Here is a 72,089-nt window from a genome sequence, read left to right as displayed (position 1 = left end):
GGTTTTTGAATTTCGCACAAAGCTACTCGAGGGTTATTTACACCAGTCGTCTCTAATTTTGAAATGATAGACCAGAGGGAAAGCAGCTAATCAATACCTCCTATTATTTTACCTTAAATCTTAATCCCATCTAGATTTCTGGTCAGTCGCTCGGTTCTTTTGTGTTAGCAATAAATATTTACAGTTGGACAGTTGCCTTGGTAGCAGTTCTAGGGAGAACCGAACCCGCGACCTTCAGTTTTCGAATCGAGTGCCCTAACCAACATGCAATGCCAGGCCCAACAGCTAGCTTAAAACGCCTACCACTAACTCATAGGTTATTCTTTACTAACGAATAGTGGAATTGGTCGTTAAGTTATAACGCCACTTCGGTAATAGAGCAAGCATGTTTTGGGATAGGATATGAACTCCCACTCTGAGAATTGCGAGTCAAGTAACTTAGCCATCAGGCCACAGAATATTTCAACTTGAATAGTCTGTAACACTCGCAAAGGATCTGGAAATGTAGAATACTTAAAAGAAAAGAAAAATTTAAAGCTTCAAAAGCTCGTATGTGCTACATTTTTGGTCATGCAAACTTTAAAGTAATATTAAAGTATTTGTGTCAGGTTTCTCTACCATCGAGTTTAATGATAGACAATATTATCGACAATTCCTTTATTATGTTAATTCATCTAGTGAATCCTTCATATCGCCTCTCTGTCTATCATTCATTTTTCCATTATACCACATTGCTTTTATACCCTCCACATATTTTTTCACTGTTCTGTTTTTCTGGATTAGTTTTTTCTAGAGGTTTTGATATTTGACGTAATTTTGGGTATGATTTCTTGTCTTTCAGTTACTAAGGGATTTATCTTTCTACCATTTACTGCTTTATTGTTTTTAGCTACCAGTTGTTACAGATTTCTCTCAGAAAATGTCAGCATCCAGCAGGTTGATATTGTTTTCAACAGATGATGGAAGTCATCTATATCCTAAGTTTTGATGCGATCTGTGCATGTAGTAAAACAATGGGAGACAATATACATAAATATCCTTTTCCACATTGTCATCAATAAACCATTTTGAATATTTGTATGCTTCTCTCTCATCACTCTTCTGCTACAGTCGAAGTGAGGGTGGTGGAACGTCTTTGCTTGCTACATAGAATCCCGAACCCAGAAAATATAATTTCTTATTTTCTCATCTCCGTGGAACCCATATTGCACAAGTACAACTCCATGGTAAACTTACTTCTTTATCATTTTTATAGTATCTTTAAAGGAACTTTGTTGGGACAGTAATAACAGGGGTAAATTTACTGATCTACAACGCTAAAATCCGAGATTCAATTAACCATGGGGGACAGTGAAAATAGCCCAAAGGGACTTTGCGGTCAAACAAACAGTCCTTAAACAATTGGGTAACATATGCTTCCAGTCACTCTTTAAGCATTTTTTCTGTGTTGCTTCTCAGTATGATGGTCGTTTCCTTTCCTATTTGTAACTTTACAAATGATTTCATTATTTGATAAATTTTAGTTTATTTATAGCTGCTGTGACTTTCTGTTCGATGTATATCAGGTTCTTCTTGTTTGCCGTTTAGAAGAAACTTCTGATTCTAGAGTTTTTAAAAATTACAGTAACAACTCAATAATACTGCAGTTAGCAAGTTACATGTGATTCAAAGTTACACTAGTTACCACACATTAATAGTATAAAAACCAGAATTTGGAGAAACACGAGCTACCTTAGGAATCTGGCTGCCAACAACTAAGCAGCTTCACCAGAAAATGTGTTAAATGTTTACAGAACATACATAAGACCAGTCGTAGGATATGTCTGTATAATATGTATAATATGTCGGTATAATATGTCAGTATAACATGTAGAATATGCCTGTATAATGTGTAGAATATGTCTGTATAATATGTAGAATATGTCACTATAATATGTAGAATATGTCACTATAATATGTAGAATATGTCACTATACTATGTAGAATATGTCTGTATAATATGTAGAATATGTCACTATAATATGAGTAAACTACACATGAACAAACTACAGCAAATCCAAAATTATATTTCAACGAGAGTAGTTACAGTCCTATGACCTTTAAACTCACTATTTCTAAACAACTATTCAAACACCCCAACAATACCAGAAATACTTCATTATAAGAAAAATAATAATAAAATGAACTGATGAGCTCTAACTAAATATCTCTCCCCTCTAAACATAATAAACAAGAAACTTATAGGCCAAACATTGCTAGGCTAACTGAATCCTAGACACAAATGGTTTGGTAAGTAAAAATACGGTTATATGTGTGAATGTGTATTGTATATAACTAAGCAGAACTGTATTGTGAAGACAGACTAATAGTGTGATCATGCATAAGTAAAGCTAGTGAAAATATATTACTTAATATCATGCCATGAATTGGATTTGGCACGAAAAGGGTGTGTTAATTGAAACTGTGGAGAACGGACAAAATTTATCATATTGTTAGTAGTACAACAATGTAACAAGGGTTATCATCTAGGATTAGGTAGCAGTGGAAACAAAGTAACAGTTCCTGAGAGGAACGAAGAGGTTAACGCTGAACCTGATCCAAAACATGAACCGAATCCCGTTGAAAAAGGTTATCATCTTAGCCACATTGCCTGCGTTCTCTGGTGTCTTCTTGGGAAATGAAATATTTTCAAACCTTATGCATTTTTGTTTTAGTTTGGTTTGTTTGAAATTTTTAGTAATGTTACAAAAGGGCCAATTGTGCTAACCGTTTAAAACTAATTTAACATTGTAAGACTAAAGGGAAAACAGTCAACACTTGAGCTACTTTTTTTACAGTGAGTAGTAGGATTAATTGTCACATTATTTCCCCTATGGCTGAAAGGGTGGACATATTTTGCGAGTTGAGCGCTTTAACCACCAAGCTATAACAGGCCCCTGATACGTTTAATCACTATGTAGTTTCCTTTTTATGACTAGGCATCATTTGCCACATGTTTAGGGATTTCATCTGATAACGATCGTTTTTCAGCTTGGCCTTGGCATACTATCCTTAAACACGGGGACCCCTGCTGGTACAGCGTAAAGTCTAATGATTTACAACACTAAAATCAGGGGTTTGATTCCCTCTGCGGACTGAGCCGATAGCCCAATGTGACTTTGCTATAAGAAAAACACACACCCAAAACACGGACTTCTCTCTCTAATGTTTATATTTTCTATAAATTTATTGGTTTGACTCTTTTTTTTCTTGTCTTTGTTTTAGAATTGAGATTAAAACGTTGCGTTTAGTAGTTTCATGTGTTAATAAATCAAAACTTTTGTCTTTTATTAATATACGCTTTTTTGGCTTTTCGCAGTGATATATCTTTGGTCAGGATCAATACTGTTTTGATAGAGGTTTATTGCCCAGTTGTCCTAATGTCTGCAATATTTTAGGCTTTCGAATCGGTGGGCCAGTGGCAAGTTTTATGGACTTACAACGCTAAAATCCGCGGTTCGTGTACATAGCAGATGGCCCAACGTGGTTTTACTGTAAAATCAAACAATCGAACTGCTCACCGATGCGAAATATCTCTTAATTTCGGGGAAGTTAAATCCAAGTTTATGAGAGTTTTGGACTTGTTAACTTGTTTATTTGTAGTTCAAAGCTGAGAGTGAAATAATGGTTAGCACCCTTAGGCTGAGACACCGAGGTTTCATGGTGCAATTTGTAGACGGGGATAATTTAGAGTGATGGCCAACCCCACACTATTCAATTACCATGTCCCAATCATCAGGGTGGGTGCTTTAAAATTAGGGACAGATTTCACAGTTAGCTTTTTGTTGCTTTGCACTAAGATTTCAAAGCAATTAAATATATTTGCAGCTTGAAATAGTCATCACCTATTTCAACCATGCGTTTATAGAATAAAATGAAATTATTTCAGAAAGGACATGGTTAAAAAATATTAACTTTAAGTCACTCGAAACACGCTTTGCGTCATCGCTCGGCATGGTCAGGTAATTAAGGCATTTGACTCCTAATCCGAGGGGCGCGGGTTCGAACCCCCGTCACACCAAATATGATTACTATTTCAGAGTTGGTGACGGTCAATTTCACTATTCGTTGGTAAAAGAGTAGCCAAATAGTTGGCGGTGGGTGATGATGATTAGTTGCATTCACTCTAGTTTTACACTGCTAAATTAGGAACGATTAGTGCAGACAGCCCTCGAGTAGCTCAAGAACTATAATGATATTATTTCAGCTTTGTAATGTATCTATATCTCCTACAACACACGCTAGGAATGGTTACAATCAATCAACGATTTATCAGTTATAAGCAGACACACACAGAGAGACTTTTGTCACATAATGGTTTGATTATTCTTTTATGTTATACTGGATATGGTGCCTTATGGTTAGATGGAGAAATATGTACGATTCAGAAGTGAGTTGAAACATTCTTTATATTTTGAAATATAAATATTTCGAACACACACTGTAGAAACGGCCTGGTATGGCCAGGAAGTTAAGGTGTTCGACTCGCAATCTGAGGGTCGCGGGTTCAAATCCCCGTCACACCAAACATGCACGCCCTTTCAGCCATGGGGATGTTATAATATTATGGTCAATCTCACTATTTGTTGGTAAAAGAGTAGCCCAAGAGCTGGTGGTGGGTGGGTAGTGATGACTAGCTGCCTTCCCTCTAGTCTTACACTGCTAAATTAGGGACAGCTAGCGCAGATAGCGCTCGTGTAGCTTTGCTCGAAATTTAAACCAAACCAAACTGTAGAAAGGAATAATCTGAAAGGAGTACTAATTATAAGATACTGATATTCCTCACCGAGGTGCATTAGGCAAAAATTACCTGGAGTCTATAAAAGGCCATTGATTTAAGGGCCGCTTCGACGAAGTTTTCGAATTTTCTCTGATGCAATTTTGTGGCGCAATGTTAATAATCTATCAAGTAAGTCGTTAAATTATTGACATATATTTAATATTGATCAGAAGACTTTAAAAGTTCGTCTGTTCCATCATATTCAGACCTATGTGTTCCTATGGCTGTGTGATAGTCTGAAACTGTTCATTACAAAGTTTATTTTTACTTGTAACGAGGCTTGCTGTAATAAACTTCTATAACATTATTAACACATGGAAATCTTTTTTTTTCACTAGCGTTAATTTCAACAATTCGATCTCACAGAAAAGCTAGGTCTGTAAAACAGTTCATTGAAACCTCTACTGTAACAGCACTGTAAAACATTTTTTTTTAATTTGACTTTCACAACAAATAAAGAAAAAAATTATCTTTATAGTGACACCTCACTTAATACTGTAGTTAATGCAGTTCCTACATAGTGACTGTATATACATTTGCCCCATATTGTTCATCTGACCCAAGTAACTCTAAATTACGGTGCTTCATCCATTCTCTTTTCAGTACATCTAGGCCTAACACCGTCCATATGTAAAGCGAAACATTAAGCTCTAACTAATAATACTTGGAAGAAGTCGTAAATGGTTGTTTTAAAAGTATATGAACAATAACAAAACGTAAAAAGTGAGTCTTTTACGCTTTAAAATTATTAGCGAATTATACCCTTCCTAAGACGGAAACAATTAGACTGTTATAACACAGTAAAGGTACTATAGCTCACTTTTTAAATTTTGATAAAATTATTTTATTCGTTAAGAAAAATGAAAGTAAAATAGTCATTTTAATGACACCTCAGTCAGTGCTGTAACTTCTGTAATTAAGTTACCGTCATTATTGTCTATCATAAACGATACCCATCAGTTATTGCTGTTTGATTCATGCTTCACGAACATAAATTAAGTCATAATTTTCGACGATTAAATGTAGCTTCGAATTTTAAATTATTTTAGTATATTAAGTATAGAATAAAGAGAGCCAGTAGCTCATTGTTTAACCTATATTTCATATGTTGTTAAATTGGCTAAAGTTTCACCAATATATGAGGCCTACTCTATAGATAGGTAGTGGTGATTATCTATTTACGCTATAAATCAGGATTCGATATCTACAATGGGCATAATGTTTAGCTTTGAGCTTATAAACAAACAATGTGATTTATTTCTTTTAGTTTGTAGTTTCAAGTGACTGATGTCCTTTGAACATTTAAATCTACGATGCCCTATTTGCTGAAATTACAAAGAAAAAGAAGTGTCTATCAAACAGCGCTCTTTTTGGTGTTTCCATTCTGTACTCTCAGTTTAGGTAAGAATTTATATTTTTAAGTAATATGTCGTCCTCTAGCTTAAGAAGGTGTTTTAGAAATACTCTCTAACTTAATATAGAGATACAAATGTCCATATATATTTGTATCCCTTCCGTTTCAGACTTATCTATCTCGTTTCGGGTAAAATCCACAATATCTTAAGATTATGAAGTTTTTCTAGCTCAGGGTGTGTATCCTTACTGGTGTTGTATTAGAGTTTCATCAAATGTAATGTGAGGTTTATTGAAGAGAAAATGAATAAAATCACATGAGTTTGATAAAACTTAATTTGTGTTTATATATATTGTAATAAAATACACAAACAATAAAACAAATACACTGCTTGAAGTCCATATCTTGGGCCCGATACTTAAGTAACAAGTGATCAAATAATTATTTATGATAGGTGTTTAATTATCTTTTAATTAATATTACCATGTAATGTGGGCCTAATTTGGCGGTGGAGTACATTGGAAGAAAGTCTAATAACAAATGAAGCATGACAGCGATTGTTCCAGGACAAGCGCTGCACGTGATAAACTACGTAAAGCAACGAATTATTTAAAATGATGTATAACTCTTAATCAAATTGTGTTGTTATTTACAGAAACTATTTACCAATTCGTCTGTATATTTGATCTCTATTTTTCTCTTCCATCCTTATATAATAAAACTGCATAAAAATAAGGACTATGAGTGATACTTCAATATGCAGAATATTCCAGTTAAATTATAAAGTTACTTTTGGCTCTCTAAACGATACACGTATCCTACTAACTAAGGAATGACTGAATAGTCTACATATCCACTACATGGCCCAAAGTATGTGGACACCCCTTCTAATTAGTGGGTTCGGCTATTTAAGCCACACCCATTGCTAACAGGTGCATAAAATCAAGCATACAGCCAGGCAATCTCCATAGACAAACATTGGTAGTAGAATGAGTCGTACTCAAGAGCTCAGTGACTTCCAACGTGGCACTGTCATAGGATTCCACTCTTACAATAAGCCACATCGTCAAATTTCTGCCCTGCTAAAGCTACCCCGGTCAACTGTAAGCGCTATTAATGTGAGATGAAAACGTCTAGGAGTAACAACAGCTCAGCCACGAAGCGTAGGTCACACAAGCTCACAGGACGGGACCACCGAGTGCTGAAGCGCGTACAAATTGTCTGTCTACAGTTGCAACACCCAATCCTGAGTACCAAACTGTCTCTGGAAACAATGTCAGTACAAGAACTGTTCGTCGGGAGCTTCATGAAATGGGTTTCCATGGCCGAGCAGCTGCACACAAGCCTAAGATCACCACACACAATGCCAGGAATCGGCTGGAGTGGTGTAAAGCACACCGATATTGGACTCTGGAGCAGTGGAAACGTGTTATCTGGAGTAATGAATCACGCTTCACTATCTGGCAGTCTGACGGACGAATCTGGGTTTGGCGGATGCCAGGAGAACACTACCTGCCTGAATGCATAGTGCCAACTGTAAAGTTTTGTCAGGGGCCGTTTTTCATGGTTTGGGCTAGGCTCTTTAGTTTCACTGAAGAGAAATCTTAATGCTACAGCATGTAATGACATTCTAGAGAATTGTGTGCTTCCAACTTTGTGGCAACAGTTTGGGGAAGGCCCTTTTTTGTTTTAGCATGACAGTGCCCCTGTGCATAAAGCGAGGTCCATAAAGACATGATTTGCTGAGGTTGGTGTAAAAGAACTTGACTGGCCTGTACAGAGCCCTGGCCTCAACCCCATCAAACACCTTTGGGATGAATTGGAACGCCGACTGCGATCCAGGCCTTTTCCCCCGACATCAGTACATGGCCTCACTAATGCTCTTGTGCCTGAATAGAAGCGAATCCCCGCGGCCATATTCCACAATCTAGTGAAAAACCTTCCCAGAAAAGTGGAAAAGTGGAGGCTCTTAGAGCAGCGAAGGGGGGACTCCACATTAATGCATTTGGTTTTGGACTGAGATGTTGAATAAGCACTTATGGGTGTAATGGTGGGTGTCCACATATTTTTGGCCATGTAGTGTATGTGCCGATATACGCTGTGGTTAGCGATATAAAAACACTTTGACAAATTGGACGCATCATTACCATTCAAGATTTTATATTTCGGTACTTTTTGTGTTTGAGTGACAATCACAATTAACTAGTGAACACGATACTAAGTTATACAGCTATGCTTCGTCAGCATTCACATCATAACAATATGTAGTTATAATTTTGTGAGCTTTGCTTTCAATATTATGAAGTTGAACGATAGATGTTGCTTGAAAATTGACTAAAATTGCAGATCTGAAGAATTTTTAGCTCGAAAATAACGAACACTGATTTTTCTAGAGTGTCTACTTCAAAATTCAATTTAAACATGGCTAAGCTGAAAACTGTATATTTTATCTGATGTTTTTAAATCATTAGGGGTGTTAAAAATAAGTAAGTTCACAGGATCTTTCCTCAACTCAGTTTACTTTTGGTGAATCGTTTTTAACAATGAATGTGGCCCGGATGGCCAGGTAGGTTAAGGCGTTCGACTGATAATCTGAGGGTCGCAGGTTCAAATCCCGGTCGCACCAAATATGCTCACTCTTTCAGCCGTGGGGGCATTATAATGTAACGGTCAATTCCACTATTCGTTGGCAAAAGAGTAGCTCAAGAGTCGGCGGTGGGTGGTGATGACTAGCTGCCTTCCCTCTAATCTTACTCTACTAAATTAGGGACGGCTAGCGCAGATAGCCCTTGAGTAGCTTTGCGCAAAATTAAAAAAACAATAAATGTTTCTAAAATAAATGCTGACAGTGTACAAAACATACATTTTTATATGATAATTACATGAGAAAGAATTTATAAATGAATCATATAAATGCAAGTACTGCAGATAAACAGTAAATTTGAATGTATCAGTCGAATGTTTGACTTAAATGGAAAAGTATAATATCGATAGTCGTCGCATTTGTGGGTTAAGACTCGAAATTTTTGTGATCACCTGATGGTGACATGTGTTACCATGTGAATGTGAAGTAGGAGGTTTTCCTATAATCGAGTTTCTACATTACTTACTTCATCAATCAAACAACCTTAAGTCTTCAATTATGGTTTCTAGTGTGTTTCGTAAAAAGTTATTGGAGAACTAAAATACGCTTTATGGGAAATCGCTTTCGTAATTTTTCCTCCTATTTACTATTATTAGACTTAAAGATTACTTAAAATTTGCAATACAGATTGTTAGTTCGACTAGATTAATCTAAATTCCACAAAACTCACTTCTTATGTTTAATATGTCTATTTACGTTTTCCAAAAATAAGTACAAAATGGCTATCCTGAAGATATTTAGGCGTACATATAATTTAAAAAGAAAATAAGACGGTTATAGCGTCCATGAAACAGCTTTTAAAGTTTGGACCATAGTAAATAACTTGCTCCTTAATGGTATAACTTCCTAGGTTTCAAAAGGTCTAGTTTTAATCTTGCTAATTAAATTTCAATGTATTAAAGTAAATATTTGCCGCAATGTGTTTGAATGTTTACTTTTTCTAGAAACAGATTAAATAATGCATGCAAACTACTAATATATTTTTGCATATTAAAAATGTATATTGGAAAAACAAATTTTATGTTTTCGGTTTGTAATGAAAATTTCGTCTTACCTGACACAAAAATATCAAAGCACTGCAGTAGTAACTCGCATCATAAAGAAACTCTAACGTATGGTTTCATACTTACTAACGTTTAAAAATAGAGAAGAATTTGCTTTCTTTCTTCAAGAAAATCAAAGTGTCTTGTAACTTTAGAGTCACTTAGAAAACCATTAAGATAAAAAAAAAAAACAGAACCAAGCGAACTTGACTTTTTCCTCCGGATTTGAAAACAGGAACACAAACTTGGATAAGGAATTAATACGCTAAGGTCATGCGTAAAATCTCGTGAGATTAGCACCGTAAAAAAAAACAAATGAACTGTAACGAACAAAAATTGAGTTGTTTTAAGTTCATTCTTAGGTTTCTTAATAGACTTATTTGCATATCCATTAACATATTATTACATAAATACTTATTTTTCTCTTAAATGAAACACGGCATGAGTTTATCTTTCGAATTTCAGAGAATTCCAAAAATTAAACTAAACTTTACTGAAGCGTAAACTGAAATAGACTTTTAACTGTTTTACTCCATTTTGAAACTTCAAGAAACCTGATTATACGTTGACTGACTTTGCTATGAATCTTAGTTTTGTAAACTTACAGAGTTGCCGCTGAGGCACGGGGAGAAAGTCTGTTAGAGCTTCACAGATTAACTTAACATTGTTTTTGAGATACAGCTGAAAAAATGGTAAGTTTTAGTTTATGAGTTTTCATCAACTCTAAATCCTTCTTTATTATGTTGTTAAAGGTACTGGGAGATATTGGCGGCTTCATTTCAATGATACCCTCTGGTTAAAAGATGCATTCATAACCACAGCTTCCACTTGACAGATGAAGTTGTTAGGTCCAAATTAACTTGGAATACGTAGTCGCGATCCGTTGTCGGACTAAATTCACTGAATGAGTTTTTGTTTTTTATCTTTTCTGTATAGCAATGATGGCTTATTTCTTCTAAATATTGTATTATTTGGCTCAACGTTGCTTAACAATATTGAATAGAAGTTTTGTAAAGTACACTAGCCATAATCTGGTGGTGGCATTGCATTATTGGCGTGAATCAAATATGTAAATGCTACACATAACACCAGGACTCGCACCTGAAGCAATGAACGACTGCAAAATCATATGAAAACATTTCTTATAAATTGTAGTTACCCTCTGTAGAAATAAGGAAGAATTTCATACTTAAGAAAAGTAATTCTTTCAATTTTTGTTTTGTATATAAGAATACAATAAACTGTTTGAGACAAAGAAGGAAAGATCAAAGCTTTAGATCTCTGGTATTTATAAATACCAAAGAAAGTTTAATGTTTGCTACGAATCAGAATGGTGAATTAAACGTTCTGTTATAATCAAACCTACGTCTGATTACATAATGACCTCAGAGCCACTATACATTGAGTCAAAATGTTGGAAACAAAGAAATATAACATAAATTTCCTCAGAGTTCAATGTTGGACGACATTAACTAGTGTAGGGAAAAATTGTTCAACACTAGTTTATCCTGATGGTTAAACCATTTTTGTAACTGTCAAAACGCACATTTCACTTTGGTGCCGTGGATGTGATATGATAGTGAATGTCAAATTTCGTTATTCGTTCAGATAAAGGTGACCCAGGTGTCAGCACTACGTTTGTTTGTTTGTTTGTTTTTTTGGAATTTCGCACAAAGCTACTCGAGGGCTATCTGTGCTAGCCGTCCCTAATTTAGCAGTGTAAGACTAGAGGGAAGGCAGCTAGTCATCACCACCCACCGCCAACTATTTGGCTACTCTTTTACCAACGAATAGTGAAATTGACCGCCACATTATAACGCCCCACGGCTGAAAGGGCGAGCATGTTTGGCGCGACTCGGGCGCGAACCCGCGACCCTCAGATTACGAAGCGCACGCCTTAACGCGCTAGGCCATGCCAGGCCCTAGCACTACGTGATATCAACTTTTCCTCTAATCTATCAGTTTAAAATTAGGGATGACTTTGAGTGGAGAGTTCTTGTGTAATTTCACGCAAAAATTATAAAAAATTACATGAAAGGAAGGTGATGTAAGATGGCTACCTTAACTTGAAATGTGCATTTCACCAATTAAGATTAATGTCGTGAAAAGCAAAATGTTTTACAATTAAACCTGCTTGATTACAAATTTTATTTATAATTAATAAAAAAAGATGGGGCTGGTTTGTCTGAAATATCGCGCAAAGCTACACTAGGGCCACCTGCACTAGCCGTCCCTAAGACTAGAGGGAAGGCAGCTAGATATCGCCACCTACCTTCAATCCTTGAGGCTACTCTTTGACCAACAAATAGTGGGATTGACCGTGACATTAACCTACCCCCATAGCTGAAAGGGTGTGTACATGTTCGGTGGAACAGAGATTCAAATCCCTGACTTTCAGATTGCTGGTCAAACGCCATAACCGTCTGGCCCCATGCAGAGCAAAAGTAGGCAGTATTTGTTTATTTGTTGAATTTTGCTCAAAAGTACTCTTGGGCTATTCAATAGTACTGAGGTAATGGACAGCGAGTCAACAACACTCACCAACGATTCCTGGGCTAATCTTTACCTACGATTAATGAGATTGGTCTTCATATCATAACGCCCATATGACTGAAACAACAAGGATGTATGACGGCGTGATCGAACTCGCAACCCTTAGATTTCCAGTCGAGCGTCCTTATCACCTGATCATGTCGGGAAAAAATATCATCTTTCTCAATGGAAAACATAATTAATACATTTTTGAATAATAGATTTTTATACATATAAGTGAAACAAAAAACCTACAAACAAACACATATACACATGTTTTGATATATCTAGGAACATAAATATACGTTTGAATATATATATGGTATTGGTTTACCAATTCTACGGTTTTAGGACCAAGCTGTAAATCACAAAACTTGTGAATTTGATTCCTGCACATATCTTTGTGCTTAACACCAAACGGCCCGGCATGGCCAGGTGGTTAAGGCACTCCACTCGTAATCCAGAGCCGTGGGTTCGAATCCCCATCACACTAAACATGATCGCTCTTTCAGCCGTGAGGGCGTTATCAATCTCACTATTCGTTGGTAAAGAAGTAGCCCAAGAGTTGGCGGTGGGTGGTGATGACTGTCTTCCCTCTAGTCTGAATTAGACTAGACATTGCTAAATTAGGGACGGCTATACAGATAGCTTTCGTGTAGCTTTGCACGAAATTCAAAACAAACTAAACCCCACAAATGAACTCGGCCCGGCATGTCCAAGCGTGTTAAGGCGTGCGACTCGTAATTTGAGGGTCGCGGATTCGCATCCCCGTCGCGCCAAACATGCTCGCCCTTTCAGCCGTGGGGGCGTCATAATGTGACGGTCAATTCCACTATTCGTTGGTAAAAGAGTAGCCCAAGAGTTGACGGTGGGTGGTGATGACTAGCTGCCTTCCCTCTAGTCTTACACTGCTAAATTAGGGACGGCTAGCACAGATAGCCCTCGACTAGCTTTGTGCGAAATTCAAAAAACAAACTGAACCAGACAAATGAACTTTAGGAACCAATAGCAACAAAACTATAACATAAGATAAACATGGATGTTTTGAGACAATTTAATTCTAAGCTTCCATATAGATGTAAAATATAAAACATGTCGAATAGTTTGTTTTTTATTAATAGTCATGGTATTGCAAAACAAACAAAAAATTACCAGCGGCTGAGTTTTAAAGATTTAAAGGCTCACACAACGTTTAAAATTTCAGATGATTATTTATTATTTCACCACGAAATTGTAGCGCATTAAAAATGCCCACTTTAGGGGCAGTATTGTTATTTCTGTCTAGGTGTACAATATTTACAATAGTATTTTGTTTATTTGTTTGTTTGAAATTAAGCACAAAGCTACTGGACTATTTGAGCTCTGCCTACCACCACTACAAATAGTAGTGTTGTAAATCCGCAAACATACCGCTATGCCACTAGGGGATTTTTTACTTTAGTATAAAATTTCTCTACTGTTTTATGTGGTTTTGACATTAGCGATGGCGTACTTGTGGTGTGAAACATGGACAACGGGAGAAACGTGTAACTCTCAACTTATCTAACATTTATTAGGAACAGTTTTATCTTACTACCGGTTGTATGCAAACAAAAACTATACATGTTAATTGCACTCTTTACGTTATCTACTTCTTCTAAACGTTTTGATTGCTGATTAAAAAAAAATCCTAGTAAATGTGTGTTTCGAAATATTATTTCTCAAACAGTTCATCGCTTTAAACAGCAGGTATGTTCATGTATATTTCAATTTACATGAATGTAAGCTCAATGTTAGTTGTTTATCATGGTGAGATTAGGTTTTGTTCTGCAAACTAAACATCATGGATTTATGGTCACTTACAATAAATCCACGACACTAAAACTGCTTAGAAACAATGAAAACTAAAAAGAAAGCAAATGTAGAAATAAAAGATATAACGATCAACCGGAGAACGTTAACCCGACATTTCGCAGCCGCAATTTCGCACCCGACTCTTGGCAGCCAACAATTTGACAGCCGAGTTCGTTGGCAGTGGACAATTTTGCACCCAGGAAAATTGGCAGCGGATGATCACCCAGCCGAGTATTTACATCAACATTACAGTTTAAGAAAAAAGACTCATATATCATACAGTCATGTAGCCACATTTATTCACAGTCAAAATCACACAACCATGCTGCTACATCTGATCACAGTTTATAGCAGTAGTCTTAAGCGCGGCCGCTGTATCAGGCGCTTGAGATTGTTCGCACGTGGTAGGCTTGCTGCAACAGCTAGTGCTACTGTAGTGGTGTTGTTAGCCAAAATGGTAATAGGCGGCTCCGCTGTAGCACCTGCCTGTGTTTTAATTGCAGATACAACTTCCAGGACGGGTTTTCTCGGTCCATCGGGTGCGTGGCTGTGCTCCTTGAGGCAAGCTGTAACTGTATCGTCTCGGATATGAATCCGCGCTGGGCAGTTCAAAGTTCTGTAATTTTCACACATGTAGAAAGTTACCTGATTGTCCTTCTTGCTACCCTTGTCGAATAAATAAACGTATCCATTGTTGCATGCCTTCGGCTTTCCTCTGTTTGATGTTACGTAAATTACTGTGTTGTTCATGATGTAACTAATCGGCTCTTTTTAACTGTTTTAAAATAAATCAATGAAAGTTTAACGAGAAGACTATGTGTTGGAGTTCTAACAGTAAACGCAGACATTTTATATGTTTTTTTTTTCCAGGTTTAATAGTGACGTCAGTTTTCAAATGAATGTTAATTTGTTGTTAAGTTAACATTAGTAACATCATGAACAACACCATACCTTAACTATGTATTTCTTGGCTGGGTAATCATCCGTTGCCAATTTTCCTGGGTGCGCAATTGTCCGCTACAAACGAGCTCGGCTGTTAAATTGTTGGCTGCCAAGAGTCGGGTGCAAAATTGCGGCTGCAAAATGCCGTATAACCGGTAAGAACAACTTTTTTTTATTTTGTGAAATATCTGATATCCTTAAGAAATTGAAGTTAGCTTTCAATTTGCTGTCCGTCTGTGGGTCAGCTGAAAGTTTACGCACTTATAATGCTCAAATCCGGGATTTGATTCCCTTCACTAGACAGAGCACAAATAACTGTGCTAGAAACAAGTAAAAATGAATATTTTCAGTACAAATACTCCCTATCGGCGGCTGTCAGTACTACGTTTTAGTGACTGTAAGAGTTTTGATAAAAGAGTTTGGAATGACCTCGTGGTTAGGACACTCGACTCGCAAGCTAGTGGTCGTAGTATCGAATCCTGACACCAAACAAGCTCGTCCCTTCAGCTGTTGGGGTATTATAAAGTTATGGTCAATTCCTCCAAATGTTGGTAAAACATATCCCAAGAACTGGCGCTTGGTGATGTTGACTAGCTGCCTTCCCTCTAACCTAATACTTTAAAATTTGGAACGTCTAACGCAGATAGTTCTCGAATAGCTTTGTGCGAAATTGAACAAACAAACAAACTAATAATTTTTTGACTCTGACAGCTAAAGATAGATTAAATAGAAATGAATGAAAAAAATCATCTAACAAGATAACGATATAACTTAGAAGGTAATAAAATATACATTAATTTCTGTGCTTTTACAGTGAAATAATTGCGTTAGTTTAAAACCAGAATAGGTTTCTCTTTAAATGACGTGTTACCCTTTTTAAAAATTAACCTGCATCAACGCTCGCAAAACTCATAAAACTTTTCAACTTTTCCTCGTATTCAGGAAAAAAAAGTTAAACTTTATTGAAATTTTTCAGTTATTTGTGTTTATTTATTAAATCTTTCATCGTATTTTTTAAAAAAAATCCAAATTAAACTATAGAAAATTTTACTTCTCTCTTAAGAATTATTTTAATTATCAAGTAACCTTTCATTATAGTTATAAAGAAGTCATACTTGTTTAAATTACGTTTTTGTCACTGATTTTTATATTTGAATTATAAATGTTTTTTGCTTAACAGTCCCATCAAACCAGTAAGTTCGATATTGGATGAATTAAGTCAACTCGTTCTAAATAAATTGTAATATTTTTGTTAAAAAACATAAAAACAAGCTGCTCTTACAACTGCAGTAGCTTGTTAAAAAATTGACAAAAGAAGGCTGTGTGTGGCATCCCTGTTTAGCCATATATTTCTTTTGAAAGAGTGTAGTAGAATCGAACAAATTTTGTAACATGGCAAAAAAACTGAACATTTGATACAGCTGTTTTACAACAAGTGAAAGAGAAAATTACAAAAAAGATTAGCGTTAGATATTAAGTTAGCAGAGATATTAGCGTGACAGTTAGGGATTTTATAGAAAATTTCACAGAGAACACGCTTGGATATTTTATAAACGTAAAGTTATTTAACATCATTTAAATTTAAAAAAAATTATATTTATGACAAAAAAGAACACCGAGACGCCCTTAATAAAAACACCTTTCATAGATTTTATATGATTAATGATATTGTGATATTTAATGCAAATCATTTTCTACACACTTGTTTGAACGACAGTTTACGCCGTTTTTATAAATTTTTAAAGTAAATTCAAGAAGACATATTCCTGAAGATTCTCAAAATCGTTTGAGGTTTCTTATGTGTTAATAGCCTTTCCCCGCTACTACAGCGGTAAGTCTACGTATTTACAACGCTAAAATCAGGTGTTCGATTCACCTAAGTGGGCTCAGCAGATAGCCCGATGTGGCTTTGCTATAAGAAAACACACACATGCCAATAGTCATTTTCAGGTGAATCGGTTCAATCAAACTTGAGAACCTGAAATCCTGTCTTATTCTGACTTTTGATCCCCCTCATGACACTGTCTACAAAAAAATCTGTTTTTTGTTTTCAGGCATTCAAGAACTTACATGCAAACTTTTAAGAGGTTTCATCTCAAAATATAAGAGGAGTTCAAAATTTAACTGAATATACAAACATAGAAACAGAGGTTAAATTGAGAATTACTCTAAGCATTGACTTTTCCTTTATTCCTTCTTGAGCTCTGTAAATTTTAGGTTCTGCGATGAGATAGCGGTATGTTTACTGACTTACAACGCTAAGATCCGGGGGCGGAATACCTGCGTCGGACAGAGCAGATTGTACAATGTGGCTTTGCTCTAAAAACATAAGAAACTGTACATCTTTGATAAATATTTTATTATTCCCTCGACAGTAAGCGCAAAAATAATATAACACCATTTAGTGATTTATAACAATTACGTTTCTGAATCATTTAGTCAGATTACACAGCTTCAGTACTGAAATGGTTTTTATCTTGAACTTGTATTACAATAACAGTGTTTAGAAGCCTCGATGAGAGGTTATAAATGTATTCATTTCAAGACCATCTATAAATAATTTATTAAAAATGTATGCACTTCAAGAGCATCTATAATTAATGTATTAAAAACGTGTGGACTTTAAGAGTATCTATAATTGATTTTAAGGAAACGCCAGCTACTTTTCCATTACGGGATCACATAGATTTGTTTGTTTGTTTGTTTGATTTGAAATTTCGCGCAAAGCTACTCGAGGGCTATCTGCGCTAGCAGTCACTAATTTAACAGTGTAAGACTAGAAGGCAGCTAGTCATCACCACCCACCGCCAACTCTTGGGCTACTCTTTTGCGAACGAATAGTGGGATTAACCGTTACATTATAATGCCACCATGGCTGAAAGGGCGAGCATGTTTAGTGTGACGGAGATTCAAACCCGCGACCCTCGGATTACGAGTCAAACGCCTTAACCCACCTGGCCATGCCGGGCCTGATCATATAGAACATCACAATATTAACAAAATAAAATATATGAAAGTTTTTCTGATAAATTGTAGTGTATTGATTTATTATACTAAAATCTTATGTCTCTTTTCAGTTGCCAAAATGATCTTACCACAAATGAAAAGCTGTCAATATAAATGTTTGTTTTATGTATTTTCTATTGGAACGCTATTCGTGACAACAGTACTTTACTTATATTTCAGTTCGACAATTTCATTTTAATGCTATGTTACTTTATTATAAATGCATTCATTAAATAGGTTACTCGCTGTTTTTCTAGGTGTGCTACGCAGTATTTATGCCTTATAGTACACAAAATGTTCGATGTGATTTATATAGATGCGTATGTATCCTTATTAAATTTTTCTTTACACATTTGCACGTGTGCATGTATTTAGTTTTTACTGTTGTTAGTAATGCTAGTAATTTTTACTGTCTGTATCTCTTGGTCGTTTTATTATGTGTCGTTTGTAAGTGTTTCAGTAAATAGCTGTGAGTAGCTAGGCCTGTGCTTCACCATCCAAAGGATGTCGCCTTAGTGGGGTTGGTGGTCGGCAAATGGGGGGAGATCAAAGAATACCATCTAAAGGTTACATAAATATTACTGGGTTATATAACTATTATTTTTTTACATTAAGTAATATTAAGTAATATTTAAGTTATCGTGACTATTGAGTGTTGCATAAGTGTTCACAAAGTGGAACAAGAAGGCACGTTTGAAAGGCCGCCATGGCAGGTGGACATAACTTTTGCAAAAGATATCAACATGATGCAACATTTAGCACAATTGATATAAAACACTAATTTGTTAGTTCTGTTTAAACATAGTTTCTGATCATTTATATGTAAATCATCCAGAAAAAGATATTTATTCAAATACCGTGTAGTGAATAAAACTTACTCTTCAGTAGTTTAACTTTATGCTGTTCATATAATTTTACATAATATTCACATGCTAGTTTCTAATTTAATCTTACAAGGGTGGAAACTATACTTCCACATCTCATTACTTCATTTCTATATTTAACTGTGTTAAATCCATTATTTTTAACGAAAATCTTACGGTGCTTGGATTTGCATGAACGTGCTGTTATCCATTACTTGAACGAAGTTACAAGTTATGTTTTTGTTGCCAGTTACGTATATATATATATATATATATATAGCTGTATAACACGTATTTTATCGGCAATGTTACTATGGATTGTATAAGGATTTCAACCTACATTTATTTGCATACGTTTGACAAAGATGTTTCTATACTTCCATAGGAGAGTAAGTGTGTGTTTTCTTATAACAAAGCCACATCGGGCTATCTGCTAAGTCCACCTAGGGGAATCGAACCCCTGATTTTAGCATTACAAATCCGTAGACTTACCGCTCTACCAGCGAGGGACAGGAGAGTATATAGTATATAAATGTTATTTTTTTCTTTTCTATCTCTGGGTCATTAACGCACATTTCAGTCTGAGTCAATGTGACATATTCACCTTAAAATAAATCAATCCATCTAACTTCAAAACGTTATTGTTGTTGTTTTGAATTAAGCACAAAGCAACACAATGGGCTATCTATGCTCTGCCCACCACGGATATCGAAACCCGATTTTTAGCGTTGTAAGTCCGCAGACATACCGCTGAGCCATTGGGGGGCTACTTCAAAACACATGAGCTGCAGACTTGTTATACAAATATAATGCATGTTTCACTAATTTTAATTTTTAACGTGTAGTTAATAAACTATTTAGTAAAACATTTTATTAAATAATAAATATGATTAACCACTAATTCAGAATATCAACAGTTTTTTCATACATCTTTGAGGACTGAACTTCGACATTAGATATGCAACTTACATTACATACATGTTCAAAACCACAATCTATAGTAGGAAGTACAAAGTTGAATGTATGTTTTTTTTTCTAACTGATGCAATTAACATTTAAAACATTGTATCATCAAATAACACTTCACCCTTATTGACTCACAGTCAATGGTATGTCAACCTTTTATTAAGAATAGAGGGGCTGGTACAATACACTTTTAAGTTTGGTCACTAACATCGTTGATATCCAATCTCTGGTTACTGATATATTATCTTGAAGACTAAAATTTCATAAAACAGTGAGATTGTCTAACGTTAAAACAGTAATACATAATCACTGTCTGTGAACTTACATTATATTTAATATTGAGCATAAAAGGCTCAAACCATACGTAATCGTATATTGGAACATGCAAGCTTGTTGCAGATGATAGACGAGATCTATCGTCCAGTACCCGAGTTTGTAGTGTCGACTGGAAATCTATTAAGGTACCGGATAAAATGCTATATCATTTATTAATGTTACATAATATATTAAGATACAACATTTCCAATCGATCCATGAATCAAATGCTGACACATGTCAACATCTCAGATATTCTTATGTAACTTAAAAAAACTCGTCCTACATTTAGCAAAAACTTAAATAAGTTATTTCGTAGGTCACTACAAGGAGAAACTCCAATTATCCTGGCGTTTGTTTGCAAATATTATCCGTCATGAGACTTCGAAACTGTTGTCAAACAGCGGGTCTGTAAAAGTTTTTATTTAATCTGACAGAAACAACACTGAAATGACAATATGTTCAACATTGTACATTTACTTATCGGCAAAAAAATGATTTTTATCAATCACTACAAGACTGTTTTAAAAGTGCATCACATTCTCTCATCTCTGAACGTAAGTAACTGTAACTGAAAAAAGAACTGGTAATGTGCGATGACTTTAATGGTAATGTGCGATGACTTTACTGGTAATGTACGATGACTTTACTGGTAATGTGCGATGACTTTACTGGTAATGTGCGAGGACTTTACTGGTAATGTACGATGACTTTACTGGTAATGTACGATGACTTTACTGGCGATGTTCACTACACATTAGCTCTAAAATTAAAGAAATTATTTTGTATGTCACTGAACTTATCAGTCAGGAAAACAAGATTATCTATTCATGCACTTTACATTACAATATAGAAACCTAAATGTACATTCATGAAATTCAAATATTTGATGATACATTAGGTTAACAATTTATATTTTTGATCTAGAACTCATATATACACCTCTACAAATATCATTCACAAAGATCTATACATAATCTAATTTCTTTAAAGTGTAATCATTCGGACACATGAAGGCCCGGCATGGCCAAGCGTGTTAAGGCGTGCGACTCGTAATCTGAGGGTCGCGGGTTCGCATCCCTGTCGCGCCAAACATGCTCGCCCTTTCAGCCGTGGGGGTGTTATAATGTGACGGTCAATCCCACTATTCATTGGTAAAAGAGTAGCCCAAGAGTTGGCGGTGGATGGTGATGACTAGCTGCCTTTCCTCTAGTCTTACACTGCTAAATTAGGGACGGCTAGCACAGATAGCTCTCGAGTAGCTTTGTGCGAAATTCAAAAAACAAACAGACACATAAAGAAATATAAGTATCATCCATCTCATAATTTAGACCATGCTCTTCAATTTCGAAGGGCAACTTCCTTTAACAAGCTGACAGCATAATAACCTTTGATATTCAGAAATAACACAAAATATAACATGTATTGGTTATCAAGATTAAATTAATTTTCATACAAGTATGATAAGTTCAGTGACATACAAAATAATTTCTTTAATGTCAGAGCTAATGTGTAGTGAACATGTAGTTTGTTTTGCTTGCAAAGTTTATTCTCTTATGACGGATTTATAAAATGTAAAATGAAATATATGTATTTTCTTGTCCTGTATCATAAGAAACTTGAAAAATATAGAAATAGAATTTCTGGTTTGGCTGCCAATTTTGTAGAAACGAATGCATTACATAATTTCTCAAGTCGTGTCATGTGACTTATGAACAAGAAAGCGTTAGTCACAGTGCTTTATTATTTGTATATTGTGTACTTTTTAAAAACATTCTGAAAGTTTGTTTGTTTCCACGTGAGAATTTAATTAGATAAGTAAGTTGGTAATTATAGCTTGTATTTTTCAAGATGAGAAATTACACATTGTTGCAAAAAATTCGGTACTTTGTTGCACAAAACTGGAACCTTATTAGAAAGAAATGGTTTTATTTCAATAAAACAATTGTCAAACATGTTTTTCATTTAAATACAAGACTACTTTTAAAAAAAAAATGATTGTAAAATACAAAAGACATACTTATACGAAAAATACAATTTTGTCAGAACACAAAAAATATGACGATTTATTTCACATATATAACAAATAATTACTTTCAATATCTTGTGAAACTGACGGAACAGTAAAGTCCAAAGATTCAGCATCGAAGTTGAAGCAGACGCACGATGTATTACAAGATAATGTTTACTGTGATTTTCAGATTTCAAATGTTATTTCTACAATGAATAGTAAATATAAGTTGGATTGTATAATGCCCAGTATGGCACCACCATAATATAATCCATATAGATTTTATCATGTTATTTTCACTTTATTCTCGTCTTAAAAGTTATGCCGAGACTTATTCATCTAAATCTATCGCAATAACCATAAATCACCGGTTTTCGGAATGACCACTGCTGTGGAACATCCTGGACTTAGTACCAATTAACGCTTGTGTGGTAAGTGTTAAGTACGAAATACAAGACTTTCTTGCACGTAATATATGTGGAAAAGGACGTAACTAACGGCAGGTGTTTATACTCTATCAGATTCTATCGCTATTCATACACAATTCTTACTTAATAAATAATTATCTTTAAGATTTTTAGAGTAAATTTGGGGGCTCAAAATTTCAAAAAGTCAAAATTTCGCAACACTAATATGAAAACACCACAGGGAATAAACAACGGTTTTATTTTGAATTTCGTGCAAAGTTACGCGAGAGCTATATGCGCTAGCCGTCCCTAATTTAGCAGTATAAGACTAGAGGGAAGGCAGCTAATCATCGCCATCCACCGCCAACTCTTTTACCAACGAATAGTGGGATTTACCGTCACATTATAACGCTCCCACGGCTGAGAGGGCGAGCATGTTTGATGTAATGGGGATTTGAACACGATTATGAGCCGAGTGCCTTAACCACCTGGCCATGTGGGGTCTTAAAATAAAATAAAAAATGGCAAACTTCCTGAAGCTCTCATGTTTACAGTAGTTTACAGAATATTCATTTAAGGAAAATATATATGTAAAAACGGATCGTTTTGGTTGAGAAAATTTTTTACGTAGAGGAGCGAACAACGTTTCCACCTTCTTCGGTCATCGTCAGGTTCACAAAGAAAGAAGAGGTAACTGACCGGAAGCTGACCACATGTTTGAAAGGGGTTGTGCAAATGAGTGTCGTAATGTAGAAGGCGTGCTTAGATGTTTGAAGATATAATTTTATAATAAAATATACAATATATATATATATATATATATATATAGAAACATGTGGTATTGATAAGTTGCAGTAAATGAACATTTTAGCTTCTAGTTTTTCTTTCTATCCTGAAATATTTAAATTGTTAATTAAGTTTTAATTTCTGGAACATTCCTAGTTATTTATGCAATATCACTCTGAAAACTTGAAAATAACTAAATCATAAGGCTTATCATTTTATTTCGTTTATTTCAAACTATCAGGATGTTTATACAAATTTAAATAGCTATTTATTTCTTCGTGTCAATATTTCATTTTAAACACTGTTTGAGGCCCGGCATGGCCTAAACACTGTTTGGTCAATCCCACTATTCGTTGGTAATAAAGAGTTGGCGGTGGGTGGTGATGAAAGTCTTACACTGCTAAATTAGGGACGGCTAATGCCCTCATTTGTGCAGAATTTCACAAAATAAACAAAACACTGTTTGAATAAAAAAAAAAGATAATGCTCATATACACACATAAATTAATAATGCTTTGAATGCCCGGCATAGCCAGGTGGGTTAAGGCGTTCGACTCGTAATCTGAGGGTTGCGGGTTCAAAACCCGGTCGCAACAAACATGCTCGTTCTTTCAGCCGTGGGGGCGTTATAATGTTACTTTCAATCCCACTATTTGCCGGTAAAAAAGTAGCCCAAGAGTTGGCGGTGGGTGGTGATGACTAGCTGTCTTCCCTCTAGTCTTACACTGCTAGATTAAGGACGGCTAACGCAGATTACCCTCGTATAGCGTTGCGCGAAATTTAAAACAAACAAATAATGCTTTGATATCACTTGTGTTACAATTTTGTTTCTGTTTTACATCGTTCCATAAAACGGAATTAAATATGCTACAGAATATTCTAGAATCTAGACATTAAATATTAACTTCCTTTCAGAACAAGCTACTTATTGAGGTCAGAATTAAATAGAATAACATCCCGATAGAGTGTATATGTAATTAACTATGCATTTTCTTAGGTTCTTAGTTATGTAGATTATAATATTTCCTTTCAACATGTCATCAATATTTATTTTGCTATGCGTGTGTGTGAATGTGTGTTTCTAACCGCGTGTGGGCAAGAGGGGTTCGTACCCGACCGTGGATGGCAGGGTTGAAAATTCAAGTTTCGTTGCCGCCGGTAAAAAGTGATGGTGAAATTCTACTACTCGGTCTTACAGGAATAACCCAAGAGTTGGCGGTGGGTGCTATTGGCTAACTGTCTTCCTACTATTCGGTCAGTACAAAATCAGGAAAAGCTTGATATAGATAACGCTTACATATTTTTGTGTGTAAGCGTTTAACTATAAATTTGAACTGACTCTTTGAGGTGGAAAGTATATTAGTTTAACTTTAAATTGATCTAACTTGTCAGTAGACAAAGTCTCAGACTTGGTAATGAAACATAACTAAAGTAAACTATATCTTCTGAAAATCTAGGCTTAAAGTTACGGGGCTACCCAAAAGAACACTGGAAATATTCATTTTTGTTGATATAATTACTTTGGCAAAGATAAAGAGAAAATGGTATTTATAAGTGGATTAAAATCAGTTGCATTGTCTTACTAGTTAACCAAACAGACAATTGTATATTGTTGATTAATATTAACTATGTTCAGTAGTTGTATATGCCAAGAACACTTTATTGTGATACCTTCGTTATGTACGATTGTTAACTGAGTATTTACGACGATGTCATGCTTACGTTCTATTTCTCAGACATACAGACACTTGAAGCTGTAGTCGATAGTGAGATTCAACTACCATGTAACATCAGCCTTCCTTCTGAAGATGACTTCATATCTCTAGTGTTGTGGTACAAGTCAGGAATCAATGCTCCAATTTTCAGTGTAGACTCTAGATATGGTGCACTAGAGAACTCCAAACACTTCACCAGCAATTTCCTGGGACAAAGAGCTCATTTGGATTTTAACTTGGACATTGATTTGGCTTTTCTGACAATAAAATCTGTTGAAGCTGAAGATGAAGGAAAGTACAGTTGCAGAGTCGATTTTCGATGGGGACGAACGGTCAAAAGTTCAATAAAACTAGAAGTTATTGGTACGTAAGCTATTGTGAGCTGCGATTCATTTTATATTTTATACTTTAAGACCTATGTAAAATTAAGCTAAATTTTGAAAATTGGTAAATAAACAGGCTAAATAACATCATTATAAAAATTAACAAATATATATATTCCATATTCTAGCCGAACAGGATAAGTGATACGATAGAACCCATGATTAATTATATTACACCAAAAAAAGGTAAACATTTTGCAAATATTTTCAGATTTTACTCGATATAGATAAGTTGAAAGTATGGCAAAAGAACTTCACGATAGAAACACTCGAGTGTAAGTTTAAAAGTAACCTCATGCAGCAAACCAAAAACGAATCGATCTGTAAATTTTGTCCTTTCATATTCAAATTGGTCATTGTAATCTACAAAGAGGACATTTTCTCTATACGAAAATAAAGTTTGTTAGGCCTAACATTTAGTTAGCTCTTAGCGTTGGGATACTATTCATAAGATTTCTTCATGAAAAGTTATTACCAATCCACGAAGGATTTAAATTTATAAACTGTTGGTAAGCAAAGTACAAAACTTACACATTATTTGTTTTTAAGATACCTGGCCATACCCTCCTTTTACTTTCTGCACACTTTTACATCCTAGAAATGTACATAAGTATTCACAGCAGTCACGTGTATTTTCAGACTCAGTAAAACCTTATGTTTTATAAACAGTATTATAACAAGACACATTGGTTTCTTTTCATAATTTTTGTGGTTAATTAACAAAATTGGACAAATTAGTTTTCTTATAACACACACGTTTCTATTTTAATAAAATAGGTTAACGGTTACTCTATCTTCGAATGGAAGAAGATTTCTTTTTTCTTCTGTTAGTTACGTATCATACATATCATATCTCTCGGTCTCAGAATAAGCTGCTCACTACGTCACTTCATTCTCTGGTAATCTGAGGTCATCTATTCTGTTCTTTACTTTGACGTACTAGGTGCAATGTATAAAGTAACAAAAAATAACAAACTTGAGGTTGTTTATAAATGTATATAACATGTGATAAGTATATAACAGCATTTAATGTGATATGTTTTTGTTTTAAGCACCAGAAAGATAAGTTTTATGTTTAATGTCTATTTTAGGTTAGGGCATACCACACTGCTTCTTTAAAACTAATCCTAAAACACATAAATGTCTAACTAGCGACGAAAAACACTATATTTAAATATATTTGTATTTTTTCAAAAAGCGGAGAACCAAAACCTTGTCTCGCTGTTTGTGCATATATCAACATAAAGGTAGTTTGGGTTTTGATTGCATGTAAGGTTCTTCAGTTTGCATGACGACATGTGCCCGTAAATAACATACCATCGTATTTTCTTCAATCAACTGAAAGTTTGACCATTTAAAGAAAATTTGTTAGCCTCTAACTTTCTACTCTATTTTCAGATTTGTTTAAGTCTGACATTTACTAGACACTAATATCCATATTGGAAGCTCTTAGCCCTAGAATCATCGATAAGGTCTATATAGTACCCTTTCACATTTAAGTACATTTGTTCTTTAATATATTTGTATCAAATTGGTTGTGGCTTCATGACTTTGTTGGTTGGCAGGAAATTTGATAACATACGACTACCAAAGAAATGAAAAAGAATATCTTTGCTATTGCACTTAACTTTTTTTCTAATAAATTTCGTGATTTTCGAAGTATTTGACATTAAATTTGAACGGTTTTGTCCATTTTTTGACCTATTTATACTGGGTGCTATGGCAAAATAAAAAAATCGTATAATTATCCAGTATGATATTGTATGCAGAACATAAACGATGATAAAAAAGTTGATAGTTTTAGCGTTAATCTTTTCCTCACAAGTTTTGGTCCAAACATTAAAACACAAGACACTATTCAGTTGAATCGTTAACTTTTAGAACTGTTAAACCTCCTTGTTATCATTGAGAATTATGTTAAGAATAAAAAACCTTCGAGAAAAACACATTACCAATAAATTACAGTGAAATATTTCAAACAGATCAGTATGTTTTAGATATGGAAGCCGATCTGGTCAGCCATTAATAAGGCATACTGAGCTCTTTTATTACAGTGGAACTGTTCTGTAAAACTTGTAATATCTATTTTATAAGTTCCTCCTAGAAGTGTTCTCATTACTAATGAGAAGAACGAGCTCTTGTATGGACAGATCGGCCCTTATGACGAAGGTTCTTCACTCATTCTTCGTTGTGTGGCAAAAGGAGGTGAGATATTTTATCAGTTTACTAAAAATATTAGTCTGAAACGTGAACAGTTATGTTTTATAACAGACTAAAGTATGCAGTAAAAAAAAAAAATTGAAACGCTATTTATTTGGTTTGCGTATTTAGATTTTTACACAGAAGAAAGACCCGGCATGGCCAAGCGTGTTAAGGCGTGTGACTCGTCATCTGAGGATCGCGGGTTCGCATCCCCGTCGCGCCAAACATGCTCGCCCTTTCAGCCGTGGGGGCGTTATAATGTGGCGTTATAATCCCACTATTCGTTGGTAAAAGAGTAGCCCAAGAGTTGGCGGTGGGTGGTGATAATTAGCTGCCTTCCCGCTAGTCTTACACTGCTAAATTATGGACGGCTAGCAGAGATAGCCCTCGAGTAGCTTTGTGCGAAATTCAAAAAACAAACAAACAAAACAACACCGAAGAAAAGGTTGCTAATTATGTCGTATCTGGTAAAATCGTATATTTTTCATTTTTAACACACTAGAAAGCATAACGAATAACCTTTAAAAACAGTTTATTTCAGTTTTTGTTTGTTTTCATACTATTTTCACGCTTCTCTTCGTGTGTAGTATCTGTAACCACGTGGTGATTAAACTGAACCATCTCATTAGAATCACTTAGAAACTTCAAATAAAACAGAGTGTTTTGTTTATTAAAATATTAACAAGTTAAAGTTGGCGATGTAATATATATACACACTTGTTTATTATATTTTAAAAGGATTGTCGTTGTTTATTTCGCGTAAAGTTACTCGAGTTATATGCAATAGTCGTCCTTAATTTAGCAGTGGTATACTAAAGGGAATGTTAACTAGTCAACACTACCCATATATTCAGATTAATCGTACATTATAACACCCCCACGGTGGATGTTTGGTATGATGGGGATGGAAACCTGCAACTGTCAGAATATCAGTCGAGCGCCCTAACCGCCTGCCCATCCGGGGCTGGACTTAAAAGGAGTTCTTTGTTTTGAATTTCACGCAAAGCTACACGAGGACTATATGCGCTAGCAATCCCTAATTTGGTAGTGTAAGACGACAAGGAAGGCAGCTAGTCATCATCACCCACCGCCAACTCTTGAGCTACTCTTTTACCAACGAATAGTAGGATTGACCGTCACATTATAATGCTCCCACGGATGAAAGAGCGAGCATGTTTGGTGTGACTGGAATTCGAATCCGCAACCCTCAGATTACGAGTCGAGCGCCTTAACCACCTTGCCATGCCGGGCTCTGAAATGATTCCTTGAAAGTATTGAAACTTGTAGATATATATAAATATATATAAATTTGGTATCATTTCGTTATAGTAGATATAAAGCTTATTTTAGATTACTTTACACAGTGTTGTATATTTACCTACTGTTAGAAAGATATCTTATCTTCTGTTTCATTTATTATAAACAATTCCACCGTACTTTACATCAGTTATAGTTTTCAAGTGACTTGTTATTTATATGTTTAAAATCGTTTTACTTCTCTGTAAATACATTCGTTTAATATATTTTCTTCGGACATTGTTATGTAAGGTGAATGGAAGTAAATGAGCTTTAAGTACAATATTTTGGAGTGATATGAAGCAAAAGTAATACTTTATTACAATCTAAAACGATATTAAAAACAGTTTAAGATATTAGGGTTGTGAATATATAGATTTTCTTACTGCCTGAATAATGTATTCACCAAAACACTTCTCTATTTTGTTCACATGTCCTTAATATCTTTCTTTTACAAATTCTTTAGAATACTCTTCCATAACATATCTTAAAAGACAGAAATACTAGTGCAAAAAAGGGGTGTGTGTTTTTCTAATAGCAAAGCCACATGAGGTTATCTGCTGAGCCCACCGAGGAGAATCGAACTCCTCCTTTTAAGGTTGCAAATCCGGAAACTTACCGCTGTACTAGCGGGTGGACGGTGAAGAAAGAGAGAGATTGAAATGTAATACACTGAACAACAGAATTGTTTATTTCGTTGATAAGGTGTCGGTAATTTGACTAAAGATATTTTTAAATATTAATTAATTCTAAAAAATGTAAAAATACCTAAGTAGTATGCTTAAGATTTTTTTTCAGATAATCGCTTACCTTAGTATGAAAAATATTTTAGACATTTCAAGAATGTACTTGCGAGCAAACTTAAGTGAGTTAAGGGTGTACTGAAAAAGATCAAAGTCCTCTTGTAAGTTGTTCGTTATAAGTGTGTAAGTATGAAACTTCCACATTTTTCGTTACCTTTTATACTTTGTACTAAGGTATAGGTCCAGCTTATCTGTCTTTGGTTAACTTGTGTTCAGGGTTATTGATGGAGGGTAGAATTATCCAAAACTAATATAACCCAATAACACACGTTGATCAAAATGTAGATTGAACTGATCTCCATTGAACATAGACTTTGTGATTAAACCATTCTCGGAATACTAAGCTTCATTTATTTAAGATACTTTGTGATTCTCTACAAATGTTGATGCACTAATGGAAGAATTGGGTACTGAATACGATCTTCAAGAGTGAAGACTTTTCAACAACTCATCTAAAGTTAGTCTGAAAGACAAGCTTGTGCGCCCCCCAGTGGCACAGCGGTATGTCTGCGGGCTCACCCCACTAAAAAAAAAATGGGTTTCGATACCCGTGGTGAGCAGAGCACAGATAGTCCACTGTGTGGCTTTGTGCATAATTTTAAACAAACAAACCGTATTTGTGCACACTAAGTCACCGATTGCTGTTGCTCATGGCGTAAACATGAAAGAAAGTTATCGAATAATGAAGATTACACATTCTTAAATGCAATTTCCAATGACTAAATGAAGTTATTTAAAGAGGTGTTATTTTCATAATGGGCAAGATATAATAATATTTCGAAGTTCATCAATAATTTTCAACATGATATTCAGAATTAGTGTTGTCAAATTACTCAGAAACAGTTACTTTTTATTCTAGTGGTAGAGAATTTATCTTTTATTGCCCTGTGTCATGGGCTGTCTGCGCCCTATCCACAGCGCAGGATTGGCGTTGGATATTAGCATTGTAACCAGCCCGGCATGACTAGGTGGTTAAGGCACTCGACTCGTAATCTGAGGATCGCGCGTTCGAATCCGGTTAACACCAAACATGCTTGCCCTTTCAGCCGTGTAGGCGTTATAAGTGATGGTTAATCCCACTATTCATTGGTAAAGAGCAGTCCAAGAGTTGGCGGTTGGTGGTGATGACTAGCTGTCTTCCCTCTAGTTTTACTCTGCGAAATTAGGGACGGCTAGCGGAGATAGCACTCGTGTAGCTTTGCGCAAAATTAAAAAACAAAACAAACAAAAGCACCGCAACCTCGTAAACGTACCGCCACCCCATCTGGTGAAATCGAGGTACTATTTTATGTTTGGTTGGTTGTTGGGCAGTTTTAGTTTCACACTGTCAAAACAAATCCGACTAGTCTATTAATAGCAGTTAGGAATGTTTAAAACTTATTACATTTAAATATATTACCAAATCTGGATATTGGGTTCTGTCTACAATATTTGAAATCCAAAAATGAAAAGAAAGTAGCATTTGTGTTTTAAATCCTAGAAAGAATGAAAAGAAATATCAGTACTTTAAGTTGGTATTTTTTACCACCTTGTTTCTAGCTTTGATATTAGCTCTTAATAGTTTGATTTTTTTTAAATAGGTAAACCTTTGCCGATCGTAACGTGGTGGAGAGGTTCTGTTCAAGTTGACGAAAGCTTTCAGGTGACTGGAAAGTACAACGTTCGAAATGACTACATCATTCACGAACTAACACGTGAAGATTTTATGGTCGATATCTCCTGTCAGGCTTCCAATACCAATCTAACTTCTCCAGGGGTCGCTACTGTCATTATTGACATGAACTGTAAGTGTGTGTGTGATTATTTTATTAAATGTAAGAGCTAAGTAACTAAAAAATAAGCAAAACATATCGCCTTCGAGTGTATGTGTGTGTTTTCATATAGCAAAGCCATATCGGGAATCGAACCCCTAATTTTAGGGTTGTAAATCCGTAAACTAGGGGGTTTGTCAGCAGGTGACTTGCCTTAGAGAAAATAACTCTAATATATACATAACGCAAAAGCAGCCAGCAGTTTTTCAGATAATTAATGATACATAAGCAAAATAGATTAATTTCATGATATTTGAAGCTGGTTTATAAGTTTTTCTTCTCTTTCTGCTGTTATACACAAAGCTACACAATGGACTATCTGTGCTCTGCTTAACGAGGATATCGAAACATGATTTTTAACGATGGAAGTCCTGAGACGTAGTTGAGTCATGTGGGGTGTTTTGTAAATGGATTGTATTGTCAGGAAAACTTAATAACATTTTGTTTTTCTGAAATACAGGAATTCTTAGGAAGTATGTGTTGACATTGAATGATAAAATAATGCTGCGAACGTGCATGATTTAATCAATGTATGCAATAATATAACACAAATATTGAAAAAAATAAAATAATTTTTATGTTGCACAATAATTATTTGAAAATGAGACTGTCTCCAGTCTTGAAATACAATAAACATTTTATTTAATAATTTATTATATAAAAGTAGAATACCATGTAACTGAGAACAGCCTAATATTCATATGTATCGACTATTTACAGTGCCATCTTGATTTTGATATGTAGTAATATATTTTTAAAATACAACCATGTATTCTAACTTGGAATTTGTATGTTGGTTTAGTCCTAATCATCTGATATAACGAAATATTTAGGCTGTTAAGGCTTAACAATGTTACTTGAATATTTATATGTACTTCTGATATGTTTGTTATGATTTGAGTAAGAATATAATGACTCCTTATGACAATATTAGACAATATTATAATACCAATTTTCAGTAAAGCCTATGGAAGTACAAGTTATTTCGACCCACCGTCATTTTTGTGCTGGTCGTCAGTTTGGTGTTGAGTGTCAGACGACGGGGTCACGACCTCCTGCTAATATCACCTGGTGGCTAGGAACCCGAAAATTGAAGAATACTTTGGAGATCGTGAGAGATGGTGGAAACCGAACCATTAGCAATCTTGTCTTCATTCCGATAAGTGACGATAACGGGAAATACTTGTCCTGTCGAGTGGAAAATATAAAAATACCAGGAATTTCCAAAGCAGATGGATTTATTCTGAACGTCCATTGTACGTACACTAATGTGATCCATACAAAGAGCTTGTTAAATACAATATTTATTTTTCTTTATGCACGAATTTTATTAAGATACTTCACAAAGGTATTCTGTTTTATAACTGTGCAAAAAAACTGTGCATACTTTACTTGTATGCTTCTTGATAAACACAGATACACAACGGGCTTTAAGTACTTTACTTACCACTGGTATCGGAACCTGGTTTTTAGAGTGATAAGTTCTGAGTCACCGGGAGGCGTGCAAAAGAAAAACACATCACTAATAAATACATACATACGTTGTTTTCAAATGTATGTCAAGTTTTACATAAATTATCTATGCTTAATAGAAACCTACAGAAGGTTAAAACGTTTTGCATACATTTCTTCATATCAATTTTACACTGGACACTTGTTTAATTTTTCTATTCATAGGCTATTAACACTATAAAATATTCTATTTTCTATTCATAGGCTGTTAACACCATAAAGTATTCTAAAATCAGTTTGGTAATACACTTACTCTTTTTATCGTATTGTACTTATTTATTTGATTTTATAATTTTTTTTGTAATATTCGTCGTTTAGGGGAAATCGCAGAGGCATCGAATTGTTTTCTGGTTTTGATCGTTTTATTGAAATACTCGTATACAACTAGCTATCGTTAAAAGGAAGTGAACTGCTTCCATCAAATTTAACTTATATTGCTATATATGTTATGAAAATTATGGATCAAAATATTTATTTTAAAATTCACATTAATGAGGTTTTCCTTGTGTAAACTTCACAAATCAATAACTACACTGCGTGTGTGGGTGTCACAATGTTGCAAGTCCCTTTTGCCAGTGAAATCATTAGTAGAGTATTCCGTGATGTCGTATGTTTTATCCAGTTTAAGGAAAATTTGACAACAAAGGTTAAAAGAGATATAGAAGAAAAAGAAATATATTCAGTGTTTGGATCTCGCTAATTGCATCACTTTGCAACACTAAAGTGTCTTTTATAGATGACTAGCAAATGACCGGTGAAACAATTTAACGGTAGTTTTTCTAGAAATAATGATGAATAAATATGAAATGTGCAGTCGACCAAATCTCTGGAATAAGAGCGTATATGCAATTTGGTTATATAGTTTTGGACATTTTCATGTGTTATTTCAATTAAGAAACGAGCATTACATTTGTGTTTAAGCAAATTAGACTGAATGCAATGTATTGTTGGCAATCTGTTTTGATGCAATAGATGCATCCAACACATTATAGTGCTCAGCTACACAAAGTACCGCTAGTATTTTTCCATTGGATGCCACCGTTTCTTGTAATTTTACTGAGCGTAAGAAAAGATCGCTAAGAAAGTAAGCGTTTTTTTGTTGTTTTTTTTACAGTTGTCATTTCCATAAAAAGCGTCGAACAGAAGATATTAAATTTAATTAAAACAATTTATTCAGGTATGTAGAAGAACAACAAATATGCACTTAACCACGTTTCTCTCTTTACACATTTTTTTTCTGTTTCTGCTTCTATTTTTGAAATGACTGTTTCACTCACTCGACACAAGAAGTCCTGTTTCTTGTGAAATTGCGTCACAAAAAGAAATATTTTTATTTTAATAATTTTTTTCTCAAATTAGCCTTTCAGGACATACGAATACTTACGGTTTTGTTTGGTTTGTTTGGAATTTCGCACAAACCTACACAAGGGCTATATTCACTCCCCGTCCCTAATTTAGCAGTGTAAGACTAGAGGGAAGGGTAGCTAGTCATCACTACTCACCGCCAACTCTTGGGCTACTCTTTTACCAACGAATAGTGGGATTGACCGTCACATTATAACGCCCCCGCTACTGAAGGTCGAGCATGTTTGGTGTGACGGGAATTCGAACCCGCGACCCTCGGATTATGAGTCGAGTACCATAACAACCTGGCCATGCCGAGCCCAACACTTACGGATCGATGTTGATACTGATAGGAAGTTTTATATATATGGAAAAGCATGTTTGTGTATTTGACTAATATATATATACACACACATATATATAAAGAAATGTGTTTGTGTATGTTTTTCTTACAAAAAAGCCACATTTAGCTATCTACTGTATCCACAGAGGAATTATTTAGAGATATAAGAGATATAATTCTTTAAGTAAATAATTATTTTCATTTATCATGGCCACAATGCCAAATAATATTTTGTACAAATAGTAAAGTTAAATGTAAATTATCTCCATGTAAATCATTGGAAAAATAGTGATTTAATCGATATCACCAGGATTTGAATGTTTAGTAATGCAAACTTCCCAAGTCTGATATTATTAAATCACACGTCGGGTGCACGTTTTCTTCAACAGTCTTTACCTGTTCTCATTGTTCCTTACCTATACAACATGCTTCATTATCAGTTTCCCCTCGTTTAAATGCATGCCATTTATTTTACATCCGAACATTCTTACTCAAATTTATGACCAGTAGTTTTTAATATATCTTGCTGCCCATTTAAAAATAAAACAGTTACTTTACTAATGAACTAAATAACAAGCTATTGGATTACAAAACTTGAACAACTGTACGCCGGAATGTTCGTCGTGGTTTCACGGATCTATCGAAAATGATCGTTTTTAGTGCAAACTTTCATTATGTTCAGTAAAAAATAAACTAATAACTCATGAAACTTACAGAACGATTACCCAAAAAGTTGGTAGAGTTTTCCTTTATTTATTGTAGCTATTAATGTTATACTTTAAATGTAGAAATGGCAGATTAGTTGTTTGTCTCTTTCGTGTTTTTTTTTTATCTGGGGATTTGACGACAGATAACAGCTATGCTGAATATTACGTTTAACTTTTAATACTTAAAAGAAAATCAATCTATATGAGGTGAAATTCTCAGTGCTTTGTTGTAGTAAGTAACTGAAAGACAGCAATCAGGAAATACGTTGATTATCATGATAAAATGATCTGTTTAAAACAATTATGAACTTAATAACTCTTTAAGCGTCTTATCATCTCATAACCCAGTGTGTGAATAACAGGTTTTTTAAAGGGAGTTGTAATTTTTATATTAAACATAATTTCACGTATTGGATCTAGAATATGACTTAACGAAATAATGTTGCAAGGAAAGTCAAATGAAATACAGAGATTTGTTTAGTTGTTTTCTCAGTGAGGTTTCATAGTTTATATAATTGGTTTTAAGCTTAGTATCAGAACTTCAAACTTAATTCTGAAAATTCATGCATTTATCTGGATCCCTATCAATACTTTCCTGTATCTATCGTACTTTCTATCATTGTGTATCTCAGAACGGCTGGTATTAACAATTTTACCAAAATAAAGCAGAAAAAATATAAAATCAAAGAAACACTACTTATAAATCAACTAAAACCAAAATTAAACCAATATAAAGGAACACATTTATACCTATACAAACTGATAACTAACATCTAACTGCAACGCCCCCTACAATCTTGTATCCGTTTACACTCTCGTCTCTAAGACATGTGCCCGGCAAAAGTCAATTGCAAACTTTTTCTTTGCTATCCTGAAGATGACCTAAGAAGGTTGAAACGTTGTTCTCTGCTTTATTTTGGTAAATGTTTTAATATCTATACCAGTCACCCCGAGATACATTTTTACTTCAAGTGGATTTCGCGTCATCACGAATTTCTATTATTCAATTTATACAAACATTTCTGTATTATCTTTATGTATTTGTCTTTCATCTGTTTATTTATTACTTGTATATTTATCGGTCTGTTTTCTTGTCCTTTAACAATCATACAACAGATATATTTTACTGTTTTGTTTTTTTGCAATTCAATTTCTTGATTAGATGCTCCTCAGTTATCCGTGTACCTGAACCCTAACCAAGTTTCCGATAAGTTGTACGAGGGAAATAATATTTACTTGGAGTGCGAATTTCAGTCAAACCCAAAAATTATAAGAATGGAATGGCAATTCCAAGGAGTCACGTTACTAACGAATCCTCAAACTGGAGTTTTTGTTAACAATAAATCCTTGGTCCTGGAGAACGTTAGACGAGAACAAAGTGGCATCTACAGGTGTTTAGCTGACAACATAGAAGGACGAGGAGAGAGTGAGGGGCTGGAGGTGAAAATAAAATGCAAGTAAAACTCTAACGTAGAGTAAGTAAAGTGAAATCCACAGTCGGTAAAATCAACTTGAAAAATACAAGCGTACTTACAGTTTTACTCGTATATTTTTTTATGAAACGAAACCCACAGTATAGGTGAAACATAAACCAACCTACAATAATAAAATAATCTACCATGACTGTGTAAAATTAAGGTTAGCGATTATGGGTTTGTGGCCTATAATGTCTTGTTTTCTGTGCATCAACTTTTTATATATTTTCTTTACAAATGATATAGTGATATGAGCGGAGTATTTATTACTAGGCTTACTCTATCTCTTTTCAGTGAGACGAAGAAATTTTAATGAGATACTTTACCTTTTCGCTAGATGCCCCTGTGTGTAAGGAAGGTCAGAAAGTTACTTATGCTGTCACAGTGAAAGAAGTGGCCGAAGTGTCCTGTGAGGTCGAAGCTGATCCAAATAATCTTAACTTTATTTGGGAAGTGAACAACACAGAAAATAGTAGAGAAATTTCTTCCTTTGAAACTTTTGGTATAAAGAGCGTAGCTCGCTACATTCCACAAAATGAAAACGACTTTGGATTTCTAATTTGCAAGGCTCAAAATGTGGTTGGAGTTCAGAACAAACCGTGTGTTTTCACTTTATTATCTGTTCGTAAGTTAGTTTTATTATTTGAAGTTTTAGAACTGTTAACTATATAATTTAGTTTTTATTTTTATATTATTATTATTTGTTTAAACCTTTGACCTTTTAAAGTAGTGTGGTATTTGTAACCTGAATGCCACCTAAGCGGGCTAAAGAAATAGTTCAGAGACCACCAATACTCATGCGTAAGTCTTTGATTTTTAGCTCATGACTAAAAATGCGAGCAGTTAAGAACACATATGATTATTTTAAACCCAAAAGCTGGAGTAAAGTTCGCGTTTGTAATGAGCTTACAGATGAAAGTACTTTACTTTTTCAGAATAATATCACTGGCTTAAACCTTGAACTTCTCAATATACAGGTCGATACAATAGTCAAAAGGCTACGTCAGGCGTAAAAAAAATGCTTCTCTGATTACAAGCTAACACAATGGAACTTAGCTATAATTAATTTGTATCGTATAGATTTTAGTTAAGTATAATTGTTAAATGGTAACAAATTTAATAATATAACAACAACGTATGTTTATAACGTATGAATATAACTGTGTAAGTTTTCTTTTTAAATGCTTGTAATTTTTTGTAGATGACTTAATTTTGCATTTCGTTTGATCAGAAGTTCAATGAAAACTTTTGAACTTTAATTACATTATTAAGCTTAGCAGAAAAAAAACTTAAAAATAAATAAATCACCAATATTGGGGTTTATTTCTATACAAGCTGAGATACCCGTCATTTGACCAGGTTATGAACTTTAAAAATGTGTGGATGGATGCTATGATAATCCTACAATAATCCTACTTTCACATAATTTATTAGCCTCGGCTCATGGAATAAATGATCTGAGTTTTTTGTTTTTTCAAACCTTTAACTCGTGGCCAACTCTTGACCGATTTGAGACTCATTTATAGTTTTGTATGGAGGCTCAGTATTGTTTGTAAGTTTGTAAAACTTTTGCATATAAATCATTATTTGTTATAACTATTTGTAAAATCCGTTATTATAAATTGTATTATTGTTTGTATATTAAAATATGTTTGTGCTAAGAAAGAAAACTGTGTATCAATCTTGTTGGCAAATATAAGTTTGATACATATTAACACTTTGTTCACGTCTAAATTAAAATTAAAAATGCAGGCTATTTGACGTCATAATACGTAACAAATTAAATCGGAGACTCGATGTTTGTTTAAGTTAAATTTATATTTAGAAATGTACATGATTTATGCTGTTAAATTTGTATTGCGAAATTCCTACCTGTTCAATAAAGTTGTAGAAGTTTCTCGAGTGTAAAAATTAACAATATATATGTGTACGTAAATACTAATGTGTCGTCTATATTGTTGTGCAAGCTGAAATTTCTAGAAATTTTTTCACGCCTATGAATGTAACCAACGCGACTCGCCAAAGGACAGTGCATGTTATTGGTCTGCTATAGTTGGTAAGCTATAACTGTGATTAACGCTTATTAATCTGGAACTTCAGATATTTGACCAAGAACGCTTATAAATTTCGAACAGATAGAAGACTTAATTGTACATAGATTATTATTTGCAATAACCATAATTGTAAATTGTGTTATTGTTTGTGTATTAAAAAGAAAGAGAGAAACATTGTGTTACAATTTTGGTAGCATGTTATATAAATTGGATGCATATCCATACTCATTTAAGTTTTAAGTTTAACTTACAACTTACAAATTAACATAATAAATTGGATGCTCTTGTCCGAGATCTGAATCATAGACAAAATTCAACTTAAATTTAAATCATAATACATTTTATATTTATCAGTGCCAACAAAATTTAATTGTGTCTGATTACCAAGATTTTCTTACATCACCCCTCGAACAAATAGAAATATATAACAAAAGTGAATTGCTCGAAACTACTAAGGTTTTAGAACTATATGTTAAGAAATCAAGGAATAAAATGAACTAAGAAGCATATTATTGAAATACTAATCAATGATGATTTGTTGTCTGAGGAGGTATTAGGGAATATTCTAGTGTCTGCAATAGCCAATCAGGGTTGAGTGATATAGGTATGATAGAAATACAGCAAAACGCAAACAAACTGAGATTAAACAAGCTCATATCGAAGCCTAGACAAAATAAGTTCGTATCGAAGATGAAAGAGAAAATAAACGTCTCGATGCTGAGAAAGTTCGCATTGAAGCCAAAAAGAAATCAAGATGAAAGAAATTGAAATTATACTCAACTCCGATCGACCAATGCAAATAATAAACTTCAGCTTAATCGATATGTTAAAGAACCACCATTTAATGGAAATGAACTTGATGAAGCTCAAGAAGCTTATACCATTCTTTTTATTAAAGATTGTGCATGTTAAGGTTAAAGCAACTATTCTCAAAGCATATGAGCTAGTACCGAAGGCTTATAGCCAAACCTTTTAAAATTATCATAAGCAAGATAATCAAAGTTGTATGGAACTCGCTCACGAAAATGAGATTCATGTTGTCAATAGTGTAATCCTATGGTTATTGGCAACAGTTTCAACAAAGTAACATAATTATATCTAATTCAGGAGTTTAAAGATTGTGTACGTGACAACCTCAAAACTTAAATGGACGAAAAGAAAGCTGAAACACTAGATCAAGCAGCTGCTCTTTCCGATGATTAGACCTTAACACATAAAACTACTTTTCATAAAAAAATAAATTCCTGCCATCTCAGTAAAAACCGGTATCTGTTCAATCAACTAAAGTTGGGGATTCTTCTAAAATCTAGTTCAAAGTCTCCTGACAGTCAGAATAAAACTTAATAAAAAGCTATCAAAGCCTCTATGAAACTTTGTAAAACACCTAGTCATGTTAGGGCCTATTGATGGTGTTTGAAAAATAAAAAAGATAGGGAGATAATGCCCAGTGCCTTCGTATCCACATATAGACGTAGTTTCACCAGATTACATGATTTTGTTGATCTGTCCACTGATTTAAAGGCTGTTACAATCAGGGAAGAATTTGGACCTTTTGTGTCTGTTTGTTCTGTGTCTTTCCCTTAGCCATTTGTATTATACGTAACACTGGTACGATACAGTCATTGTTGTTAGAGGGTCTATTGCCTTTAGATCCGAATGCTGCCATTGGTGAATCTATTTTTGCTCAGAACTGGGAATGTGGCTTTATTAATCTTCCTCTTCATACCATTTATTTAACATTAAAATCTAGCTTCAAGATGACTTGCAATTAGAGTAAGACCTACTCTTCCAATTAAGGGTGTATAATTATTGCTGGGAAACGATTGACTGGGGGAAAAGCTATTGCTGAAGCAAAAATGGTTAACGAGCTAATAATGGTTTCATTTAAGGATAATGTTGTTGTTGAGGAGAATCCCGATATGTTTCTCTCGTGTGTTGTGACTCGAGCTTAGGCTAAGAAATTAAACCAAAAACAGATGATAAACCTTTGTTCAGAAGACAATATTATAAACTTGTCTCGGACATTTTTTAATACGATAGGAATTTTATGAATAACTGTTCTACTGACAATTTCTTAGTAAGGTGAGTGACAATGATAGACGTGAAGAATCAAGTTCAACTGGTGTAGTTCCATCTGCTAGAAGTAAACTGATCGCCGAGCAAGAAAAGGATCCGCAAATCTCTTCACTATCTAAATAAGCACTCTCAAAAGATGAACTTGAGAAATTTACAAATGGCTATTTTTTTCAAAAATGGCGTGCTTATGAGAAAATGGAAACTAGCATATATGCCAGCGTCAAAAGACTGGGCTATACTTTACCAAGGAGTTGTTCCCGAAGCATATCGTTCAGAAATATTGAAAGTTGTTCATTATCTCTCCATGGGCAGTAATTTAAATGCCAAGAAGACATGTGATAAGCTTGTGAGACATTTCTTTCGGGCCAAAAATTAAGCAAGATGTCTCTCAGTTTTTTAAAACTTGGCATACCTGTCAATTAGTCGGAAAACCTAACCAGAAAATTTTTGTTGCTCCATTATAGGCTTTCTCAGCTTTCGATGAGCCCTTCAGTTGTGTGAAAGTTGATTGTTTTGCAAATTATCCAACTATTCAAAACAAGAAAGTTTGATTAGACTTTTGGGAATGACTGGTTTTTACAGAAAGTTTTGCAAAACTTTTTCTGACATCAATGTACCATTAAACAAACTAATGAAGAAAAATCAGAAGTTTAAATGGCTTAAAACATGTCAGTCTGCATTTTAAAAGTCAAATTTTTATCGCGCACTTATCTTCTATCCGTGGCACCTGACTTTAACAACATTAGTTGTTGTTGACAGCAATTGTGACGCTGGTGCTATTCTATTACAAACAGACAACGAAGTTATTGAATACTTTTTGTTATTTTTTAAAAAGTTTATTTCTCACAAAAAGAACTATTCTGCTGAAGATAAAAAACATTGGCTTCAATGTTAGCTTTAGATCATTTCAATGTTTATGTACCTGCAACACGACAACCTATTGTCATTTACACTGATCATAATTGTAGCATAGTTGCGTTATAACTTAAATTTGCAAGTTAAGTCTGTTCTAAGTACAAGTACAATATTGTTGCATTATTCTATTTTTGTTTATTTTATTGTCTCTCAATTTATTTCATACTTTTATGTTGTATTACTTTTATAGAGTGTTTAAACTTTATATGTCTGTACTTAATGATGTACCACGTTCAGTATAACTCGCTGAAAATAAAATATGTATATTCCGAAACGTCCAGTGATTAAATGTTTGTTACTGAACATACACGTGTCAAATGTTTGTTGCTGCTGCTGCCGTCGTCCTGTTATTCATCATTAAACTTCGATTCTCGTAGAATGAATTTTGTGCTAACAACTCGTATTTGTAGACGGAAAGAAAATAAATTGAAAATATCAACGAATGTACTAAAAGTCACTTTCGTACATCTACCAGGCTTTAGTTAATTATTCTGTAAACGTGAATTAAAGGCCTCTGCCATCAGATACCATAAATGGTTTTTAGTGAATAAGTTAAAATATTTAATTGTTTGGTATCCTAATCTGCTCTTTTTTAAAAAAAATCAGTGGCGGCGCCAAGGGTGGCTTGGAATGGCTTGAGCCCCCCAAAAATAAGCCAAGCCCCCTCAGACCCACAATATTGTTACCTACATATATTCATAAAATATGGAAAGCACAATCGTCGTTTATGCTTAACAATTAGACAGAGACATAGATCTGTAGAACTCAACGTCTTCATTGAAACGGAAGTATGTGTCATGCATCCCATTGCAACGTACTGAATGCACTGAAACTAATGCGCTGTATTGCCTCTCCCTGTGTAATGCCATTCTATCTTGAGCTTTGACGAAGATTAGACAACCACGTTGATTTCACGTTGCAAAAGATCATCAGGGATTTTACTTGATAAACCAAAGGTTTCACAGGTATTTACCCATTAATTTCATTTATTTTTATTGAAAAGTAAAACATAGCATGCATGTATAAGTGTATTGTGTATAGGTCAAAACTATGAAGCATTTAGCCGGTGTTGTGTCCTCTGTGAGATCATTTTGCATTGTGTATCATACATCCAAAATTTGCTGCCAATGGCCAGAACAGGCGCATTGTTTTGAAGTAATATTGACTATAAACACAACATGATGAAAGCTAGTGAGCCTGATAGTGACCTTACTCTTCCTCAGAGTGTATTAATTTCACATGGGATAATTCATTTCTGCTATGTAAACTATATCTTTATGTTATATATTTTTTTATTTGTAGCTTTACTCTTAATGGTATATTAAATGTTCAATCTAAGCTAATCTTCATTTTCTTTATTATTATGTATTACCTTAGGTCTAATTTAGATGAGCTTCCTTTTTTACATATACGCATATTTTCATAAACAGATTATTTCTAATTTGTAATAATGAATTATTAATCAGGTCATGAGTTTCCAATGAAAACTGCATTGAAAACGCAGTTCAAATTAGCACAACTTTCTGAAATGTACCTTGGTATTTACATTATTATAATTTTCCATCTATACTTCATATTTACTTCAGTTTACTTCAGCCCCCCTCGGCCACCCGAACGAAAATTTCTTGGCGCCGCCACTGAAAAAAATGAGCACCCAAGTAAAATCTATATTTGTACTTTGGTTTTAAAGATTTGAAATGAAACTTGCGCAGTTTATGTTAAAACGGCATTACACGAGTTCAACAGTGTTTGTATAAACTTGTGATTTCAATTAATTAGAAATGGTGTATGTTATTTTGTTTCAATTATTTTTTTATCAGACTCATGTATTGTATACTTCCAGGCCAACCGGAACAAGTTCAGAACTGCACTATTTCTAATTACAGTAGTGAATCTTTATTTGTTGAATGCATTCCTGGTGAAGATGGCGGTCTTGACCCACTTTTTCATCTCGAGGCCTATTTGTCTGGAACCCAAGAACTCCAGGCTAACGTCACCAGAAACAAAAAACCAATTTTCAGGCTTTCTGGGCTCACTCCTGGAGCATCATTTGATTTGTTCGTTTATTCTTCTAATGATAAAGGGAAAGGCCCAGTACTTACTTTAACTGCTCAAACCCAGGTGTCCGCTAGGTGGCTAAGGGTAAGATTACTGAGTAGTATAAAGTATTAGCGTTCAATATCTCAGAAACATAATTAATTATCCATTTTATTTGCCATTTGTGGTATGAAGGGTAACCAAAGCAACACTACATTTCTGTTTTAAAAGATAATGTTTGTTTGTTTTTTTAATTTCGCACAAAGCTACTCGAGGGCTATCTGTGCTAGCCGTCCCTAATTTAGCAGTGTAAGACTAGAGGGGAGGTAGCTAGTCATCACCACCCACCGCCAACTCTTGGGCTACTCTTTTACCAACGAATAGTGGGATTGACCGTAACATTATAACGCCCCCACGGCTGAAAGAGCGAGTATGTTTAGTGTGACGGGGATTCGAACTTGTGACTCTCGGATAACGAGTCGAGTGCCTTAACCAACTGGCCATGCCGGGCCGTCACATTAATGAACTTGTAACCAAGATTTTAACATTTAATCATTTCTGATAACACGTTTTGGTCTCACAATTTTTACTCAAAACTACATCAAGGACAAAATGCCTTGATTAGCAACCTTTTCTTCGGTGTTGTTTTGTTTGTTTGTTTTTTGAATTTCGCACAAAGCTACTCGAGGGCTATCTCTGCTAGCCGTTCCTAATTTAGCAGTGTAAGACTAGCGGGAAGGCAGCTAGTCATCACCACCCACCGCCAACTCTTGGGCTACTCTTTTACCAACGAATAGTGGGATTATAACGCCACATTATAACGCCCCCACGGCTGAAAGGGCGAGCATGTTTGGCGCGACGGGTATGCGAACCCGCGATCTTCAGATTACGAGTCGCACGCCTTAACACGCTTGGCCATGCCGGGCCTTGAAAGATAATATAAACAAATAAACCCAAAATTTAATAGAACACAACAAATATTTAAAATGAGACTGTCCCTGTCAAAATACAGTGAAAATTGTTTTACGTAAAGCAGTTTGAATTGTATTTTGAGAGTGTTGACAGTTTTATGTTAAATATTTATTGCTGGCCATTAAACATTTGTTTTACTTCTTCACTTACCTGTGTGAAACTTACAGAACTGGGGTTTAATCTAATTATATGTCGAACCATCCTGTTTACAAGTAAACGCTAAAATGAAAAATATTTGTAAATGGATAGTACGGCTTATGTTTATTTGCAAACAACAAAATCTTCACCCAAACTACTTTATCCTAGCTGACAAGTTTCCAGCAAACCTTTTAGTTTGAGTTTAAAGTCAAAATAACTTTGACTAAAAACATGACAATATTTCAACAACATAAGCATGTTACTTTATGAAAAATTAAAGTTATTAATTCATTCTTGTCTTTTGATGTTCTAACACATTTTTGAATGATAGGAAAAATCATATATCATTGTTTCTAAAAGTTCTATCTGCCAGTAAGACTACGTATTACTTTTTAGTTTAGTTTAGTAAATATTCCTGATTTAATGATAAATCAATAACTTATTTCTAAAACAGGAACCAGCAGATTAAGCTTCGCCTTGGATTTAAAACATTTTTCAGCTGTTTTCATAGCTACGAGTTTTTAAGTCAAATCCTCATTTGTTTCCCTTTTTCTCAGAAGTGACAAAAAGAGAAACGTTACACACTCGTTACAGTTTATGAAAGATTGAACATTCAATTTCCAGTAATGGACTTCAAAATTACCTTTCACAAGAACTTTAAAATGATCTTTTCTCTGTTATTAATAAATCATATAATTCTTTCTTCTGTTATATCTGGTGTTTTGTTCAACAATTAACTGAATATTTATTACAAAATCAAATGAACAAGCATGTAGAACATAGTTAACTTGTTAACGTTTCATTCCCTAACAATAAGAATTTCTCTGTCAACAGATCACCCGATTGCTTTCAAACCTCACCTGGGAATATTTGTGGGAGCCGTTACTGCCTTAACATTCCTCGCTATTATTGTTGTTATGCTGGTAAGAAAGAGGGCAAAACGCACAGAGAGAAGCAGTGGTAAGTAAGCTAAATTTTTTTTTATGAAAAAAATATAGGTATTAGAAAACATAATTCTAAACATATCAAAAACATACAGTTTGATTATTTCCATTTCATCAGTAATCAAAAGGACAGAAAAGTTTTCTTTGATTGTCAACAGTCACAATTGTGTAAAATGAAAAAATAGAAATAAGCTGATGTCCAAAACCTGCCAAACTTCAATCTTATACTAATTAACAAAAAAACTTTCATTTTTGGTTGAGTTTTATATAAAACTAACATATTAGTTTGTAATAGCGTTATTATCTCGTTATTTTGATTTGTGTAGCTGAACTAATTAATATAGAACTTTTGTTATTTGCTTAATAGCGTCACACCAAACATGCTCGCCCTTTCAACCGTGGGCGAGTTATAATGTTACAGTCAATCCCATTGTTCGTTGGTAAAAGAGTAGCCAAGAGTCAGCGGTGGGTGGTGATAACTAGCTGTCTTCCCTCTAGTCTTACACTGCTAAATTAGGGACGGCTAGTGCAGATAGCCGTCGTGTAGCTTTGTGCGAAGTTCAAAACAAATAAAACGTAATAGCGTTAGGTTTACGTATAAAGAACTATCAATTAAATGATCACCCGTAAATAGAAACATCCTGATGTCGTTTTCTGTTATGTTTACTTATTTTGTACGTAAGTGATCTAGTGATACAGTAAATACTTAGTACAGAACCGGTTTAGTGATACAGTAAGTACTTAGTATAGAACTAATCTAACGATGTAATCAGTACTCGGTACAGAACTGGTCTAGCGATACAATCAGTACTCGGTGCAGAACTGGTCTAGCGATACAACCAGTACTTACTGCAAAACTGGTATAGCGATACAATCAGTACTTAGTGCAGAACTGGTCTATTGATACAATCAGTACTTAGTCTAGAACTGGTCTATTGATACAATCAGTACTTAGTCTAGAACTGGTCTATTGATACAATCAGTACTTAGTCTATAACTGGTCTAGTGATACAACCAGTACTTACTGCAAATCTGGTCTAGCGATACAATCAGTACTTAGTGTAGAACTGATCTAGTGACACAATCAGTATTTAATCTAGAACTGGTCTACGGATACAATCAGTACATAGTCTATAACTGGTATAGGGATACAATCAGTACTTAGTGTAGAACTGATCTAGTGACACAATCAGTATTTAATCTAGAACTGGTCTACGGATACAATCAGTACATAGTCTATAACTGGTATAGGGATACAATCAGTACTTAGTGCAGAACTGGTCTATCAATACAATCAGTACTTAGTACGCAACAGGTCTAGCGATGTAGTCAGTTCTTTATTACATGTGGTCTAACGAAACAATCGTTGAGTTTTAGCATCAACTTTCACGTAAAGATATTTTTTAACAATTCCCTTAAAACTTGCGGTATTCATCAAATTAAAACTTCTCTGGGATAGCTCTATGATTAAAGTTTTTTTGAAATGGCACTCGTATGTTATTTCATGTCCAATGTGAGAGGAAGTTTTAAGGTTATGATTCATCATGATTTTAAATATTATTTCTCTATTCTAGTGAACTTGCTAGAGAAGTTATGGTCATCGCATTGTAGAAATGTTTTAAATGATACATTCACATTTTTATAAATTGCTTACTTTAAAACTCATCTTAATTCAATAGAACTAAATATGTTGCGTCACGATTTGTCTTTTACGAAGGCTATTTTTATCTTTTTGAATTTTTTAAGAAAACTTTTCTGCTTTTATGAAGTGTTTCTTTATTAAAGCTTTTTTCCCTTGATAAAATGTTCCTTTATGAAAGTTTTCCTTTCCTGATAAAGTGTTTTATTTATTAAAGCTTTCCTGTCCTGGTAAAGTGTTTAATTGATGAAGGCTTTTCTTACCTGATGAAGTGTTTTTTATTAAGGGTTTTCTTCCTGATGAAGTGATTCTATATGGAAACTTTTCTGCCCTATTAAAGTGTATTTTTACAAAAGAATTGTTTTCCCAAACTAATTTTCTGATGAGGTATTTCTTTAAAATTTCGTTTCTTCTTTGTTCAAGTGTTATATTATAAAAGATTTTCCGCCGTGATGAAATTATTTTTATGAGAGCTTTTCTGTGCTGATGAAATGTTTTTTTATTAAAAAATTTTTGCACTGATGAAATGTTTTTTTTGTTAAAGAATTTCTGTCCTGATGAAATGTTTTTTATTAAAGCTTTTCTGCACTGATGAAATGTTTTTATTAAAGAATTTTTGCACTGATGAAATGTTTTTTTTTGTTAAATAATTTCTGTCCTGATGAAATGTTTCTTTGAAAATATTTTTTGCCTTGATGAAAATGCTTAAAAATGTTCTTTAAAGTAATTGTGCAAGAAAGAGAGTTTGACTAAGTGTATTTCAGGTATTCATACAAAAACTACAAACTGGCCATTCCTGATTTTGAAATGACAAACTAGAAGAAACACAAGTAAATCGAATTCCCCTACCAAATCTTGGGATATTTTAATCATATAGTAGTTATAACGTATTCACGGTTCCAACATGAAGGATGTGAGTTTGCAGTAGTTTTTCAATTCTAAATAACTTATGTTTCAACTTTTACTATTTACAGTTAATTTGATAAAATCTAATTTGTACAACATTCTAAAACATTTTTCATAAACGTGATTTTTCCTGTCGCATAATAAACCCGAAATTCAATAGAATTTATATAAATTTGAACAATATTTTTGTAACTGATAATTTCAGGCGCTCGACTCGTAATCTGAGGGTCGCGGGTTCGAATCCCCATCACACCAAACATGCTCGCACTTTCAGCCGTGGGGGAGTTATAATGTTACGGTCAATCCCACTGTTCGTTGGTAAAAGAGTAGCCAAGAGTCAGCGGTGGGTGGTGATAACTAGCTGTCTTCCCTCTAGTCTTACACTGCTAAATTAGGGACGGCTAGTGCAGATAGCCGTCGTGTAGCTTTGTGGGAAATTAAAAACAAACAATCAAACTTATAATTCGTTCAAAGGTTTTACAAAATTCCACAACCTCTCAGAGTCTACAATTACGTTTCTAAAAATTGTTTAAGATGATACTGGACAGTTTATAGCATACTGACTACAACTGGTTTTACAATATACAGTTAATACTAGTCATATACCATTTTCATATACGGTATAAAATCACATTTTAGCTAAATTGCATTAGTTTTGTGGACTTATTTTAGTTGTCATATTTACGATTGTTGTAACTTCCTTTTCCTGCAGTTATTATTGTTGTTATTACTGAAATTTCTCTAATTTCACCAAGTTTTATTTACAAAAGATTAAACTTTATTTATTACTCTTTGTTAGGTAAAATACGCTTGTAAAAACCGGTTTAATAGTGTTAGATAGACCTTTTAGTATAGTTGGTTAAATGGTCCACTGATGTTGCTGTGATTCGCAATAACATAAAATAAGTGGTAAAGGAGGATGTGGCCCGGCATGACTAGGTGGTTAGGTCGCTCGACTCGTAATCTGAGAATCGCGTGTTCGATCACCGTCATACCAACCATGCTCGCCATTTTAGCCGTGGGGGTGTTAAAATGGTCACTATTCTTTGGTAAATGAGTAGTCCAAGAGCTGTTGATGGGTAATGATGACTAGCTTTCTTCCTCTAGTCTTACTCTGCTAAATTAGGGACGGCTATTGATGTATTTTAAGTTAAAAAAAACAACATATTTTAGATAGTTATTAAACAGTTCAACTATTCATTTATTTTTCATTTATTAATTTGTGTCTTTATGAATATCAGAGTTTGGCTTTACTATCACTGGTATTGTCCTGCTCCTTGACCTCACGATTAAGCAGTAAGTCATGCAGTAACAATTTATCTCAGATGTTAGATTTTTATAAATTACTATCGAACTTTTTTCCTGGATTTTTACTGGTCACAAGACATTTTGCTTGGAAAGACTGAATAAAATGTTTTGGTTATATATATATATGGTTACACTAATTTTTTAGTGTTCAAAAACATTAAACCCATGACACTACTTGGAGTTACAGTGTTTGCAGTCAGTAACTGGCTGGAATTTATAATACATCTAGATTCATTATTTATTATTATTATTTTACAATATATGTTTTGTTTTGTGCTATTGAATTAGTATGTAGATTTAGAACTAGTTTGAATCTTCGAGCTACCCGAAACATGGGAGATATTATTGGACTTACAACCGTGAATATTGCTAACAACGAGGATGCTCCGCTAATGAAACTAATAATTCTAATCTTGATAACTATATTCAGCTAAAGATAACCATTATCACTTGTTGTTTTATTTTAATTTTTGATCTATGAAGGCATCAACTTGTTTTTTAATCGCAAGTTAATACTAATAATTAGGTTTTAAAATTAAAATACGGAATAGCCGGTAGGGAAATGGTTTGAAGTTCGTGCAAAGCTACAAGAGGGCTATCTGCGCTAGCAGTCCCTAATTTAGCAGTGTAAAACTAGAGGGAAGGCAGCTAGTCATCACCATCCACCACCAACTCATGGGCTACTCTTTTACCTTCCCCCTCGGTGGGCTTAGCAGATTGCCTGATGTGGCTTTGCTATAAGATAACACACAAGGTACTTGTATGATGAAAAATCTTTCGAGAGAAAGACTGACAGAAAGGAGAACAAAGAAAAAAACGAGTGTGCATGATCGTTTGTTTTCTTAGAATAAAGTCACATCGGGCTACCTGCTATGTCTACCGAGGGGAATCGAACACTTGATTTTAACGATATAAATCCGTTTTCCCAACCGGGGACAGAAAAACACAAACATACAAATATACAAAATAAAAAAAAACAAATCAGAAAGAGATGAATGAAATATTGAATCAACAGAGAGGAGTGTAGAGACTCAAAGTGCTAGAATAGAAAGAGAAGGAAAATATAAAGAGATCTGATCTGTACAAAAGCCAGTTGTCTTGGTAACGCTATATTCGTATGTGTAGCTTAGCAACCCAATTTCGTGTCTTAAGTGTGTATAAATAATTCGAGCATTTACGAAGGTTAGTTTGAATTATAGTTTTTAGATCGTATTAAGTTTTAGTTTATGCATATACTTAAATTTACGTAGACAAGTTGAAGTTTTAAGTGAGTTTTTAAAATGTCTAAGTTAAAGGTTAGCGATCATAATTTGTTAGTTTTAATTTGTTTTTATGAAGTTTTTTCAGTCGTATTATTACTTCCCTCCTTGCTGAAATTTTTTTTGTTTTCATCTGTCAAACGTATTGCTGTTAGGCTTAACTAATGATGTTACTTGGTATTAATTTTTAGGTTTAGCTTTAAGATAGAATTTTTATCACACACCTAAGGTGATTCATCTTGTTTCGGCGTTTAAACAGTAATAATTTAGTTATGCGACGCAATTAAAACAAACACGTTCTGGTATGTGTGAAAGATCGATGGATTTGTGAAACCTTCTTCTAACCAAAGATCCACTTGAGTAAGACAACGCCATTAAATAGGTAAGTAAGACAACGTTATTAAATAGGTAAGCTGATTATACTTCAACAAGTTGTTCGGAGACGTTATGGGTCAAAGGTTGGTTAACAAAGATTATATTATTGAGGCCTTAGACTCCTACTGCTTATGATACAATTTTTCATAAATTTATATAAAAGTCGCAAACTTTAACGTGGTACTTACTACTAAAGCACGAACTTTAGCGTGATACTATATTTTTCCGTTGATTGAAATGTAATATAAGTAAAAGCCAGTTTTCAATTTATGTATATGTGTAACTCTTACATTATGAATCATTTTGAATTTAAGATGCAGAATTGGTATTGATTTTGTTTTTAGAGTGTACTTGAAAATTGTTTTCTCAATGTCTGCTTGTTTTTCTTTTATGATAGGGAAGTTTAGTGAAAATAGCTTGCTGAAAGAAGGGCGGGTCCCATTCTTTTTAAATTTTATTTTTTTACAAGAAACAATCCGTCATTTTTTGCGAGTCGGGAAAGTTAGTAATTACATAGTAGTAAATAGCTTTGAAATCTGTAGATAAATGACAATACATGGACAACGAAAGAAATACAATTTGTAAATAGCTGCATAATGACTTAGTTGTTGTTGTTTTGAATTAAGCACAAAGCTAAACAATGGGCTATCTGTGCTCTGCCTACCAAGGGTATCGAAACCCGGTTTTTAGCGTTGTAAGTCCGCAGACATACTGCTGAGTCACTGGGGGGCAACGACTCAGCGTAAAATTAAAAAGTTAAGGGTGATATATCATAACAGAAAGATTTGAATTAATTCAGGAGAGAGAGAATAGAAAACGTTATAGTAACACAGATTAATAGACAGATTGAGAAAGAAATATTTGGATACAAAATACTTGTGATGTAAAGGGGAAAAGAGGAAATATAGAAATATTGGTATTAATAGAAAAAGAAAGAAATTAAAAATAAATGGCTACAGTTAGAAAATGTTTAGGGGAATAAAAACACTAGGGAAATAAATAAATAAAAAGGTGTAGTTAAATGAAACAATGAACTAGTAATAAGAGGATCAGAAAGATAATAAAAAAAAATGAATTGGCACAACGCAAGTGGTAGAGAAAAAATAGAAGGAAAGAGAAATGAATAGTTACAGGTAATGTGCCATTGAAGGCAAAAGGAATGAGAAAAAGGAAATTGACTCGTTACGTGTAAAATGAAACAGAATGGCTGTAAGTAAACAGAAACAGTTTTGGACAGGAAAGCAGCATGATAGATATAGGAAAACAATATCTATAAATACAAAAATACTGTAAGACAGTCACAGAAGTGTTGAGATTATAGAAATAAAACAATTTGTGAAAAATTACTCAATCAAAACAATAAGATATTAAATTATTCTATTTTTTTCTTATTGCAGGTGACGTTTCAGACGACAACGCCAAAGACAAGTATGTACACATAAAAAAAGAAATGAATATAAGTTATTTACTTGTAGGTTTAACACCTCGCATTCACACTTATGATATCAGCTTTCCTTGTGTCTAAAGGCAGATGAAATGTTTTGTTAAGGTCCCCTGAGTACGGTGGTAATCTTAAACAAACCATTATTTATTTAGATAATTTTGATTGTTTTAATTAATTTGTTAATATCTTAAAGTGTGTAATAGTTAACAAAATACTTGCCGGAAAAGTTTATTTGTTTGTTTGTTTTTTAATTCAGAAAACATGCTCGTATTTTTATATGAACTTTTTGGATGGATATGTCAAAGCGGTGTATCTATACATGCATATAGTCATAAAGTAACTTGATGGAATCATTTACATTGTTCTGCTGGATATGACATACTTGATCTAAAGAAACGTTAATAGTTGGGTTTATATTCACAGTAATATAGTCGTAAATATTAAGTCTGCAGTATGGACCTTTACTGAAACATTAAAAAAAAATTCCAGTGGAATAAGGTAATAAAGTGAATTACGATAAGTATTTTATCTTGTTCACAATAGTTACGTTTTTCGGTGGGATGGCGGTAAGTCTATGGACTTATGACGCTACATCCAAGATCCATTTACCTGCTGTTCACACTCCAGATTACCCAGTGTGTTTTTTTGTCTGAAACAAACAAATAAATCACAAACTTATTGTAGTGACATAATGTTTCTTAAGATGTAATGTTAGCTTTTAAATAGATCTACGGTGTGTGCTAACTAAGTACTGGCCAGGTGGGTTAAGGCGTTCGACTTTTAATCTGAGGATCGTGGGTTCGAATCCCCGTCGGTACCAATCATGCTCGCCCTTTTTGCCATGGGGGCGTTATAATGTGACGGTCAATCTCACTATTCGTTGGTAAAAGAGTAGCACGACAGTTGGCGGTGACTGGTGATGACTAGCTGCCTTCCCTCTAGTCTTACACTGCTACATTAGGAATAGCTAGCGCAGATAGCCCTTGTGTAGCTTTGCGCGACATTAAAAAAACACACAAACAAACAAACATATCTTCGACTTTCGAATTAAAAATGTAGGGAAATTAAAATTAGAAGTATGACATCTTGTTAACTATACAAACAACTGTAATTATTGAATGCAAGATGTAAAAATTAAATAATACGGAAAAAGTCAACATAAGCGAATGTAAATCGAGATTTATTTATCTAGATTTCATTCATTGCTTTTTACTCTAATATGTGACTGATGTATTATTCAGGTACAGCACAGTGTCCGAAGAAATGACCACAAACAAGAACGTGGACTCGAGTGATCCAGATCTTATCCCTTTGCGTGACTCTACAATGAGTAAGTTAAAATTTTGTTTCGATCAACACAGTTTTTTTAATGTTAAACAAGATATACTATACTTAGGGTAAGTGGACCTCTTCAAGTGAATAATTTTACTGAAGAAACTGATGAATGATACGTTGAAATAGTTTGTTAACAAGTAAGAAAAATTTATATGTGAGAAAGAACAAAACAGCTAAAGTGAACGGATATTTTAAAGAACAAAACAGCTAAAGTGAACGGATATTTTTGAGAGAGTGAAAAAGTGTGGTTATTATTTTGAAAAGAAAGAACTTGTGGCCTAGTCAGGAAAATGACTGATAGGAAGTACAGAAGACATAAAGTTTAATAATGGAGAGTTTAAAGAAAGTGTACTAGAAAGACATCATTACATAATGTAATGTGTACTTTGTAAACTATTAACAGATTTCTTTTTTCTCTCAGCTAATAGATGAAATATATGAATGAAATTGCAAGCTTGAAGTGCAGAAAACTTTGAAAATGAGCACAGTGATGTTAGAAAGAATGACAGATCTGAATATATAAATTAATAACTCTATAGCAGAATAATTCGAGTTCTTGATCGTGTAAATAGTTCTAGAAACGAATTTATAGCTCACTCTTTATTTTATGGAAAGAAGTTATGGGTGATTTACAAACTTATGACAGAAGAGAGATAAAGAGAATGTAAGAAAAGAAAACTAGGGATATTATGGGAAGTATTGATAGTTGTGGAAAAACGATATTGCGATAGTACAATAAACGGCATCTGTGATAGAAAAAGATATAAAACTAAAGTTATCTTTCATCTATCTGCACCATGAACAATTACCCATCAGATTCTGATCACGTTTTAGAAAGATTGACAGAAACATCTATTGAGTTTTATATTGATTTTCTTAATTGTCTTAATTAACATCGAGTTACTAATTATGTGAAGCATCAAAAAGATTTAAATTATGGATTATATAAAACAAAAATAAAGTTTTTTTTTTTCATTTATTATTGAGCTATTTGTTAATTTATTTTTGCATTTACTCTTTCAGACTTGGAAAGAACCGATGTTATAAAGAAGAAAACACGATTTGTTGGCAAATGTCTTTTTAGCAATGGTATTATGTAGTTTTCATCTGTGAATACAAATTATCTTTTAAAAAGAAGATAGAATTTTTTAAAATATTTTTTCATAATGTTTTTAAAATAATAATATTAGAAACACACCGGTTTTCTAGTTATTTGATCGCTTACATACTCAGGCAATGCAATGAAACTTACAAGAAAAGCGTTATCTCTTTGATTTACTAAAGTTTTTCTATATATTTCCTACTTCGTGTGCTTTTCGTTAAATAAAGTTTTATTGTAGCCAATAGAACATTATATCACGAGAAACGAAGGAAACACGGTGAATACAGAGACACGATCTCTCCTGAAAGACTGCCACTGAACGGGACCAGATCGTTTAAAGAGGTAAGCTAATTTTAATAATTAACCTTGCTAAAAGTAGGTTTCTACTTTGTTTGGAAAATCATCAACAATGTAGAATTTAAACAGGTGTTATTACTTTAAGTGGGCTTCATAAGGTTGTTAAATGGCGTACGTATACTAAAGGGAACAATTAGAGAGTCAAGTTTTATAGTTAAATCTCTTTCAGTTCAAGTGAACACGAAAGTTGAAATTCAACTGCGTTTGTGATGACCATTTGTCCATTGCATTTCTTCTTTTAGATTTGGAAAATACCAATGTTAACAAAAGAAAATGCCCTTTTAATAATGATATTACGTAGTTTTTATCTGAGAACACAAATGTCCTTTCCTAGACTATATGTCTCAAGTTACATTTCTGTGGAATACGAGCACTTTCAAGTTCAAAATAGTCCGAGCTAGGACCTGACTAAATCAACATTTCTAAAAGGACTACATTTGGAAGAAATACATAATACTCAGTAACAAGTGTTGGAAACAGTGTTTTTCCCCGCAATGATGTCACGAGGGATAATATTCCTTCTCATCTTTTAGCCATTTCTCTGATGTCACGTAGCTAGTTAAGACATTGGCATATATCTTGTCCAGTACTCAAATGATTTAGAACAGGATTTCTTGAAAGCATTTTAATACCATGACAGTATAATATCAGACATTATCTCGCTTCCTGATAAGGTCATAGAATGCTTTCACCCATAAAAGGTCGTATTTGGGTCTAATAACACTTTAATATATCATCGAACATTAAATCCGTCCCTCTAGAGAGCAATGAGATTCGTGTATTTATTCATACTGATATCCTTCTGCATCATAAGTAAATTGTCACCAAAAAGCTTAGACTCAACAGTGTTGGAATGAGCATATCATTTGTCTCAGGCTTATTAAGTACGAATTCTAGTAACCCTAACTAAGTTTCAAACGCGTTCTACTTCGGTTAGCTATCGACGTGAAAGAGGTCATTTCGACCATAGGAAGGACTAGTAAAGTCTGATCCTTATATTTGCTACATTTGCTGCTCTATAATCCATGTTAATCTAACAGCTCTGTACTGGCGGTCCCAATGATTGTATTTAATACACAGACCAGTGTTCTGATATCGTAGTCGTGACGTTTCCTGTAAAAACCCGCATTCACCGAAATGATTTGCCAATTGCCCCTATGTTTACACCTAACTGAGCTACGACGTTCCTCTGTAATTTTATCCAAATGAATTGCCACTTCTCTCTGGGTTCACACGTAACTAAGCAGCCACGTATCCCTGTATTTTTATCCAAATGAACTGCCACTTGTTCCTAGTTTTACATCCAACTGAGCTGCGACGTATCCCTGTGCTTACACTGAACTTAACTATGTTATGTTTTTGTGTTTACACCAAAATAAGCTAATACTTATCTCTATGTTTATTCTGGTTCAACTTGAGTAAAGCTTTGTACTTATGCCATTAATTTCTATCTACACTTTAATTAATGTTACCACACAATACATAGGATTAATAGCTAAATCATTAGATGACCAAAGAAGAAATGGATGTGCTGTTTGGCATGGGCTGAGTGCACGTGAGACGTATATAAACAGTCCTGTATTCATACAATAAGACTTGTAAAACTACTCATATACAGATTTCTGGAATTGCGTTCGTTTATAATTTACCAGACCGTATTAAATGCCTATCCTTTCGACATTTTTCTGTAATATATGTGTACATAAACATATACCCATAGAAATCATTTTTCGATTGATTCTTGTATATTTTTATTCTGCGGAACTAATAATAAGCTGAAATATAAGTTTAAGAAGTTATCAAACACAAGTTCTAGTCATTTTAGAGAATTGGATTTGTTTGTTTTTGAGTAAAGTATAAAGCTACACAATGGTTCTCCAGTGTTGTAAGACCACAGACATGCCGCTGTGCCATTGGGAAATGCAACTGTTCGTAAGTGTAACAGAGAATCAGTTCTTTCCTTCGATACCAAATTATGCCATAGTATCAAATCTTCACTGATATAAATAGGAAGTTAACCCAAATTCCATACGTAATACTAAATGTATTGGCCCGGCATGGCCAGGTGGGTTAAGGAGTTCGACTCGTAATCTGAGAGTCGCAAGTTCGAATCCCGGTCGCACCAAACATGCTTGCCCTTTCAGCCGTGGGGGCGTTATAATGTTATGGTCAATCCCACTATTCGTTGGTAAAAGAATTGGCGGTGAGTGGTGATGACTAGCTGCCATCCCTCTAGTCTTACACTGCTAAATTAGTGACGGCTAGCGCACATAGCCCTTGAGCAGCTTTGCGCGAAATTAAAAAAACCAACAAAACTAAATGTATTTTAGCGGTGACACAGGGTGGTGAGTGGGAGGGGCTGTGTTGGCTGAAGCCCTTAGTTTTCTCCTCTTGTGTCCCCAAAATGCCTTTTTTCTTTGTCATAAAACCTGTCCACAACTGCGAAAAGACGCATTTTATTATTTACCTTGCTTTCAACTTTACAATGATTTGCACCCGGGTCTTTACAATAAAACAATAACTACGATACGTTACTAAGTGTTAGTACACAAATATTCATGATGAGTTTTAGATGTAAAAGGTAATTATAACATCAATAGGATAGGAATAAAACATGATTTACTTGCTTCTCATGATCTGCTACTCCATGTGTACAAGAAGCAACTCGTAATTCTTATAGTCTTCCCCAACATCGCCCCTTCATAAAAAGTCTTGAATTACGATGCTTGAAAATTGCTCTTATGCATCAATGAACCTCTACTCTTATTAGTTTCTTCTACACGTTTCTGCATTTCAGATAGTTTAACATTTAACAACATACATTTCGAAGTAAAGCTAATCCAAAAGTTCAGATTGTGGTGAAAAAGTTCGGTGTTTTAGCAGCTCATCACCAAAGCCATTAGCTTTTCTTTAAATTATATGACTTTGATAATTATGAAAAACGTATGTATTTTTTACGCTATTATGTTTACACTTTTTTGAGGACAACGGCGGATTCTCGGATGAGGAACTACTTTTTAAAAGAGTAACCAGGCCTCGAACCGCTTGTTCTCGACACAAACGACAGCATCTGAAGTCCTTACAGTCTAAGGATTCTAACCAATGGAGTGATGATGAATACAGAAAACAAACAGATCCTCCTGGTACTGAGGTTCTTCGGGGCACTAAAAACGGTGCTAAATACCAGTGTGACAGGAAAAGATTATACAGAGAAGAAGGACCTACTAGCAAAACTTTATCAATCCTCCACAAGAGGAACACAGCTCGAACCCAATACAGAAACTCCAAAAGAAATCCTAAAACGGTTCCTAATGCTGACATCAAACACTCTTTTATAGATGAAAGAAACAGTTTTAGGCATCTGTGTCCCGAAATGCAGGTAATATTCAATTCCGATATTTCTGGATAGAAGTAACTCTTTCTACACTAACACCTATTACATGTTTGTGATACCTAAACTTTTTTTTAGTTAATAGAAAACCAAGTTACAGAGGTTTTTTTTGTAAACTTATTGAGACAATTTTATTTACTTTAAATGAATTGAGGAACTTTACTAAATACAACAGTTCTGTTATATGATATTATTGTGTTTATTAACATAAATGGTAGTGTAATTTGTAAATAACCGTAGCATACACGTGGCTAAACGGCCAGATCAGGCATCCCTCTAGTTGACGTTCCTACTTCTGAACTACAGATCAGAGGGACGACAATGAGAAGGCAGCACAGACCTTTTCCTTTTATATAATGTACTTTCTAGCAATATTTTAAATTTTTGTTTAAATTACGTTTAAAAGACACACATTTGATATGGTCAGTACATTAAAACTCTTGTATAATTTGTGCATTGAAAACTGTAGAATGACTTTAGAATGGATGAATACTCTACTTTAATTGTTTTAATTGTTTGCGTTCTCCCCAGGGAGGAGCTATCTGTGCGTTATAAGAATGTCGAACAAATTCCACTATTTGGTCAGAGTAGCCCAAACGTTGGCTGTGGGTATTGTTGGGAACGACTTTTGTTGTCTTTGTTTGGCGAAACCCCTAAACAAATAAACAATTCAATAAATACGTCCCCCATGGAGTGGCTAAATGTCAAAGTTTTTCCGAGTTACGAAACTTCTATCGTAATAAATTCACCTAAGGAATACCACCAAAACTGGCGAAGCGTAATCACACAACAAATATGATGGAACATTACAATAGTACGGGAAATATGTTTAAACAGAGTTAATGCAGGTTTCTTGCAAGGAGGTTACACAACGTTATATCAACCAAATTTTGTTGTAAGCCTGATGTTTGAAATTTAAGACTGATGACGCAGGCTATGCAACACATGTTATTTAGTAAGTTCAGAATGAAATATCCAAATTTTATTGTAGTTTATTACAGTGTTTTGTCGTTTAAAAACAAAGCTTTTATTATTTCATAGATTTGTTGTTGTTTCGAGTTAAGCACAAAGATACACAATGGGCTATCTGTGCTCTGCCCACCACGAGTATCGAAACCCGGTTTTTAGCATTTAAGTCCGCAGATATACCGCTGAACCACTGGATGGCTTCATAGATTTACAAAAAAAAACATCATTTTCGTTTCTTTCATAATTGTTCGGAGAAATAAATTAAGTTAAAGCATCAGTAAAACAATTAAACCTACAATGATGTATTTTAGCGTATTTTATGAATAGCTACAACTGCTATATTTTGTTAAACATTGAATAAATTGTTCAAAAACATTTTACCGTACAAATGTACAGATATTTTGAATGCTTTTTCTCAAAAGGCGATTATAAACTTAAATATGATAAAAACTTTTAGTAATGTTATATCCGAAGAAAACAAATTGGCGTGAGTTATTTAATAATTATTCCATGAAATGAATTTCTATGGGGTGACTTGTTTAAACTTTTGTACTTTGAAAATATTTGGTTGCTAAGCCTATTTAATTGAACTACTTTGATACTTTGTGTGTTTCTTACTACCTATTTTTGCAGAGATGTGAACCGAAAACATTGTCAACACGAAAAATTCAAGTCTCGAAAACAATTTGTTCAACAATATATTACATCAATATACGAACATATTTTCTCGCTTGCAATTTTTTCTTTTATGTCTTCTTTTTTATGAAACTTAACAGAAGTCAACTCTTGACTTTAGCATTATGAGGAATACATTTGTATAAATCAAATAAAAATGAATTTGACATTTTAGAACTGTCTTATTATGTAGCATTTATTTGGGAAGACACGTTAACATTCACGCTTTTTGTGAATTTGATAAAAGTTTGTGATTGATTATTTATAAGCCCTGTCTTTAGCTTTTAATCTGTTCTTAATTTTTTTACTATTGAATACAAAACTTTACCATTCTGCGGGATGAAACACTAAACCTGTATTTTCTCTTTTGTTTAACTTTAGAGGAACTCTTGTCCCCATGGCAACTATAGAATGTCGACTCCAGTGTGAAGACAGTCTGTAATGAATACCGAATTACTTTAGGTTTGTTGTAAAAATGGAGAGGTACCAACATAGCAAGAGTATTTTAAAGTGGATGTAAATGTTTATGTTAATTCATAACACACACAAGCATATATATATGTATACTTACATTGGAAATGTTTGTGTTGATTTACAAGATATATATAGTTACATTGGAAATGTTTATGTTAATTTACAAGATATATATATATACTTACGATAGAAATGTTCTTCAAAAGAAGGTATACTTGAAGCGTAAACTGTGATACGTCAAGCAAATAAAAGAACAGAAAAATCGATCATCCAAAACGACAGTCTTCTTGACGAAAAAAAAAACTTGCTTTCATCATGATTCTATCCGTCAATAGACTTGTACATCTCTTCTTGACAAATGTGATAGTTCTTTTGAAACAGATATTAATTAGCTACGTGTAGTGCTGAGTTATTAGCCAAAACATCACTTACTAAAAGAAACTTACACTGAACGTATATGATTAGTTAATATCCACATTTTGATTCGATTATTATACAGAAAGGTGCTGTTTGTGTGTTCACTCAGAGAGAAGCACTGAAATTCACAACTCTCATCATTATATTATACCACATCTATAGGGTTTGCAAAAAAATAATCAAGTAATATAGAACTGTGCACTAAAATAAGGTGTGTCCAAACAGCACATTAGATTTGTGAACTTTCCTGGGTTATCTTTATTCCAGGCCAAATCAACGGGTTGTGTTGATTTATTACGTTTGATGAGAAATATTAATACTTACACGACAGGCCACTCTGAAACCTATACTCCTGGAGAAGCCTTGAAGCAATGCAAGGACGGGGCTCCAGTTTCAGGCCTCAAAATCCATACAAAACGATTTGATAAGTGTTGTTGTTTGTTAGAAACAACATGACAAGCAGAGAAACAGTTTTAGTATGCATCCCTTCATTAAAAAAAACACAAAAACTTTGTCAGTAATACAAGGCATGTGATCACTTGAATATATACTATACAAACACAGATGTACACACGTAGACACAAACTCTTTCGTATTTAAAAAACTAATTGGAAAATGTCAATTAGGCAAAGTAACAAACAGCATTTATTTACGAATAAAATATCGCATATTAAAATTACTATTCTTTATTCTGTGACGTCTCGTATTAGTTTTTAGTTGATGGAAACCAAACCATCTTTTTTCTAAACGATTTCTGTCTTTTTTCCACCATTTTATCGAAAACTGATCTAATTTAAACAATCATTAACCGTAATTGAGATTAGTTACAAATGTGATATCGAACTGCAAAAGTGATACTTACTACTGTAAAATAAGCTTGATTAAAGTACAGCTACATTTCTGTAGCTTAATACTGACTTACGTGCTCTAATATCTGTTATATCCATTTATAGTATACTTGTACATTTTGTGAAAACGCTTCTTTCAATATTATATTACATTTTAACGAGACATAAATAACCGTTGGAAGAGGCTAGGCTTAGGTACTCGCAATTCACTAACACTAGGTTTTAATTCTGGTGAGAAATGGATGTGTAAGATTTACTGTAACTGTGCTAACTGTTTTAACCCAACAATTTAAAAGATATAAAGGAATATTTAAATTCCAACACTGTATTAACCACCCAGACATTTTTACTTAATAACAATACTTACTGACTTTTACTGTTTAGAGAAAAAAATTAAACAATAAACAGGTTTGTTAGAAAACTATTCGCTACTAGTATACAAAAAAGATTTACTTTTCAGTATTAATAATACAATGCATGCTTAAAACATGAATAGGGTATTTTAAAATATAAGTGTAGTCATTTTTTTCAGTATTAGTAGTACGGACGGTGTTGAAATATATGAATTAGGAATATTAAAACAAATGTAGTAGGTTTTCAATATTAATTAATTAAATAGTATAATCTCGAAAGATATGAATCATGAATATCAAAAAGCCAAATGTAGTAACTTGTAAATAGTAATTGAAAAATATGAATCAGGAATATAATAACTAAATGTCGTAACCTTTTTAATGCTAATTAAATGACATAGTGTTGAAAGATAATAGAAAAGTGTGGGATGTCATGTTTCGTCACTCCTATTACGTAACAGCTTTGAGAGTAGCGATATTTAGTTATCTTGTTCCTTGATCAGCAATCCACAAATATCACAAAACATTTCTGTTTGATTCAGGTCGAGGATTTGGTCTAATCAAGACAATTTTGGATTAACACGGCGAGTGATATTGTACAGTATTCTAGCGAAAAATGTAAGATCCTTGCCACAGAATTCCATCTTTGCAAATTGTGCATAACTCTTCACAATGTTACAATATAACAAAACTTCATGGTTTGCTAAATTATTACCTGGTCAAGTCCCATTGAAACAGGCCCACGCTATTACACTGTTCCATCTCTAATTAGTAGGTAAGGCACAATTACACCGTTCCAACGTCTCTAAATAGTAAGTATGACACAATTAAACAGTTCCAACGTATTAGTAGATATGACACAGTTACACCGTTCCAGCATCTCTAGTTTGTAGGTATGTCACAGTTACAACGTTCCAACATCTCTAGTTAGTAGGTATGTCACAGTTACAACGTTCCAGCATCTCTAGTTAGTAGGTATAGATACAATTATACTCTCTACATGACTTTTATTGTTCTTCAAACCCAGTTTCGGCGCCCAGGTTCATAGAACCAACGTTTTAGCTTTGCTATTTATAGACAGTAGTATGCGAAAATTGAAACCAAGATGTTCCTGCACATAGCGCATAAGTTAGTCCACATTCTGAAATACCTGAATTATAATTAAAATAAATGTCAAATGTACAGTTTCCTTTGAAATAAATCTAGTAATATATATTTACATATAGTTCTAGAATAGAAACTATTATTTCATAGTATTTTATTTCAAAACTCAAACGTTTTTGTCATTTTCCATAATTCGTGAAAATTACTGAAAGTACAGTTTATTGAACAAATTTAAAAAAAAACCTTAAATAGAAAAGAATACATGACAAAGAAGAAAATTCATTTTAGTTTTCAATTTAGAAACTTACTTTCACCTATTGCTTAAAAAGAACTTTGCTTTTAATAATATATGTGATTTTTATGCATGGACTAGAGCTTTAATTTTTTTACATTTAAACTACAACTTAGAAACATAGTTACAAACAAAAAGCTTTAATTGAACTGAATTCACGTTTTTTATATTTATTTTTAAAGGTCAGTATTATATTTGAATTTAAAGAAAATTTACAAAATTTAAGGAAATGTGCATTAATATATGAGAACCTTAAGTTGATATGGCCTGGCATGGCCAAGCGCGTAAGGCGTGCGACTCGTAATCCGCGGGTTCGCGCCCGCGTCGCGCTAAACATGCTCGCCCTCCCAGCCGTGGGGGCGTATAATGTGACGGTCAATCCCACTATTCGTTGGTAAAAGAGTAGCCCAAGAGTTGGCGGTGGGTGGTGATGACTAGCTGCCTTCCCTCTAGTCTTACACTGCAAAATTAGGGACGGTTAGCACAGATAGCGCTCGAGTAGCTTTGTGCGAAATTCCAAAACAAACAAACAAATTCCTTAAGTTGATATATTTTAACATTTAGTCTTTGTTTCTTCTTTTCTTAAAAAGTTAATTTTTCAAGCAAGGAAAAACAGAAATGTTAATAGTGAGTAGAAAAGCATGATACTGAGCAAATACTAAATTTAATAAAACATTAACTAGGTGTTTTAATTATGAAATTCTATCAAAACAAGAGAACAACAAGTGTAAAAGTGAAAACAACTTGACAGAGCTAACATTATTAAGGTTTTCATTTTATAATATTTAACTGTATATTACTTGAAAACAGCTGGACAGAGTTAACATTATTAAGGTTTTCATTTTATAATATTTAACTGTATATCACTTGAAAACAGCTGGACAGAGTTAACATTATTAAGGTTTTCATTTTATAATATTTAACTGTATATTACTTGAAAACAGCTAGACAGAGTTAACATTATTAAGGTTTTCATTTTATAATATTTAACTGTATATTACTTGAAAACAGCTAGACAGAGTTAACATTATTAAAGTTTTCATTTTATAATATTTAACTGTATATTACTTGAAAACAGCTGGACAGAGTTAACATTATTAAGGTTTTCATTTTATAATATTTAACTGTATATTACTTGAAAACAGCTGGACAGAGTTAACATTATTAAGGTTTCATTTTATAATACTTAACTGTATATTACTTGAAAACAACTAGACAGAGTTAACATTATTAAGGTTTTCATTTTATAATATTCAACTGTATATCACTTGAAAACAGCTGGAGTGCTAGACAGAGTTAACATTATTAAGGTTTTCATTTTATAATATTTAACTGTATATCACTTGAAAACAGCTAGAGTGCTAGACAGAGTTAAAATTATTAAGGTTTTCATTTTATAATATTTAACCGTATATTACTTGAAAACAACTAGACCGAGTTAACATTATTAAGATTTTCATTTTATAATATTTAACTGTATATCACTTGAAAACAGCTGGACAGAGTTAACATTATTAAGGTTTTCATTTTCTAATATTTAACTGTATATCACTTGAAAACAGCTAGAGTGCTAGACAGAGTTAACATTATTAAGGTTTTCATTTTATAATATTTAACTGTATATCACATGAAAACAGCTAGAGTGCTAGACAGAGATAATATTATTAAGGTTTTCATTTTATAATATTTAACCGTATATTACTTGAAAACAACTAGACAGAGTTAACATTATTAAGGTTTTCATTTTATAATATTTAACCATATATTACTTGAAAACAACTAGACAGAGTTAACATTATTAAGGTTTTCATTTTATAATATTTAACTGTATATTACTTAAAAACAGCTAGAGTGCTAGACAGAGTTAACATTATTAAGGTTTCATTTTCTAATATTTAACTGTATATTACTTGAAAACAACTAGACAGAGCTAGCATTATTAAGGTTTTCATTTTATAATATTTAACTGTATACTATTTGAAAACAGCTAGATAGAGCTAACATTATTAAGGTTTTCATTTTATAATATTTAACCGTATATTACTTGAAAACAACTAGACAGAGTTAACATTATTAAGGTTTTCATTTTATAATATTTACTTGTATATTACTTAAAAACAGCTAGAGTGCTAGACAGAGTTAACATTATTAAGGTTTTCATTTTCTAATATTTAACTGTATATTACTTGAAAACAACTAGACAGAGCTAGCATTATTAAGGTTTTCATTTTATAATATTTAACTGTATACTATTTGAAAACAGCTAGATAGAGCTAACATTATTAAGGTTTTCATTTTATAATATTTAACTGTATATTATTTGAAAACAGCTAGACAGAGCTAGCATTATTAAGGTTTTCATTTTATAATATTTAACTGTATATTACTTGAAAACAACTAGACAGAGCTAGCATTATTAAGGTTTTCATTTTATAATATTTAACTGTATATTACTTGAAAACAACTAGACAGAGCTAGCATTATTAAGGTTTTCATTTTATAATATTTAACTGTATATTACTTGAAAACAACTAGACAGAGCTAACATTATTAAGGTTTTCATTTCATAATATTTAACTGTATATTATTTGAAAACAGCTAGATAGAGCTAGCATTATTAAGGTTTTTATTTTATAATATTTAACTGTGTATTACTTGAAAACAGCTAGACAGAGCTAACATTATTAAGGTTTTCATTTTATAATATTTAACTGTATGTTACTTGAAAACAACTAGTGGCACAACGGAATGTCTGCAGATTTAAAACTCTAGTTTGTTTGTTTGGAATTGAGTAGAAACTTACACAATGGACTATCTGTGCTCTACTCATCATGGGTATCGAAACATAATTTCTAGCAGTGTGAGTCTGCAAACATACCGCTGTGATACTGTGGTCTAAAACGCTAGAAACCGTGTTTCGACATCCGTGGTGGGGAGAACATCAATAGAGCACTGTGTATCTTTGTGGTTAACTTTACGACAAAGAAATAAAAAATCATTTTATAAAGCACATGGAGTCATTAAGTCTTAGTGTTTGCGCTGTATACTGATATTATGCTAAAATATATGTACGATTATACTATATTTAATTTTAAAATTTAACTTTCTTGTTAAAAACGTGTAAATTGATCGTATTTTTTTGAGATCGCATTATCTCTTTCTTTTATCTTTCATTTCATTTTGCGTTTTTATTTTGTGTTTTTGTGATTTCTTGGCTTATTCATTTTTCATTTTCTGTCACTAATAAACGAAATTTTTTCTTTTTGTTATTTTTTTACCCTTCTTAATTTGAAGGAAGTTACTTTATTAGGCTTTGTTAAACGAAGAAAGAAATATATATTTTATTCATGGTTGTCCAACTTTTCAGTTTTCATTGAAATTAGGCAAAGCAAAAAACCCATGAATATATCTTCATAATATTTCAGATTCAAAATTCCTTCGGTTTATAACCATAGAAAAATATCAATTTTTATGGGCTGAATAAGTTTAAATAGAAATGAATATTTATACAAAAAAAATTCCGGAAATGTTTTCCTTAACGCATTTGTAGCACTGGCAGCCATTATCCACAGAAATTAAATTAATGAAGTTAAAATCTTACATTTGTGATTTTCTGTGTTTTTCATTATAATAGTGTATGTTTATTTCAAAATTACAATACTGTTGAATAATTAAAAATATAGAGCTCTTCTGATCAAGGATAATATATTTAATTATGTCTGTTGACAGTTTCAAAGGCCCTTCATGACCAGAGAGTTAAGGCACTCGACTCAAAATCTGAGGCGAATCGCTGTCACATCAAGCATACTCGCCTCTTTCAGCTGTAAGAGCGTTATAATGTGACGGTCAATCCCACAATTTTTGAGTGGACGATGGATGGTGATGGCCTTCCCTCTAGTCTTACACTGCTAAATTAGGGACGACTAGCGCAGATAGCTCTCGTGTAGCTTTGCGCAAAATTAAAAAACAACAAAACATTTTCAAAGCCATGCATATTCAGACCTACGTTAAGGCTTTATTTTATTACAGATGTGTGATAGTAAGTATTTGAGAGTTTCTATTAGGGGTAAGTTACGACTATGTCAGTAGCTTTTCTCATCGACGACAAATAAAGTTTATAAAAAAAACCAAAAAAACTATTATTTTCCCAGTGGCTAAGCAGTAAGTCTAAAAGCTTATAACACTAAAACCCAGGATTTTAAGGCCGTAGTGAGCACAGCACAGATAGCCTACCGAGTAGCTTTATGCGCAGCTACAAACAAAAACAAAATTGTCATACAGATGTAAAAGTAAAACATTACCCCGTCTGTTCTTCTCTCCGTTTCTAAGAAATGGCAAAATGATAAGATAACACAATCTTTTCTCAACTAACAGAAATTTGTGTAACATTTTTGGAAGACAAATCTTTATATCATATGAAAATATTTCATACTAGACTGATGCTTTTAGTTCAAAGTCTACTATGATTTGTGATGTTTATTTTTACTTATCCTATCTTTGTGTAGAAATCATAGAATTACATACTGAGTTCGAAATTTTTCTTTAGGAAAAAAACACAAACCTAAAATTAAAACTCACTTTATCTTCGTCAGCCCAGAAAACTCCTTTTTACAACTAAAATCACTTTTTCAGAATAAAGAAATAAAACTAAGCGACTGTCAAAACGTCACCTAAAGACGTGGAAGTAATAAACGGAAGATTCTAAACGTAAAAACCCAAATAATAAAAGATGTGAAATTGTGATAACAACAAGCTGCTTACAGCAAGTTTGTTTGAAAAGATATGTGCAATAATCGAGAAGTTTTATATTTCATTAAGTCAGAGATGTTTTAAATCGGTTTAAAGTTATGTTGTTCAATGTATTAAGCCAGCGATTTCATGTATTCTTCTTTTGATGAAACATACATAGACTCACAGATAACCCTGACTCAGACAGTGTTCTTCATAAGAAACACGTCGAAATAGATGACCAAAGGTAATAATGCATGAACAAAGGTTATTTTTTACAGTTTTTACATGTCACCCAACCTTCTCTTCCAACAAATTTAAACATCTTTATTCACATTACAAATTAATTACTTATTGCTATATTCCTACAGTTGTGGTGAAATAAAGCTGAATTTTCTTAAATATTTAGTTTTCTACCGGGCTTACATTTACTAATATTTTAATAGCAACTTTTGTACCAAATGTCAATATTTTGTTTTCTCCTTGTTTTAATAATATATATATATAGCCTCGTGTAGCTTTGCGTGAAATTAAAAAAACAAACTTCTTGTTGTTGTTTTGAATTAAGCACAAAGCTACACAATAGACTATCCGCGATCTGCCCACGACGGATATCGAAACCCGGTTTTTAGCGTCGTAAGTGCGCAGACATACTGCTGAGCCACTAGGAGAGCTAACAAACAAACTAAAAATAAAATATAAATTTGGAGAAAACTAAATAAATGCTATAAAACTAAACCGAAATAAAACAATCATTTAGACTCTTTGTGTGTGTGGAGGTGAAGGGGTTAATTGGGTAAGAATAAAACAACGTGCTCTCCCTCCTTTAACTAAGTGGTGGTCTTTTGAAGTATACTCCGATGCGAAGATATAAGATGCCATGCGCCTCGTAGTTAAAATGTGGCGGAATAAGTTTGTCACCTGGTCACCTGGCAACGATGTTCATTGAGCTGCTCTGTAAGTTAGCGTATAGTTTATATTATAGAGGTCATGTAACAGTGCGTCTAGCCTCTTTAATGTATACAACTTGGAACAAAGGGCACAGGTTATGCAACAAACAATTCTCAGAGAAAATATCGATTGATGAAACAATGACCCTTTGGTTCAAATGACCTTCATAGCACATTAATTGTAATATTTTACGTCAGAAATATCGAAAGAACTTAATCAACTTGCCACCTGGTGTTTGGATTTTTATTTACTGTTTATCAAACAAGTTGCATCACTTCAATATTTCCTTCTGCAATCATACACTCCTTTCAGTGCAAAGACTTCTGTAATTTACTAATTTTTAAACTTAAAGTCTCTCGAAAATATTCAACATGAAATATTATTTTATTAACTTTATAAACAATAAACAGAACTTTCAAGAGAGACAAGTTTTTATTATAAAGGTAAACAAAATGTAAATTACTCTGTAGAACATTGTCTGGTTTACGCGACATTGAAATTTTCAACGTTTACATAAGTAATAAGATCTCATTTGACGAAAAACTTTGTTTTCAAGTTTTCAACTGAAGTCAGTCAGAGCGATCATGAGAAAGAAATGAAAGTATTCTAATATGAGAGGGAGTATGTGATCTAAGGTCTAAACTCATCTTCATGATGACGAGAACCCCACTTGAAGTAAAAATGTATTCTAAAGACAGCAAGCATGGGTATTTAAACTTTAATTAAAATAAACTACAGAACAACGTTTCGACCTTTTTAGGCTATTTTCAGGTTAACAAAGATGTTAACCTTAATTTTTTGTTAACAAAGATGTTAACCTTAATTTTTTGTTAACCTGAAAATAGCCTAAAAAGGTCGAAACGTTGTTCTGTACTTTATTTTAATTAAAGTGTTAATATCCATACCAGCTGTCTTGGGAATACATTTGAACTCATCATGGGTTACTAAAACACAAACTGTTCAATATTCAACCTGAACACTGCTGGAATATTAATATTTCTCACTAAAGACAGCACAGTTACGAATAAAAGGTCTTATAAATTGAACATAATACATTCAGCTAGGATAACCAGGAAATATTTTGTTTGTTTGTTTGGAAATTTCGCACAAAGCTACTCGAGGGCTATCTGTGCTAGCCGTCCCTAATTTAGCAGTGTAAGACTAGAGGGAAGGTAGCTAGTCATTACCACCCACCGCCAACTCTTGGGCTACTCTTTACCAACTCGGATTACGAGTCGCACGCCTTACGCGCTAGGCCATGCCGGGCCACCAGGAAATATATAACTATGGAAAATATCATGTGACGTATCTGTACACGTTTGAAAGAAGACATTCAGTTACAATAAGTTTATCATCATTCTTCGTCTCATAATCCCTCGGTTGAAGAATTAATATTTTTCATACAATGTGAATAGGTTTCTATTTTTCCTCTACAAATTTCAGATAAGTAAAACTTCTCATTTCTAAGACTGTCCAAATGTTGTGCTGAATCAAGTTTTTATTAAACGTATTTTTTGTGTACAACAGAGTTGTTTAGCAAGTAACACTGCATCACAACAATGTCCTAACACAGTAGGTCACCATATGAACACCGTTATTTTATCTATTTTCTTTTAATTATCAGTTCTGTATTGAGTACAATAAAAACAAGTTTAGTTTGAGAGGAACTCAATAGGGCGCATACCTTCATCACGTGGTGTTGGTCATATTTGACTCTCAAAAAAATTAAAATATTTCTATATCTCCGTCTTTAGCAACGGAAAAGGGCTACATTTAGTAGAACAATGAGGAAAATATTGTACCTATGTCCACCAAATTTCACGAAAATCTGATCACTTGTGATTGAGCTAAAATAGTACGAAAATGAATCCCCATGTTAACAGACAAGGATTTGTAGTTTTTTTTTTACCTGAC

General features: G+C 33.6%; 2 protein-coding genes across 2 annotated transcripts; both read left to right on the top strand.

Annotated features, from left to right (window-relative positions):
• Positions 1-25,235: 25,235 nt before the first annotated feature.
• Positions 25,236-37,098, top strand: LOC143248149 (cell adhesion molecule 3-like). Its single transcript, XM_076496580.1, has 5 exons — positions 25,236-25,599; positions 27,714-27,824; positions 31,501-31,704; positions 32,691-32,987; positions 36,800-37,098. The coding sequence occupies exons 1-5, from the start codon at positions 25,236-25,238 to the stop codon at positions 37,096-37,098; spliced, it is 1,275 nt and encodes a 424-aa protein (XP_076352695.1).
• Positions 37,099-44,383: 7,285 nt separating this feature from the next.
• LOC143248148 (uncharacterized) lies at positions 44,384-62,675 on the top strand. The gene is made up of 8 exons (XM_076496579.1): positions 44,384-44,390; positions 46,139-46,264; positions 53,133-53,163; positions 54,421-54,509; positions 55,538-55,603; positions 55,855-55,958; positions 58,957-59,352; positions 61,390-62,675. The coding sequence occupies exons 1-8, from the start codon at positions 44,384-44,386 to the stop codon at positions 61,435-61,437; spliced, it is 867 nt and encodes a 288-aa protein (XP_076352694.1). The 3' UTR covers positions 61,438-62,675.
• The last annotated feature ends 9,414 nt before the right edge of the window (positions 62,676-72,089 follow it).

This window comes from Tachypleus tridentatus, chromosome 4 (assembly GCF_004210375.1).
Source record: "Tachypleus tridentatus isolate NWPU-2018 chromosome 4, ASM421037v1, whole genome shotgun sequence".
Lineage (NCBI taxonomy): Eukaryota > Metazoa > Arthropoda > Merostomata > Xiphosura > Limulidae > Tachypleus > Tachypleus tridentatus.
The sequence above is the reverse complement of the archived record's forward strand: the minus strand, read 5'-3'. Positions and strand labels throughout refer to the sequence as shown.

Bases quoted from the DNA above. Each gene is read 5' to 3' on its own strand.
- LOC143248149 (XM_076496580.1), top strand. From the start codon at position 25,236: ATGCTTACGTTCTATTTCTCAGACATACAGACACTTGAAGCTGTAGTC. The intron at 25,600-27,713 runs GTACGTAAGCTA...CTATTTTATAAG, and splicing joins AATAAAACTAGAAGTTATTG to TTCCTCCTAGAAGTGTTCTC. The intron at 32,988-36,799 runs GTACGTACACTA...TTTCTTGATTAG, and splicing joins ATTTATTCTGAACGTCCATT to ATGCTCCTCAGTTATCCGTG.
- LOC143248148 (XM_076496579.1), top strand. The intron at 46,265-53,132 runs GTAAGTAAGCTA...TTCTTATTGCAG, and splicing joins ACGCACAGAGAGAAGCAGTG to GTGACGTTTCAGACGACAAC. The intron at 59,353-61,389 runs GTAATATTCAAT...GTTTAACTTTAG, and splicing joins ATCTGTGTCCCGAAATGCAG to AGGAACTCTTGTCCCCATGG.